The following is a 72,089-nucleotide window of genomic DNA, read 5'->3' as shown; positions in this document are numbered from 1 at the left end:
GACTAGGGTACCCCCTTAGGGGAAACAACTAGGGCAAGATAATTTATGGACAATATTGAAATGGATGCCCACAAAAATGATAGCTTTTGTGGAAAATGCTATCCCCTTGATATTTAGGCTCTCCAATCGCACAAACTCACCTTACCTAGGGATTCACACCAAGCCCTAGTTAGCTCACTTTGCCTTAAAGGGGCCAAATATATATAGAGAGAAATTATGGATTAAAAGAGAGTTTGATCACCAACCAAATGGACTAGTCCCTTATACCTTGACAGTATGGAGTCAATGACACTTCAAATTAGCCAAATAGTCTCTAAGGAGGAAGAAATTTTGATGCCCTAGCAACAAAATTTCAACCATTACCTATCCAATGGAAGATGGATTTTTCATTTTCGAGCTACCAAGAGTTTACCATTAAGGACATTCATTTAAATTTTATGTATGAGTAATGCATGCAATAGATCATCTAGCGTAGCATTCACTAGGTTTTCAATAAATTAGGGCACAATTGCAATAACTAGAATCAACAATATTCCATGCATTAGACATGAAAAAGATAGATAATCAACATTCATATACACTCACAAGGTAACATGCAAAGATTCCATTCCATTCATCCAAATAATATATCCAAAGCAAAACGATTTAACTCCAAATATCAAAAAGCTTCAAAGATCTTATTTTCTCCACAAGTTCAAGAGGCCAAAATGCATAAGAAGGTCGAATATCCAAGTGTGATGTGATGATAATACATATTTAGAGAATCCTTTATTTATATGAGGAGATAGAATCCTAATTTAGCCTATTAGTCCCTCAAAGCAATAAAATAATGGGCAAGTAACACTCTAGGTCACACCCTGACCTAGTAGCTAATGAAATAAATTAAATCTTTCCCATATGTGTGAGTTGTAGGAGTAATAAATGTTGACATCATGCAAGCATAGGCCCTTCTAGGGCTAAATATGAGGGCTAGGGGTGCCATGAAGTGTGTAGAAACCCTCTAAAATCATCCTCTAGGAGTTGGCCCTTAGATCTATGACAATCTCCCTCTTTGACCCCAGTTTTGGTTTTGTGTCACAAAAGTGGTCTTGTGGACGCTAGGTGGTCAAAATTCCTATCTCTGCTCCAATGTTGAGGTCTCTCAAGGTGGTGCTAGCCCTCCCATGTCTCAAGGTATGAGACCATCCTCCTCTGGGCCCTGGATTCAGTTTCCAACCCTCATGAAGTGCTATAAGCCAATTGGGGGTGTTAACGTGCGGGATATTGATAGACCCGAGATTTGCGACATAGTGGCCAACATAGACCTGCTTAACATCGAACCTTTTAGAAACACCCATAAAGTGAGTGAAGTCTCACCCGAGACGCTAATGGGTGACTATCGGATCTAGGTTTTGCATTCCGACAAGATCGTCTTGAGGTTACAACGCATTGTTCCTAACTGACGCATACTCCCATACCCTGTTGCTATTATGCTCTGCGCATAGTGCCAGACCTTAGTCGACGTATCTACTGCGCAAACCCATCATTACCTTGCACAGTGTGACAGAACCTAGTGAACCTTTAACCCTCCGACAGGTGTGTGATTGTTACACCATCGCCATTTATAGGTTGCACCGATCGACACTTCCAATAGTAATGGGCAATCGACACCTATGCCTACCCAACCAGGCTTAATAACCACAACGCTACAAAACCATACATAAACAAATCATCAACATAAGCTTAAATGACGAAGCATAACATCAAGATAAACATTAGAAATAATTAACAGAACTAGAATCATTTAATGACAGTGCAAGCCCGCAACAGAAAATATGTAAGTATGTGCTTAATACATATAACATCCATGTGAATATGTGACTCAACCAACCACACACATAGTTATGCAATAAATAAAAGGAATACAAAACCCATTCCAACAATAGTTCATAGTTTATTAACAAAATAACACAACCATTCCTCCAACACCAGTATATATATATATATATATATATTAACCAAGGGGGAAAAATACCCAGAGATACATATGTTTAGACTACTAGGCTCTCCAACCATCTATGATACCATGAAAACAAGACAAAAAAATCATCAACAACATTAATATATTCCATAACTAACACCAGTTACAATAGCGTTGATGAGCAGTGACAGATGCGACCATTGTCTTCAAACTATACTGACCCAACATTTGGTACAAAGACCAAATCCAACTCAACTTAGAGGACACTACAATCAACAATTGAGAATAGCCAACTAATCACCAACATCCAACTTGCTTTCGTTCTTGGACACACGATTATATAATGCTTAGGAGCTCCTCTCGAAGTCTCCCACCTTCCCGCCCATTTGGCCCAGTGGTCCCTCAAGCGGTTGAGATATTTCCCTGGTTCCCGCTGATTTGTCCCATGTGTAGTATAACTGCCCCAAATATCCCTTGCTTAGTCTCAAATCCACTAGGCTTGTTGTGTCCTATCTCAAAATATCTGTAACTGCTTGGAAACCATGACCTCCTTGGTCAACTCCTCCACCTGCAAAATCTTAACGACTGTTATCCTCTGCACATGTCTTTTTATTCCATTCACTATGCGACGTCTGCCTCATCCATTACGCCAACCCTCCTTCTGCATGCGCCAACCCTTTGTTGTGCTCTTTCTTCCTACGCTAGCCCTCTACTGCGCTCCTTATCCCTATGCCAACCCTCTGTTGCGCTCCTTCTCCCATGCCAATTCTCTATTGTGCTCCTTCTTCCTGTGCCAATCCTCTGCTATGTGCTACCTTACCCTTTTTGATCCTTCGGTTCTTGTTGCGTAGTCCTACTCATGCCAAAAAAATTCCAAAAAATTTATGGGTCCCAACAAGCCCCCAAACACAAAAATGTTGCTCGTCCTCGAGCCACTTAGTCCTCCTTCTATCCCTATGGATCTGGGACCTCCAATACCATTGAGGTTGTATCCTTTCCTTTGGTATGACTGCCGTAGGAAAAGACATAGAACTTGGACACCTTGGAGCTCTTAAAACACCTAAAGAGGGATCAACCATGCCCCCTCCCTTGCAGTGGTCCACTCAAACAGAAATCTTTGGCTATCACTGCTTCTCTAGGGTCAACTTCTATGCCTGTTGCTATCATTTATCTCCTTCTTGCAGTCGTACCACTTCCTTCTTTCGGTGCAATGGTTTCTTCATGATGTGGACCCTTGCCTTGCCTTTGCGCTAAGACACGGGCATTGTCCCGTGTTTCTTCAATTTTTTCCATCATGCATCAAGATAAAACCTCGCCTTCATGCTATAGTCCTTCTGGTGTGGACTGTAGCATTGCCATCTTCAACCAAGAGGCTGCAAGTCCTTTTGTCTCATGGCGCTCGACTAAACATACTGGTGCGTCTATGTCTTCAGGTGTGAACCATCTTTGCGAGTGGCGGGGATCCTCCTTCATTTGGGCATTCTGATGAATCTCATCCACTCCCTTGGACCTATACCTCCCATTCCTAGTTTTATCACCCAAGTCTCCTTGCTGAAACCTCTTCTTCCACAACCAAATTCTCTTGTTGACCTTTCTATTCCTCTGTCTCCACTCTTAAAGGATTCCCAGCCTCATCATCCTCTTGTTGGACTCAGCTTCATTCTTGAATACCTTACTTTCTCTCCTTCGGTCTCTAGGTGATCATTTATAATAATTTTTCCTTCTGCTTTCTCCATCAGGTCTGCTAGTACATTTTCTTGGTTATGATGTAGTTCAGATTTGAATCTCCTCGATTATTAACAATCTTCTCGAGTCATTTTTTTCTCGGCTCATCTGATATGATGGTTCATACGAGCCGTTGACTCGCCCCAGTCAATCTTAGTCGATTCAGGTCTTCCTTCACCTTAGTTTTGGATCTCATCACCATAGCGTGACAACGTCCAAGGGTATATTGACAGCTTGTTGACCTCCCTTTGTTTCCATATGGGATTCGATGATCTATCCAATTGCTTTTTTTCTCTCCCCGAAGATTGCTTTGACGGGATAAATCATTTTGATGTAGCATTCCTCACGCGATCCTAACCATCATCAATGCCCTTGAGCCTTCTCATGCAGAATTATGTCGTCGCCAGTGTTTATCTTGCAGGCCGATCCTTTATAATGACTTTTATACATGAATTGGCATCACCCCCAACACAACATGCTACTTATCTTTAGCTACACCTACATAACCTCTAGTTAAGCCCCATCCCCTATAACCTTTGCTCCTACTTATTTACAACATTTACATATGTACACAAGGGACAATTTACCCCTTTCTCCTGTCCTCCATCGTCTCGACTTTCAGCCCACCTTCTGCAAGGTGGCATAGCCATCAGCTGCTCCTGTCATTGTATGATTATCCAATACTCTTCCGATCTCCACAACTTTTCTCTTGGCTTCATCAATACCTCTGATTTCCCTACCATTGTTGTCGGTCAATTCCTGGTACGAGGAACCTATGAGCCCTCTAATAATACTATCATCTTGGTAGCTTCCAGTGGTTGCCAACTTGGAACGTTTCTTAGCGCATATTCCTTAAATTGTAAGGGAAATCCCTCCACTGTGTGCTCACCTTCCACTTTCGGATTCTGGATACTCCGTGGATCATCCTCATCATCCCCTCTATTATCTGCCACATTGTAACGTTACAAAAAATTCCTGCACACACTGCAAGTGCTGAGATGCATCGCACAATGGCCCATCCATAATTAGGACGGGGTCATCCTCTGTAGCTATTTTTTGTCGCAACACCTCCAGAGCCCTCCCTAACGCAAGTTCATTTGCTTAAAAGCTAAAGGTTTCCTTGAAATTTTGCACCAACTCATCCCACTCCTGGGTCCTCTGCACACCTCCAACTCAATATACCAATTCGCCAGAATAACATCCAAGGTATTAATAAAGCGGTGTACCCATTCTTGTTGAGGTACTCCTCCCTTCATCCATGCGACAATGCACCACTTCAAGTGAGTTCTAGGGCATTCCATTCCTGAGTATTTTTTCCCAGGGACCCCAGAGTTGGGTCCAAACCTGACTTTCAACAACTCTTTACATTTTCGCCACCCCGCGACTCACTCCCTGTGTGCAACCCACCACCTAGTTGGTGTAGCGCATAATGCAACGTCCAACACAAGAATTCTTTGGAAATCAAGGTACCTACTCTTCATATTCTTGTACAAAAATATCTACCTCAGAGAGTCCGTCAAAACAAGGTGGATTGTTCACTTCAGTTCCGATCCAACGTACCATTCTCGTTATGTGGGCGCATCACCTGGTACTTACCTCATGCAGTCGATTTTTCCAATTCTCCAAAGCCTCCTCTGAGTGAGATGTGCAGGACCCGATGTTGTGCCAAGTCAACACTCCTTCGACTATTGGGTTTACGTAATCATTCTACTGGGCTGCAACATTATAGATATTATCTAGGTCCTCCCGACTGAGATCACCCTTTACCAGCTCTATGTAGTGACCCCTTCTCGTCGATCCAATGGTGCAATGACTTGAATATTTTCTCCTTCGAAAATCGTCTGTCTTTTTTTTTTAAGTTGATAATTACTTGGTTATTGAAGGCCCATTCGATCCTCAGAAGAGCCGGATAGGGATCAGTATCGTCCATGATTTCGATGATCTCGAAATTGGCTGTGCTTGACACCCCATAGACATCCATAGACACCCCTAACAATCGCTAGATCAAAAAAATTCAATGTTAATTGGCCAATCTAAATTGGATTGGAGACCACATCAGTTTCGGCCTCCCCATCATTTCCCAGGTACTCTTCTGTAGGATATTTACATCTGATCCCAAATCCAAAATAATATTATCCATCTCATATTCATCGATCTGCGCACTGAACCGAAATTCTTTGTTGGTCCTCTTTCTGCAAGCTACTTGATTCACAACCCTCGATGAAGGTTGCGCAAAAGTCTCCTTTGTTGTTCTGGTAGATTGTTCTAACAATTTTCGGAACTTGTCCAATGCATGAGGATCTTTTACTAACTCCAAACAGATTTGTAGAAGACTTTGGACTAGGTCCATTACATTTCTTCGCCCTCTGCCTATGGTATTATCAAATATATTCGACATAGTGGCTTCGTGCGTAGACTCTGTCCTGTCCCATTCTTTTGCAATTATTTCCAGTTGTGCCTCCTAGCGCGTGGTCTTCTCCTTAGTAGGATCAAATTTCGGGGGTGGTTTAGGAGCTCTCCTTACCCATTGAGTTGTTGTACTCAAGACATTGTGGCATCAACTCCTGTCTTAATACCTCACTGTGTTATTGCACCGACTTGCTGCTGGGTTTTGCATGGTTCGACAACTATCATTTGGACATTAGGCCCTTTCTTTTCCTGCGACTTGGAAATCAACTGAGGGAAGTTCTCCATTGGATGGTCTAAGGACTTGCAATAAATACATGTACAACATGGATTGGTGCAGTCACGAGCCAAATGTCCTTGCTATCCACAATTATAACATTTTATAGTACTCTGCACTCGGCCAAATCTTCCTCTTCCCCTACTAGGTTCTCTATGCCCTCTAGCTCCCATGCCACGTCCTCAACCTTGCTGATTATATTGTCCACCTTAAGCATACGCAGGTGATTAAGTCTATTTGTAACGACCTCCGTCCCTTCTGGTCCTTGCACTCTGAAGGAGTTGAAGGTTCGTTCGTGCATTAGCTCCAACTCATGATTGTGGTGAATATCATGCCCAACCAATTTGCAGAAGTCATAGAACAAAGTTCACATTGTGGCCTCATATTTTTGCATCATTGGGAAACTAGAGGGTATATGGCCCCATACCCTGTAGATTTCAGACCACATTCCCTTGCTCTGCTTAAGGGTATTTGCATTCGTTCCTATGGTGACACTTCGTCCGACAAATGGTACATCATACTTCTTGTTTTTTCTTCCCCTTCAACAAGTCTTAGAGCTATGAAGCTAGTGCAGCCTCATCCCGTTACTCTCACTTCCTCCTGTTGGTGAGGCTTCAGTGCCAGCTCCAAAGCCTCTGACTACGTACCATTCCTCTTTCGTGTCAATGGAACTCTGATATGTGGTAATGGTCCAATAATAAACCATTCTTTGTGATGCGCATCCAAAATTTTGAACGTCAACCTATCCTTCAACACCTTAAACTATTGGTCAAAGGCCCATATAGATTCTCCTACACTTTGCTTAATCTCCTTGAGTTTTGTGATGTAGTGGGACTTCGACTTGGGCCTCTGAAATTCCTGAATTAGCACTTGCTTAATGTCCACTAGGATCCTGTTTTGTCTACCTGGCATCACGCTCTTATACTTCATGTACCATGTCACCGCGCGATCCCTGAACGTGGATTCTAGCTACGCAATCTTGGAGGCCTCATCCTGAACCTGCTTAGCTATGCAAACAACTTCACACACAAACAAACGTTGTTCTAGATCTTTGGCCTAAACACTGTGAAACATGGGCACCCTCAGATCTATGCCTTCCATAGTGGTATGCACAATACTCCCAGATGAAGTACTCCCTCCCATGCTTGTTGTGCTACTGGAAATATGTGCACCTCTCTGCGCACCACATTGAATCTAAATATTTTGTGTCGTTCCTCCTACAACCGGGCAAACTCCACTAGACTACTATTCCTTCCCCCTTGACTATGATGACCTCCTATAGTAATGGAATGAGTGCGTTGAGTGCTTGCCTCCTAGTCTGTAGATGCGTGCAGGGTGGTGGGCCCTGTTACCACTCAAATTAGCAGGGGTCCTAAAAGGGGATCCTTGAAGGGAAACTACTAGGTTAAGGGAAACAATGGAGCAATAGCCCACTGTCACTTCAATTAAGGCTCCCTACTTTTTACGAAATTTCACCAATGGGAGGAGACTCCTTATGATAAGAATCATGAGATGGATTGATCAATGATAGGGTGAGGGGTGATTTTAGAAGCCTATTCACAAGAGAGGCTCAAATATGTGGCTTGCTTGCTTTGGAGTGCAAGTTTGGAAGGCTCTCAAGGAAGGGCTTAAGGAGAATTTCAAGATCTAGGTTCAAGGCATGTATTTTAGAATGGAGGTTCCTAAGCCCTAAAATTCTTATGAATACTTGGATTCCAAGTGATCTTTGAAGGATTATCCTTAATGGTGTATGGGACCACATGGGACCAAGTGGACCTGGGGTTAGGTCAAGGGGTTAGTGTTTAGCAACCAATGACATGCTTGACCTATTTTGGAGGGAGAAAGGGACCAGAGAAAGAATTTTTGTGCAAGGCAATATGAGGGTCCCAATGAGGTTTCTAGCCTAAGGAAACCAAGGGCAAGATTCAATATTGAGACTAGGGCTTGAGATATCTCAAAATCCCACCGTCAGAATTTCTTCAAAATTGGAGGGCACCTAGGAGACACACCAGCACAGAGGATGCCAAGAAATCAAAATTTTTGAGTGGGTAGTTTGCGAGAAAAATGATGCCCTAGGAGACCTAATAGGCTAGGCCTAGGAAAGAAGAGGGAGGAGAGAGAAAAAAGTTTAAGGTGATCACCTTATTGTGGACTGGGGCCTATTCATTTGGGGAGATTGGAGTCGGGTAGAATTATGACTATGGACTTTTGGATTTTCTAGGTCAAGTAGGCCTAAAAACAACTTTTCTTAGCATTAGGGAAGCAACAAAAGCAGCTTCAAAGACTTTATACTTCGCTTTGCAAAATAGATGGCTTATCAAGATGATTTTCAGTAATGAAATATCTCTAGGAACATTCATTCATTATACATGGCCCATACATGAAGCATCACTATCTAGAAACAAAATTTCCACAACTTCGCATAAATGGATGCAACAAATTAGGCTTAGTATAGCGAAATCCTAGCAACAATGTAGGTGACAAAAATAGAAGGAAAGAATACCAATAAATTGCACTTACATGTATAAGAATATATCCAACCATCCAAAACTTTCCATTCAAGAAGCTCCAAGACATGAGAAAATAATCCAAACATCAAAATTAATTCCATGCTCCAAAAATTCGTCCTCCAAAAAGGATAGCGAAAATCTCTAAAGAGATACAAGTCCCAAATCCAAGTGATGATGCTAAAATGAAATCACATCACTTGTATTTATATACTTCTAATGAGTTTGATTTAGCTAATTAGGCCTAATTAGCCCCTAAAATAAAATAATGTACAAAATAACTAACTTTTGGTGACAAGCCCACCAAACTAGCTCATAAACAAAAGAATAAGCCTCTCAAGAGGTTGAATGACCAAGAGTACATGTCATTGGGCCTTATAAGAGAACTGGTGAAGTCCATAGGTGCAATAATGAGAAATAGGACTCCCAAAAGTACTGGACAAGGGGTTGGCCCCTTGTTCTCCAAATAATAAACTTGTGGTGCTCCAAATGGGTGTGGGGGCACACAAGTAACATCATGGGTCTCAAAATAGATCGAAGATGCCTATAGACTATCTGCAAGGGCTTGGATGATGGTCTAAGTGATGCCACATCATCATATAGGTCATGGGTCATCTGCCAATTGCATGGTGAACTAGGCATGGTGAACTAGGTGCATCTTCTTCATTCAAAAGGTGAATCGCGAGCAATCTTTGAACGTATATGGGGATCCATGGAATGTTGTCTACTATTGTGGAGGCCCCTGGGTCTCTACACACACCCTACATGTGTCAATGTAGCCCTCTGGAAGGTTAAGACCTCGTATAGGGAGACCAAACTCAAAATGGAGACCATCTGCGATCCTGCATAACGTCCAATGTGTCCCCTTGCCTTCCAGTACAACAAGTCATTTAAACAAATCGAGTTAAAGAGCTTACAAACCATGGACAATAGGTAGGCACTTCATACTGGCATGCCCTTCCATAGTGGGCTTTGGTATGTGCTAATGTCTCCAAGCTCCAAGGGGGGTTAACTAAGTACCCTATTAGGTGGTTTCTACCTTTAAAGGGGGCATTATATCCAAAGTGCATCCTTCAAATGGTGGTGGAATGTGATAAAGAGATGAATGTGATAGGGAATGAAAGAGGCAATCTTGGGCCACATGTCAGGGTACAAGGGTAGCTAATAAAGGGAAGCCCACACTTAGGTATATAATGTATAGGAGGGAGCAATCGTGGTACACAAGTTACCTCGGCCTTGATTTTTCCACCCTTCTTCATATGCCTTTTGCATTTTATGATTTTTCTTTCATTAATTGCTCGGGGCTCAAGGAAGAAGAGCATGATGTGTAAAGTATAACAGTGGATACCCCCTAGGAGGTGGGGTAGTTCATTGCCCACCAGGGGTTGGTACAATCATGGGTTCCTGAATGATAGAGGAGGCTCATCTAGGGCCTATAAGAACCAGGTTGATGGCCATGGGAATGGGGTAGAGCTCATGCATTGGCTTTTTCCCATGTGCTAAATGTGTTTGTCCTGGCCATCTTTTGCATTTTTTCGTACATTGTCTTGTTGAATGTGGCCAATTATGCTTTTACTTTTCTTTTTAGGGCATCGTTCCATGCCTGACCCAAGGTGTGGGTAAGGGAAAGGGGAGGCTAACCCTATGTGGTCCCAGTGAAGGAATGTGGACCCAGGGGGGTGATATATGTGGATGAGGGAGTGAGACCATGTAACCAAAATTAGGGTTTCCCATGAAGTACCATCCCTAGAACCCAAAGGTCAGTAAAAGAGATCCCATGGGACTAAGGTCCAATGGTAACATCCAAAAGAGTTCTAGGGGATGCGAGCACAAACCTAGCCCACTCTTTCCGCTGAATCCCCCCAGTAATTCATGCCCAAAAGTTTCCATGATAAGTAAACTACAATACTCAATTACCAAATGGCAAGGCATACCTTTAGGTTTGGGAGGCCCACCTTCAAACATACGATCATGACAAATGGGTGAGGGACCACATGGCTGGCTCAGGTGGTGGAGAAGTGGCACAATGAGCTTGTTAGTGGCTACAAGGGGCTACTAGCTGTCGGCTGAGGACCATCTTAGAGAAAATTTTCTCCTAGGGATATCACCCACAAAATGGTGGGTAATAGGCCTATCCATGATGATGATTTGGTCTTGCTGTTTTGATTTCGAATCCTCCATAATGTGCAGGCTCAACTATTCTCTTTCTCCTGCCTTTGTAGGTGGTGTACCAAATTGCGTCCCTTAATAACTTTGTTCACTAGCACTACTTCGCGTCCTGCGATGTCCTCTCCTAGCCCCTCCCTCTGGGATCCTTCTTTCGGTAGGTACCAACACTGACTAGCCACCTTTCGCGTCACCCCGTCGATATTTTCCACAGCTCCTCAATGTGCCATCCTTGTAGATCTCTTGATCCATCCTCTTCCCTTCTTTTGTTATGCGCAATTTAGGGCCCACTGACAACCCCTACCGTCATATGTTCCTCCTTTTTGTCCTTCATTCCTCAAACCGTCTCTCGGGTCTTCCCCACTTCCCTGTTTGCGTGGGCTGCTCAATTGCTCATGGTATCAGATTCCAACGGCTGAACATAATGGTCATACAACAACATGTTAATCAACAACGACAATGATCTTGTAAATCACCTCTCGGTCCCTTGAGGAACTTTCGCTCCGTTGTAATATTGGACACTGTTGATTCTAATGCAAACTCACAATATATCCTTCTAACACACTCAAACCAAAAATCAACATCACACAAATTCTTCTAGCTAACGTACCACTTTCAGCGTCCACCTCCTTGGTGCGTCGTGCCGATGTGTAGGATTATTGTCTTTCAACCTTTGGGCCCACTCCGTCAAAATATTAAGAAATTCTGCAAAGGTCTCATGAAAATCAGTGTACATATACTTTTGCAGCAAATTTTTTGTGCCCTGACCCTTATCTCCTATTTCTTTTGCAGCAAAATTCGTGCTTCTTTCGCGCAAGCCAGCAAGTGATCTCCTTCCTGTTAGGATTCCATGGTTTCCTTATCCTTAAAAGACAATCCAATCATGCAACTATCTCGGTCCCGACAATCAAACAATTGTTAGCACACGGGATACTGACAAACCCATGATTTGTGACACAGTGGCCAACAAAGACCTGCTTAGCATCGACCCTTTCGGCAACACCCACAGAGTGAGCTGTCTCACTTGAGACGCTAATGGGTGACTATTAGAACTAGGTTTCTACAATCCGATGAGATTGTCTTGAAGTTACAATGTGTGGTTCCTAACTGATTCATACTCCCATACCCTACTACTACTATGCTCTGCGCATAGTTCCAGGCCTTAGTCCACCTATGTACTGCGCAAACCTACCATGACCTTGCACAGTGCGAAAAGACCTTGTGACCCTTTAACCCTCTGACAGGTGTGCGATTGTTACATCATCATCATTTACAGGTCCCACCGATTGAAACTTCCAACAGTGATAGACAATTGACACTTGTGCCTACCTAACAAGGCTTATTAACCACAACTCTACAGGACCATACACTCTTGCACCACACACTTGGTAGTTGATCCAGGGCCTAGATGGGGTTTGTCTCACTGTGGGAGACAAGGGAGGGCTTGCATCATTGATCTAGCCCTTTGCAAGTGGGACACATGCTTGTTTGATTCAGTTGGAGACCCATGAAGATGTTTTTTGTGCCCCCACAACCACTTAGGGGTACCATAGGGCGTTTTCTTGGAGATCAAGGGGCCACCCCCTTCATCACTATTTTAGAAGCCCTTCTATTCCTTTTGGCACATGTTGGACTTCATTAGGCCTCCCAACAACCCTCTTAGCTACTTATCTATCATTTCGACCCTCTTGAGAAGCTAATTATTCTTATTGTGGAGCTATTTGGTGGGCTTGTCACCAAAAGGATGTTATTTTGCACATTATTTTTATTGTAGGGGCATCATTAGGCATAATTAGGCCATTCAAATCGCTTGGAGGATCATATAAATATGAGAGACATTCATTTGAACTCTCATCATCACTTGGATTTGGGATATATTTTTCTAAAGATTTCAAACTTGCAATTTGTGGAATGATTTGGATGATTAAATGCATTTTGATGTGTGGAATATTTTCGCTATCTCTCTTAGAGCTTCTATTTTGCAAATGTGATGGATGGATATACTCTCTTGTCATGTAAGTGCTCTTTTCATATGAATTTCTTGATAATTTATGTCTAATGGATGGAACACTATGCTTTGATTTTGCTTGTGCCCTAAAAATTAATGCGAATTTATGAAACACTCGTAATCTTGGCTCGTTGCATATGTTATTCATCTTGGCAAGAAGAAAAAAATTTCCTAGGGGTATTTTGTGCACCTTTTACCTCGAAACTCCATCAAATCTTGCATATCGAAGTATAAAAGTCTAATATTTTCCTGTAGCTACATCCATCATCAATGAAGTTGTTTCTTAAGGCCTCCTTGAAGAGCAAAATTCCCAAATCTTGATCATTTTGACTCCAATCTTTCCAATAGCTAGGCACTGGTCCTAAATCCTTGGTGATCACATTAACTTAACGAAATGTCATTCTTTCACCTCTTTTCTCCCTCTTTTCTTCATCCTCTAAGGATAAGGAGATTTTCTAGGAATTGGTGCAAAATTTTAGGGAGGAGGAATTTTAGGATTCCATCCAGACAAGTTACTTCATTTATGTCTCATTTAGGCATCCTCCAGTTTTGAATGAATTTCAATGGTGGAATTTTAAATAAATTGATGCCCTAGCGATCACACCAAGTGGGAACTCTTGAAGTTGCTTTGACTTGGGGATTTCTTGAAGGTTTGCACTTTGTAGTTCATTATTCAAAACCTTTTCTCTTAACTATAGGTAATCATTGGATGAGCCTTTACTATGGTATATCTCTCAACCCTTGGTCTCTTATAGTATTTGTCTCAAGGGTTTTTCATGGAAAGTCAACCTAGCTTCTCCCAAAGCTCACACTTTAATTGAATCTTTCCATTGAATGAGCCATCCTTGCCTCACTTTGAACCCTAGTATAAAATCATCAATCACAAGTGAGGGATTTTGGAAGTTTTGATCTTCGGCATTCATCATTATTGAATATTCCTAAGCCCGAGGTCATCCTTCATAGGTCTTTCTTTGGGAGCCTTTCAGGTTTTCATTAAGCATGTGAACCATTAATTGAGCCTCTCCTTTGAATGGGCCTTGGAAATCATGTTATACTTTGCTATTGATCTTATCATTCAAGTGATTTCTTCCATATCGGGACTCCTCCCATCGTTGAAAGTCTGTAAAGAGCACGGGACATCCACTGAGGGATAGTGGGTTCTTGTCCCATTGTTTCCACTTGGTCTAGTAGTTAGTTGCCCCTTTGGAATGCCTCCTAGGACCCCTGCTAGATTGAGCGGTACAAATGACCACCATAGGGCCAAGGGTTATGGATTTGATCCTTCCACAACCTTGTTACAGATTCATAGTGATAATGATTAGGTTGTGATCAAAGGATATCTGCCAGGCTAGAAAAGGAAGTCTTAGGATGTTTGTGTGTATGACAATGAGCCTGGTTTTCCAAGAATAAAGAGCTTTAAACAGGCACCTAAAGAAGAAAATTTGGAGGGAAAGGCCTTAATATATGATGATGTTGCTGCTGATTTATTCCCAAAAGAAGACAATAGAGAAACTAGCACTTCCAGCTACAAAGAAGGTAGCAACAACCCTGGCATATACCGGTATAAGGATTTATTATTTGGACAGATCAGTGGCAAATCATATATAGTAGATTTGATGAAGAGCTTTTTCCAATTGACGACTTTTCTACGGATATTTCAGAGATATTCCAGTGTTTGGTTTTGGACAATTATATTGAAAACTAGATGGTTGGTTGTCCTATTCATGAATGTTAGTATACAAACTGCTTGCAAGAAAGGGACAGCCCAAGGTTATGTACCAAATCTGAATGGAATGATTACAGGTGTCATGAAGAAGTTTCCTATGACCCTCTTGGTTGGAAAAAGGTTTGTTGTGACAGTTTTCCAGCAAGCCCTTGTTGCCAAAGAGGAAGCACATACCATGGACTTTGACGTAGTGGAATTTGAAGAACAAGAAACGGATCTAAAACTTTCCAAAGATGAAATTTCAATTCTCGACATTTTTAATCATGGAAATAATGAAGATATAGTCCAACCTAAAGGAGATTTGGACTCATTTATGATGGAGTTGGTTTGCGAGGAGCTTGAATCCTCTAAAAACAAATAAATGAGACTCTTGTTATCTACAGGAATACAGAGTTCCATTCAGCTGACTTTAGTCTCTCAATTTTATCGAATGGGCATGTATCTTCCTCATTGTTTTGAAGACTATAACATCCCAGGTTTGACTCATGCATTCAAACATAACAAGGACAATGTTTTGATTCCTCATCTCGATGTCATTCTTGGTGATAGAAATTGACAGGGGTGGTATTTTTAAAGATTTTATGAAAAACACAACGGAAACAACATTTCATGTATAGTGTGGGTTTTTCAAGGAGACTACCAATCACCTGCTCTATCCAAATCCTACATCTACCAAAAGGCATTTTCAATATTTCCTTGGAAGTGCTATGTTTGAAGGGATATTATTTGACATCTCACTTGCCACATTATTTTTGAACAAGTTCAAAAAAGGGTATAATTATCTACACATTTTTACTTATTTGGATGTCGACTTGTATCAAAATTTCCTGTCCCTGAAGAAGTGTGATGGCAACGTTTCCCTACCTGGGATCTATTTTGTAAATATAAATAATGAGTATGGTGAACAAAAATAAGAGGAAATGTTACGTAGTGGGAAGGATGTGCAGGTAACTAGTAAAGACCTTCATGTGAATGAATATGATGAGCCCTTGAATTCTAGTTCAACTAGCAGTGAAATCAATTTTTCTCCACATGAAAATTTTAATCAAATGGATCATAATGAAGATTCAGATGGAAACATATTGTAAGTATTGAAAAATGCTAAACCAAGTGTTGAATGGCTAAAGAGGGAGCTCGGATTCATCTGCAACTTGGCAGTAAAGGATAAGTCAATTTACCAATACTTTGTTTTGATATTTCCTTGTTTTATATGAGGATTCAACCTAAAGAAAGGGAAAGAGGATTTGAAGCATGAAAATTGATGGCATAGGCACTGGTGATTATTTTTCTCACACATGACAAGATTATGGGGTTTCTCGAGTGCTCCCAAGAAGAGCGCTCTCCCCTAAGTTGAGCTAGATGTTACCCACCAATGTCTAGGGTAATCTTAAGGGTGTCAATCCTTAGGAAGTGAAAATTATGAAACTAAAATAGAAGCTTAGGGTTATTGCATGTGGTAGAATCCTTGAATAGCATCCACACAATTATTGAGATGTTTCCAGCAGGGTTGTTTGTTAGTTTTTGGTAGCATCGGATGTGCTCTAGCCATGAAAATTGGTGGAGAGGCTAAGGCACATGAGTTCTAAAGAACCCAGAAACCATTTGGTGAAATTCCACCCGGATTGTATTTTATTAAAATAATTAATATTTTTAATGGGGTTCTTAAGTCTAAACTTAGGAAAAATAAAGTATTAATGGGTATTAATCAAAATATGGGTGAGAATGTTCTAGAAAGCAGATCAAGTCAAGTTTTTAATCTTAGCCATTGATTAGAGACTTAATCTTAGTCGTTGAAGTCTCAACGAGAAAAGTATAAGAAGGAGGCTTGGGGTTCATTCAGGAACACACCGAGAGAATGAATTGATCTAGAGTTCGAAATTTTTGGGGCTTGAAAGCTGAGAAATTCGAACTAAGTGATCATTCTGCAGCAGAGGGGCAGGGATAGTTCGGGAATACTAGGCAGAGAGCCACCAATGGAGGCAGCACAACACCTAGAGGGACTGACATTGGGCCAGTCTAGGCCCACACAAGCTTGACACAGAGCCAGAAGGGTCAACGCAAAAGGGAAGTTGCCTTCACACAAAAATCCTGCACTGGCGGGGAGTTGCCAGAACAACGGGGAGAGGTTGACGCAGAAGCTCCAAGAGGTGGAAGAGACAGCGCAGGGTTGAGGCTAACTCAGGGCCTATGTAGGGCGAGCGGACAAATAGTCGGGGGTTTGCTAGTTCTACTACCGGATCGGCCGGAAACTGTCGGGTGAAGTGAGGTAATCTCACTTAGTTTTCCACCATTATATTTTTCTCTGTAACTGGATTGTCGGGAGGGCATCCAACATTGTATTTAGAACTAATGCTTAATAATATAAAACCCTTATAGCTGCTGCACCGATTTTCCCACATTGGGTTTTTCTGGGGACTATTTTGTCCGAAAATAACGGTGTCCTATGTATCTTGTTCTTTGCTCAGTTTCTTGTTTCATGTAATCAAATTAAGTTGGTGTAGGCTGTAGAAGTAATTTACTTCAATATTTTTCAGAAAATAACTTGATAATGTATATTAAAATCAAGTAGGAGAAGTAAATTCAGTTTTGCTGCAGTAGGGGTTCTTTGAGTATAGGAATTTTCACATGGTATCAGAGGATTGATTTTGAAATAGGAAGAGTAGATCCAACATTGAACAGAGAGGCCAATAGTTGCATTTGGTAGCAATTCGAATCCCCTTGAAGGGGTTGCGCAGTCCTGGCTGGGAAAGCAGAGATTCGAAGGAAATCTTTCTGTGAAAGAGTCGATAGAGGTATGATTTCCGGTTTGTGAGCTTGCAAAGGTAGAGGGAGTGACACAGAGCCTCAACATAGTGCTTGAAGGGTGCAGTTTTTACTGGGCCATAAATCTGTCGGAAAAGAGCGAAGACACATAGAAGGGGAATTTTCTCCTCAAAGGACGTTTCTCGCCAAAAGTTTGAATTTTTCACTTGCTGGGCAGCAGACTAGTGCTGCGTAGTGACTATGTTAGGATATTCCGACACATAGGAAATAGTTAAGTACAACTTGGTCTAATGTAGAGTTAGGTATAGAGTTAGGTAAAGTGTGTTTCTTTACTGTTGTACATTTTGTAACTTACAATCCGATGGTCACGATATGTAGTGATCCGACGGTTCATTCTCTCCTCGGTATTACCGACACTTGATCCGTGGCTTGACACCCGATTGGTCCTGAATTCTATTTAAAGCGCATGGAGGGTCATTTGTAGGGTAATCCGTGCATGAGAGAAACATATGTAAATTTTCATTCTTTTATTAATAAATTGCCTGAAGTGGCCGCGTTGGCTCAGGCCGTGGACTGTTTCCCTCTTTGAGGGTTTTAACCACGTCAAAATACTGGTGTATTGATCTGCGATCTGGTTGTGAGCGGTGTCCTTTTGGTGTTCTCTCTGAGGAACTTACCCTGTAAATTCCTACATGGTATCAGAGCTATTTGAGGGCCGCGTCCGTTGGTGATCCAAATCTGAAGCCGGTAGAACTGCATCCGACTGCCGTTTCCTAGATCTGTTGTTTCTGACTACTTTCGGGCCAAGAGGACTGCTCTATTGTGTTGGGAGCATCTGTTCCAGTGAGTAACCCCTTTCGTTTCACGCGAAAAGGTTTTCGGTAGCCCTAGCTGCGTCATTTTTAAGATCTGGAGGTATACAGTGTTTATTTGCAGTTTAGTGTTATTTTCTCTCTGTTTATTTCGGTTTCGGTTTATTTAGCTTTTTTTATTACCGGATCTATACCCTTCATTTCTGCGTATGCTCTTTGCCCTGCGACTCTGTGCGATCTGGGCAAATCAGAAACAGAAAGGAAGGATTTTTCTCATGCGTATGCTCTTTTCCCTGCGCCTTAGGGTGATCTCGGAAAATCAGAAACATTGAGGAAAATATTTAGTTTCCGGCCAAAGCTAACTTTGAGCCGCAAGGTTCATTTTTGAAAATATTTAGTTTTTCGGCTAAAGCTAACTTCGAGCCATAAGGTTCGTTTTCTTTGTATATCTGTGTTGGGTTTTGTGTTTTGTAGGGAAAAAGAGCTTTCTCAAGGCAAGCACGCAACCCAAAGCACCCCCCCCTCTCTCTCTCTCTCTCAAATTTTTTGTATAGATCAATTGATTCAAAGCTATTTTAAGAGAGTAGAGGTCTTGGGTTCAAGTCTCCATTTTGTGGGGGCGGACTTTTTCATTTCGGCACATTCCCGCACTTCGTTGGCAACTTCAACAACTTTTTTTCAAAAAGCCATAACTTCTTCATTCGGAAGCCGTTTTTTTTTAAACCAACCTAATTTTTCGAGATCTATCCATTGGAACACTTATTTTCAGCATCTTTAGCTTCAGTTTCCATTGAAATGGAAAGTCAATACCAAGTTACCCTTGACAACACCAACTACTTCCAATGGTTGGCTTACATTGAGGATTTACTTAGAAGTAAAGGTCTCTTCAGAATAGCCTCAGGCCAAGAAAAGAAACCGAAGGATGAAGATAAGGCTGCTAAATGGGAAAATAGGCAAGATCAAGCACGTGGATTGATAGGGATGTCTATTTCTCCAGATCTTAGATTCCATATTGCAGAAATTGATTCTCCTGATGAAGCAATGAAACAAATCAATAAAGTTTTTGGCATTAAAAATGAAATTAGAGCCCATCAACTTGAAAATGAGTTGCTTACATTGGACCCTAATAATTTTTCTTGCATTGAAGATTTCTTGTCCAAGTTCAAGACCCTTAGATATCTTTTGGAAGGTGTTAAAGTTAAGAAAGAAGATAGTAATCTTATCTATTCCATTCTTACAAAGTTTGGACCAGCATACTCTGTGTTTGTTTCCACCTTCCATTCTACAAGAGAAGCCTTCATTTCTCAAGGAACAGACTACAAGTCCCCTTCCTTTGACTCTTTTTGTGATTCTTTAATAAGAGAACAAGAAAAACTCTTACACCTTGGTCTTCTTAATCTTGGAAACTCTTCCAAGAAAGCGTTAGCCGCCCAGCAGCAACCAAATTCAAAGAATCCTAAGAAGTCATATCCTAAAAAGAATGGTCCTAAACCAAACAAGGGTCCTAAGCAATTTCAGCCCCAAAATGAAAAATCATTTCAACAAAATGATAAGACAAATAAAAACAAAGGGAAGAAGACTGATAGACATTGCAATTTTTGTAATCGAGATGGCCACTTAGAATCAAAATGCTTTAAGAAGATGGAAGCCTTGGAAGCAGCAATGAAGAAGCATAACATCCATTTGGGGCAATCTTCAACTTCAACTTCATCTTCAGGAATGGCACTTTCTGCATGTGGTTGTCAAGCATCTCGGTCTGGCTATGCATTAAATGTATCTTCTTCTTCTCATTCTCATGAGTGGCTCATTGATTCTGGAGCTTCTTATCACATGGCCAAAAACAAAGCCATGTTTTCTTCTTTAAATGATTGTAACACCAAAAATATATATGTTGGTGATGATAGATCTCTTAATGTTGTAGGGACTGGAACTGTTCATCTAGACAATGGTCAGTTTAATGATGTATTATGTGTTCCAACCTTATCCTGCAACCTTCTATCTGTATATCAGATAACTCATTCAGGTGAAGGTAAAATCGTTGAATTTTCACCTCATGATGTTGTAATCAAGGACTTAAGAGATCCTAAACAGATTTTGGCTACTGGCATTGCTGATGATTCCACAAGGTTGTATAAGTTTCACAACTTTGGGTCATCAAATCTTCCCTCAGTATTTGTTGCTCATAACGATGAAGTGAGCAAACTTTGGCATGAGCGATTTGGTCACTTAAACTATCGCTCCCTTCAGCATCTATGTAAAGAAAATATGGTGACAGGTCTTCCTATGGTATCTTGCAGAGATGGTGTTTGTTCCGGATGTGTACTCGGAAAACATCATCGGGACAGTTTTGAAAAACGTGCCTCTTGGCACGCCTCAGCCCCTTTACAGCTTGTGCATAGTGATTTATGTGGTCCACTTCCAGTTGTGTCATTCTCTGGCTGCAAGTATTTCTTAACTTTCATTGATGATTTCTCCAGACGCACTTGGGTATACTTCTTAAAACTCAAGAGTGAAGTATTTAACACTTTTTTGGCCTTCAAGGCCTTTGTTGAAAAACAATCTGGACATCAAATTCTTAAGTTAAGATCTGATAATGGCGGAGAATATGTTAAAAACACATTCATCAACTATTGCACTGAGAATGGAATTCAAATGCAACATACTGTTCCATATACTCCACAACAAAATGGTGTAGCTGAAAGGAAGAATCGCACCTTAAAGGAAATGGCTAATTGTATGCTACAATCTAAAGGACTTGGTCTTAGTTTTTGGGCAGAAGCAATTAACTGTGCAAATTACATAATAAATCGCACTCCTACTAAGGCTTTAAAGAATATCACTCCAGAAGAAGCATGGAGCTCAATCAAACCAGATGTAAGTCACTTTCGTGTTTTTGGAAGTGAAGCGTGGGCCCATATTCCAGATGAAAAGCATAAAGCTTTAGAACCTAAGAGTGAAAAATGTACTTTTGTTGGATATTCTGAAGATGTCAAAGGCTATAGACTTATTCCATTTAAGTCCAAAAATGTTATCATTAGAAGAGATGTAAAATTTGATGAAAATATATCGGCCTGCGAGCCTAGTCCGGCGGTTGTGCCACCTCTCCCTATCTCTTCTACTTTTGAAAACATTTCTTCTTTAGATGATGAAAGTGAGGATGACAATCCTCCCCCACCATCTCAGGATCCTCCTGAGCTTCCAAAATGGGTTCGTGCTACTCGAGATGCAGCAGGTGATCTTGCCGGTGATCCTACAGATCAGCGACGTACACGTTCTCAGTTCGAGAGAGCCTCTTCTTTACTGGCTCAAGCTCCAGTAAATTATGATCCTGACACCTTTGCAGAGGCTTCAGGCCATCCAGATTGGGAAGCAGCTATGAATGAAGAATATCATTCATTATTGGCAAATGATACATGGGATCTTGTTCCTCTACCAAAGGGACGAAAACTTGTTAGATGCAAATGGGTTTACAGAACCAAGTATGGACCAGATGGGAAAGTTGATAAACATAAAGCTCGTCTTGTTGCTAAAGGTTTTTCACAGGTTGAAGGCATTGACTACACCAAAACCTTCTCCCCTGTTGCCAAAATGAACTCTATCCGCCTTGTTCTTTCCCTTGCTGCCTCTTTCAAATGGGAAGTCCATCAGATGGATGTTAAATCTGCCTTCTTGCATGGGGACTTGCATGAAGAAATCTATATGGAACAACCCATTGGCTTCATACAAACAGACTCCAGCCTTGTATGTCGACTTAAGAAATCCCTTTATGGTCTCAAGCAAGCTCCTCGGGCTTGGTATGCAAAAATGGATAGCTTTCTTTTAGAATCTGTCTTTTCTAGGTGTCATTCTGACAATACTGTTTACACCAAGAAAGTGGGCAACTCTCTTATCATCCTTGTTCTTTATGTTGATGATCTTATCCTTACTGGTATTGATCCCAACCTTATAAACCATGTGAAGTCTAGCCTTAAAAGGAAATTTGAAATGACAGACTTAGGACACTTACACTATTTTCTCGGTCTTCAAGTCTTGCAATCCAAGGAGGGTATTTCCCTTTCCCAGTCCAAGTATGCTTGTGATATTCTACGTCATTTTCACATGGAAGACTGTAAGCCAGCCCCTTCTCCCTTTCAGTCTGGAGTCAAACTTTCAGTCACTTGTACTTCTCCTGAAGTTGATGCTACATTATACCGTCAACTTGTAGGAAAACTCTTGTATCTAACCCATACTCGTCCTGACCTTTCCTTTGCTGTTGGCCTTGTTTCTCGGTTCATGCAAAACCCCCGTGAAAGTCATTGGAAAGCAGCTAAAAGAATACTTCGTTATGTTCGAGGTACAGTTCAGTTTGGGATTCATTACAGTGCCGAAGCAGCTCCTCTATTGGTTGGTTTCACTGATTCCGATTGGGCTGGTGACCCTGATGATCGGAAGTCTACTGCCGGTTATGTGTTCACTCTTGGTTCAGGAGCTATTACATGGGCTTGTAAGAAACAAGCTGCCATTTCTCTTTCATCAGCAGAAGCAGAGTATCGTGGTGCCGTAGAAGCTAGTAAGGAAGCCTTGTGGCTTCGTCAGATCCTGTCAGAGTTTGGCTTTCAGCAGCAGCATCCGACTACACTTTGGTGTGATAATCAAAGTGCCATTCAGCTATGCAAAGATCCAGTCCAACATCAGCGCAGCAAACAAATTGAACTGCACATGCACTTCATCAGAAAGCTCATTCATGACCATGTTCTTGAAGTGCAATATTGTTCAACAGATGATCAAGTGGCAGACATCTTTACAAAGGCTCTCACAGAGGCGAAGTTCACTAGACTTCGATTTCTGGTTGGAGTTCAGGAAGTTGTCACTAAGGGGGGATAGGCTCTAGTGCCTCCTTCCTTCTCCTATTGTGTCATATTTGTAAATCCTTCAATCCTATCCCAAGTTGTTCTTAAGGGGGGATGTTAGGATATTCCGACACATAGGAAATAGTTAAGTACAACTTGGTCTAATGTAGAGTTAGGTATAGAGTTATGTAAAGTGTGTTTCTTTACTGTTGTACATTTTGTAACTTACAATCCGACGGTCACGATATGTAGTGATCCGACGGTTCATTCTCTCCTCGGTATTACCGACACTTGATCCGTGGCTTGACACCCGATTGGTCCATGAATTCTATTTAAAGCGCATGGAGGGTCATTTGTAGGGTAATCCGTGCATGAGAGAAACATATGTAAATTTTCATTCTTTTATTAATAAATTGCCTGAAGTGGCCGCGTTGGCTCAGGCCGTGGACTGTTTCCCTCTTTGAGGGTTTTAACCACGTCAAAATACTGGTGTATTGATCTGCGATCTGGTTGTGAGCGGTGTCCTTTTGGTGTTCTGTCTGAGGAACTTACCCTGTAAATTCCTACAGACTAGAGGAGTCAATTCAACAATTTGGGTGAGATGGCATCTCATGGGTTCAGAGGCCAGGATAGGTTGGAAGGAGCTTCCAACTATGTCATATGGAAGACCAAAATCTTAGCTGTTCTTTAAGAGTACGATCTCGAAGCTTACGTCAAGAGTGTTGTGGTTGTTCGCATGAACAATGATTAGAAGAAGTACAAGGCCGAGTAGACAAAGGCGAATAGATACATACTCGATGGAGTTTGAGATCATGTGGTCTCACACTTGCAGGGAAAAGACACATCTCGAGAAATGTGGGAAGATTTGTCTTCACTATATGAAGGTTCTTCCAAACAACGAAAGATGTACTAAGAACAAAAGTTGCAGCAGACATTGATGCAGAAGGGAGAAGGGGTTAACTCTTATCTTCAACGTCTTCAGGGCACCAGAGACGAGCTTGCTGCAGTGGGCTCTACTCCTCAGTCTATTGCGATGGTAAGGACGATCTTGAATGGAGTCTTGGATGAATGGCAAGTCTTCGTCCAAAGTATATTGGGCAAGGAAATACTACCTTCATGGGAGGAGATGTGGGCAACCCTTCAACAGGAAGAATTAAGGAGGGATCTAGTTAAGGTCAACCTCAATGGCAGCAGTGGGAGTGGCACGAAGACCAAAGAGGAGGAGGAGAACACAACTCTAGCATCTAAGGGACAGTAGAAGCAGAAGCGGAAGGACATTTCGAAGGTGAAATGTTTCAGATGTGGCGAGATGGGCCACTTTGCATCCCAGTGTCCTTTGAAGCAAAAAGATAAGGATGAGAAAAACGATCCTAAGGCTGCTCTAGCAAAATTGACGAAGATGAGCTTTCCATGAGTGCCCACACATCTCTAGGAGTGGGCAACAGTAACGAGATGTACTTAGTGTCGGATGATGCAGTGTGTTGGTTGGAGAGACAAATACAGTAGCCTAGACCAGAGACTGATCAACGCAGAGCAAGGTTGGCAACAGTGCATATGGCATAGTGCAAAACTCAGCAGTAGCGCAAAAGATTCAGAGGGTCAGAGACTAGTAGTAGTGATATTCCAACATTCACATGGTATTATGTTGAACATAGTTAGTTCAGTAATTTTGGGTGTTTTTCAGTTGCTTCTCTCAGCAACTGAGTTGCAATACAAATGCAGTGTTAGCAATGGCAGTGCTAGCAGAATAACAGATCCAACATTTGAGAGGGAGATGTAGTTCAAATGCAGCAGTGATAGTGGCAGTGTCATGGGCAACAATAGCACAATGTTGATGGCAGCAACAGTGCGAAAATGAGATGCTTCAGAGATAGAGCAACATGCAGTTGGACATTGTTGCTAGAGCACATTCCTCGCTAAGAGGGAGTGTTAGTTTTTGGTATCATCGGATGTGCTCTAGCCATGAAAATTGGTGGAGAGGCTAAGGCACATGAGTTCTAAAGAACCTAGAAACTGTTTGGTGAAATTCCACTCGGATTGTATTTCATTAAAATAATTAATATTTTTAATGGGGTTCTTAAGTCTAAACTTAGAAAAATTAAAGTATTAATGGGTATTAATCAAAATATGGGTGAGAATGTTCCATAAAGCAGATCAAGTCAAGTTTTTAATCTTAACCATTGGGCAGAGAGGCAGAGAGCCACTAGTGGAGGCAGCACAACACCTAGAGGAACTGACATTGGGCCAATCTGGGCCCACGCAGGCTTGATGCATAGCCAAAAGGGCCAACTCAGAAGGGAAGCTGCCTTCTCGCAGAAATTCGTAACTGCCGGGGAGCTGCCAGAACAACCGGGAGAGGTTGACGTAAAGGCTCCAAGAGGTAGAAGAGACAATGCCAGGCTGACGCAAAGCATTTGAGGTTGACGCAGGGCCTACGTAGGGTCATCGTCGAGAGGGTTTGCAAATTCTATTGCTGGATCAGCAGGAAACTATCGGGTGAAGTGCGGTAATCTCACTCAATTTTCCGCCATTATATTTTTCTTTATAACTGGATTACAGGGAGGGCATCCATCATTGTATTCAAAACTACTGCTTAATAATATAAAACCCTCAGAGCTTCTGCACCGGTTCTCCTACATTGGGTTTTTCCGGGGACTATTTTGTCCAAAAATAACAGTGTCCTATGTATCTTGTTCTTTGCTCAGTTTCTTGTTTAATGTAATCAAATTAAATTGGTGTAGGTTGCAGAAGTAATTTACTACAGTATTTTTCAGAAAATAACTTGATAATGTATATTAAAATCAAGTAGGAGAAGTAAATTCAGTTTTGCTGTAGTAGGGGTTCCTTGAGTATAGGAATTCTCACATGGTTATCCTTAGGGCAACAACTTTGAGTAGCCTATTTATTAGCTACAGAGAGATTGCCCGGGATCCTGTTACCCCTAGTTTTGTGAATAAGAAAAACATTTATGTCCATTCCTAGTAGTTTTCATTAGTCTTGGAGAAATAGGGCTTCAACCAAGGATGATTAGCTAGGAGAGATGTATATATAGGGTTACCTAATGAGACAATGTCCTCATCATTTATAACTTAGACAAGCCCTGAACGACTATGGGAGAGAATTTATTGATTGTATTGTGGTTGATAATGAGCAAGCTACATATTGTAAACTGTGGCAAGAATCCTGAGCATGGTATGAAGATTATGGTCAGTTAATAGTGGAAATATGTTGTGCACTATCTCAAGGGATATGAATATGAAAGTAAGATCTGAACAAGCATCCTAGGGTGAGCAAGATATCAACTCTATTATGTACAACAGTTTAAGAAAATTGTGTAGAGAAGGAAAAATGTTTATCTTCCATGTACTAGAATGCACACAAGGACAAATTTCAGCCTTCGTTGAATCAGGTCCAATGCATAAATATATGAATAGAAGCCATAGACTTGAAGAGTTTGGCCCTCAGGAACACTCTTATTCTTAAAACATTATTATAGGAGTGATCAGACGGAGTCCTGGTACCTAGGATCGTTCTAAATGTTGATTGCCTTACCATTCATGTATTTGGTGGCTGATCCATTAATAAATAGAGGTGAGATCCTTACTCTAGCTACAAAATATTCTTGACCTCTTGTATAGTAGAATGAATAATGATTTCAAACTATAGTGGATAAGGTATAGCACTTGATTTTGTGGTAGTATTGCAGCTAGTTTTGTTTGGAAACACACACACACACATATATGGGTGCATTGGAATAAGTTTTATTCCAACCTCACAACTTAAATTTTAATAAAATTAGACTAGACCGACCCATGATGAAATGCGGAATTAATTTGGAAGCTAAAACTCAAGGCCTATCTAGTGTGTAAATATTAATTTTCTGACTTAAAAGGAAGAGCCCTAGTTCATGTTGCCTCAAAATCTGGTAGGTCTTGTGAGGATGGCTCACAATACAAGAGCTAAATTAAGGGACAACAATATGAGGTGTGGTCCACTGTCACCACAACCACTACCTCCTGCTCTTTTGTAGACTCACCACTAGGGAGACTTCCCTATATTAGGTCACCTAAGGATTTTACAAGTACCAAGGTAAGCTGAAAAATATAGTCTTAAGAAGGGCTACTCTTCCCAAGGACAAGGCTTAGTTAACACGATAAGAAATTTACACCCTCCAAATTGCTTAATTAGGGTACAACATGACCTAGGGCTTGAGAATATGCAAGGTTAATAGGACTACATAGGATCAAAAGGCCAAGAAAAGGCTTCCAATAGATGTTTACCTTCAATTTATGGAACAAAAATCCTTCAATAATCCCCAAGTTGAAGCCTAGGCAAAACTAGGGCTTTTGAGGGCAAAATCTACCCAGTGCAAGGGATGTTTTCCCTGGAATAGAGAATTAGCCACGACAATGACTTGATTTTGGGGTGAATACCTCTGTTGAATCCCCCTACCAAGGAATGCTTCATGCCCTAGTTGAGAAATGTGCCCTAGTCCTAGCTAGCAGCTTATATTGAGGTTGAAAATCAGGTTTTAAAGGAGAAAAGTGAAATTTAGGATGAGTTTCAAGGTGATAAACCATGTAACAAAGGTCAGTGTCTTGACCATGGGTGATGGATTCTAGGGGATTATTAAAGATGACTAAAGCTTGGCAAAAGAGTAAGGAAATATGAAACCCTAGGTTTCGAGCCTTACTACTTCTAATAGAGCAAAGTCAATGGGGAGATTTCATTGAAATGTTCACCGATGGGGTTGTCATTCACATTCTACAACTGGGTAATGCATGCAATACTATCATCAAGAGTTCATAAAATAATTTTTAGCCATAAATTTGCACATAGAAAACCTAGATGATCAACCATTCCATATAATAGCCACAAAATAACAAATATTTATCAAATACAAGGTACACTTACAAAACATAATGCATGAACAAGTTCTCTATTGCTTCAAAATGAAATCTCCAAAGCCAAAGAATAGCTCTGTTAGCAAAATCCACCATATATCACATCTCTGCAAGATACAAGTCACAATGCAGCTAGGCTAAATTCTCCCAAGATCAAGATCCGCATTCTCTCAAGATCAAGATGCACTGAAGAAGTATCGAGTAGAAATGGCAAAGGCAAAGAGAATTATCTTCGACGGAGTGAAGGATCATGTAGTCTGTCACATCACTAGCAGAGGGACTAATAAGGAGATGTGGGATGTGTTGTCCACGCTGTATCAGGGATCTTCTGAGCAGTGGAAGATGTGCTTAGAGCAGAAACTAAGATCTGCACAGATGCAGAAGGGGGAGCGCATAGATCTGTTCCTCACGGGGCTTCAAGAGACCTGTGATGAGTTAGCAGCTGTGGGGTCTACACCTCAAGGGTCCGAGTTGGTTAGATTGGCCCTAAATTCAGTCTCATATGAGTAGCAAGTCTTTGTCTAGAGTATCCTGGGTAGGGCGACTTTGCCAAATTGGAATGAGATCTGGGCAACTCTTAAGCAAGAGGAGTTGAGGAGAGACCTAATCAAGTGTAAGCTTGACAGAAGTAGTAGCAGTGGGTCAAAGCCCAAGGAGGAGGAAGAAAATACAACCCTTGCATCTAAGGGGCAGCAGGAGCTGCGGAGGCAGAAGAAGGACGTCTCGAAGATCAAATGCTTCAGGTGTGGTGAAATGGGTCACTATGCTACACAATGTCCTCTTAAGAAGAAGGACAAAGTTGAGAAGCACGATCCAAAAGTTTCACCTGCGAAGATCGAGGAGGAGTTTGCCATGACAGCCAAGATACCTCCAGGAGGGAGGTGGGTTGATTAGATCTAGTTCGAAAGAGCTACAGATGGGTAGGATCCTTGAGGAGCCCACCTCATGGATCAATAGTATCCTATGGGAGCCCAGATTAATAGTAGCAGGATGGATTGAGTGTCAGATGGTGCAAAGGAGTGTTGGAGGGACAGATGCAATGGCTAGAACGCCAAGTCTGAGCAGCATAGTGCACAGTTGCAACAGTGCAGGGAGGCACAGTATAGTAGTAGCAGCAGCGTAGTGGCTTCAGAGGGCTAGCATGGGACTAGCAACAATTAGATCTTCAGCATCGAGATGCATCTATGTTGAACACTTGTTCAGTAATTTGGGGTGTTTTTTTTCCATTGTTGATGTAGGAGCAACAACATTTTGTAGTGCAGGGGCAGTTGGAAGTGGCAATGTCAGCAGCAGTACAGTTGCAGCAGTAGCATAGTAGTTGGTGAACAACATGTCAGACATCAGCATTGCAGAGGACGATGTTATGAAGTCAAGGTGATGCTTCAAAGAGAGGCATTGCTAGAGTACATTCCTCGCTAAGAGGGGTGTTGATTTTTGGTAGCATCGGAGGTGTTCTAAGTCTCAAATTTTGCTGGGAGGCTTGGGCACATGTATTCCAAAGAACCCATAAAGCGTTTTGCGAAATTCCACCCAGAGACAGTTTTATTAAAATAGGACCCTAAGTCTAAACTTAGGAAATTAAAATAATAGAAGACGACGAGGATCAAGCATAAATGATCTTAGCTAATGATTAGCTTCTAATCTGGGTCGTTGAATGTCAATGAGAATATTATTTAAAGAGGCTTGAGGGTCATTTGGAAGACACACAGAGATTTGATTTGTCAAATCGAATCGCTGAAGCTAGAGGCAACGTAGTGATTTGTAGTGATCACGCAGAGGGGTAGAGGGAGTTTTGGCTGGAGGATCTTCTCTAGAGCCAAGAATACTCAACAGAGAGGCATAGAGGCACACAAAAGAGGTAATGCAGAGGCCAGAGAGGGTGACGTAGAGCGAGGAAGGGCTCATGCAGGCCCCACACAAAGCAGCGTAGAAGCCTTCACGCAAAAGTTCGAATTTGCTGAGGAGGCTAACGTTTCTGAGCTGGGGGGGATGGAATCAGCTCCAGAATGGAAATTGGTTCCCAGCAGACGTGACACAATGCCTTACAAGATGATGCAAGCCCACGCAGGGGCAACGCAGAAGTAGTTGGGGAACTCGTTGGTTCAGCTGCCGGATCAGTGGAGACTGCAGTGTAGAGTGAGGTAATCTCACTAATTTCTTCTGCTGAGTGATATTCTTTGTAAATGGATTGTCGACAAGGCATCCAAAACTTGTATTCAGAAATACTTCAGCTTAATAATAAAAACCGTCACATTTGTTGCACCGGTTTTCCCACATTGGGTTTTTTCGAGGACTTTTGTCCAAAAATAACTGTCATTTGTGTGTATCTTTCTCTATTGTTCAGTTTCTTATTTCAGCATATTATTTAATTGGTCTAGGATGTAGTGTATGTATTTCGATGTTTTCCATAGGAAACAACGAATATCTTGTTCATGTAAATCTAACAAGTAGAAGAAATATCATCAGTGTTGTAGTAGGAATTCTCAGGTTTAAGGAATTTTCACAAGGTGTTGGGACAATCATGGTTTCCTTACTGTGAAGGGGGCTCATCTAGGGCCCATAGGAACGAGGGTGATGGCCATGAATAAGGGGTAGAGCTCATGTTTGGATTTTTCCCACATGCTAAATTTGTATGTTCAGACCATCTTTTGCATTTTGTGGTACATTTCTTATTGTAAGTGGCCAAATTATGCTTTTTCTTTTCTTTTTAGCTGCATCAACCTCCGGGAATCGTTCCAGGCCCGACCCAAAGTGTGGATAAGGGTAGGGGGAGGCTAACCCTATGTGGACCTGGTGGACACATGTGGATCCGGATGGTAAAAGTGATGAATGGGGTTAAAATGAGTGGAAGGGAGTGATGTATATGGTGTCGAGAAGCAGGACCACGCAACCAAAATCAGGATTTCCCATGTCATGCCAACCTTAAAGCTAATGGCCAATAAAGAAGATCCCACAAGACTAGGATACAAGGCTAACCACCAAATCGGGCATGTTACCGCACAAACTAGTAGGGGACCTAAAAGGGGTTCCTATGAGGAAAATTTCTAGGTCAAGGGCAACTATGGAGACTTAGCCCACTGTCACCACAAGTAAGACTCCCTAGTCTTTACGGACTTTCACTGATGGGAGTAGACCCAGTAATTGGGAAGTCACTTATAAAGTATAGATCAATGAAGGGGCGGAGTGACCGAAATGATTCCCTTTCCAAAAGAGTTTTAAGGATAGGGCTTGCTTGGTCTTTAAGCAAGGGACTTGATCTTCTAGGGAAAGGGGATGAGGATTGGAGGTCCTTTCTAAATAGTCCTTTGGTGAAGAATGGGACCACATGAGGCCAAAGTGGACCCAACCTAGGTTAGGGGATGGATTTTGGCAACCAATGATGTTCTTAACCTAGACAAGGTGAGGGGAAAGGATCAAACAAGAACTTTCTCCCAAATATGTCAAATTGATCCTACTAGGTTCTCGCCTTGGGAACACCTAGGCAAAACTTGATTCCAGAGCTAGGGCTTGAGGTATCCGGAGATTCCACTGTCAAAATTGCTTCAAATTTGGAGAGCAAGGGGACCCACCAGCGTAGTTATATCTAGGAGATCGAGGTTTTCTTGTGGCTAGCCTCTAGGGAAATTGATGCCCTAGGTGACCTAATGGGGATAGACCTAGGAAAAAAGGGAAAAAAGGTAAAAAGAGGGTTAAAATGATCTATTCAATTGGGGATATGGAGTCAAGGATAATAATGAAGAGGGATTTAGTTTCTTTTTCAAGGAGGCTCCAAAAGTCAACTTCCTCCAATGTTAGAGGAAAGAGAAGAAAAGTGACTTTCAAGCATTTATACATCATACAAATGGTGCGAGCTTCTCAAGATAACATGATCGCTAGGACATTTCATTCATCTAACAATGGCCCATACAAAGAATAAGATAAATAAACACAGAATTCCACATTTCGTACATGCAGCAATTAGCCCTAATTATAGCGAATTCAAATGTATGCAGCAACAAGAAAAATAGCGTTAAATTTGCACTTACAATGTTAGAGAGTATATCCAACCATCATCACATTTGCAAATAAGAAGCTCCAAGATAGAAATAGCCCAAATCATACATCAAAATTCATCCATCATCCAAAATAATCCTCCAAGGAAAAAGTGCAAAATATCATGATGTATAAGATATAGCAGTGAATTCTCCCCTTTAAGGTGGGGTGGTTCATCGCCCACCAGGGGTTGGGACAATCATGGGTTCCAACTTCCTATATGATGATGACAGTTCATAGAACCGATTGGAACCAGGGTGATGTCCATGATGATGGGGTAGAGATTCATGTAATGGCTTTTGCCCACATGTTCAATTTTTTGTCCCGACCATCTTTTGCATCTTCTTGTACTTTTCCTGTTGAATGTGGCCATGTATGCTTTTGACTTTATTTTTAGCTGCATCAACTGCCAGGCTTCATTCCAAACCATGACCCAAGGTGTGGGCAAGGGGAAGGGGTGAGTTGACCCAATCTGGATCTGATGGAGGATTGTGGACTTAGGTGGGAGAAATGATCGATGGGGTAGTAATGAGTGGAAGGAGGGTTATATAAATGGATAAGGGAGTAGGACCATGCAACCAAAATTGGAGTTTCCCAATGAAATACTATCTCTGAAACCAAATGGTCAATAAAATAGATCCCACGGGACTAGAATCCAAGGTCAAGTCCTAAAATGGGTCTAGGGGATAGAAGCATAGACCTAGCCCATTTTTTCCACCGAATCCCCCCATTAATCCATGCCCAAAAGTTTCCATGACAAGAAAATTACAAAACACAATTTCAAAATGACAAGGCATACCTTTAGCTTCGGGAGGCTCACCTTCAAACATACAATCATGGCAGATGGGCGAGGGACCACATGGCTGGCTCAGGTGGCGGAGAAATGGCATATCGAGCTCGCTGATGGCTGTAAGGCTCTGCTGGCTGCTGCTTGAGGACCATCTTGAAGAATTTTTTTCTCCTAGGGATATTATCCACAAAAATGGTGGGTAACATTTGGCTCCAACTACGATGTGATCTCTCTCGAAGTGGGCAAAGCTACTCGAATGGGAGGTCACAAGAACTCCAACAATCTCTTGGTTATCGCAGACATGTCACCTACACATACAACGGATGGACAAGACACGGGGCAACATGATTTCGTGGCGTCTCATGATTGCACATGCTAATATGTTAGGCCATAAAATCGACAGAAATATAAATATATGCAGCTTTTAATCTAAGTGCAGCTAATCTATGATGAGAAATATCATATGATGTTAGTTCTAATGAGAAAATGAACATGCGATGCATCCCACCCTAACATGCATATAGTAAGGCTAGTACTAAGTATAATCATAAAGCCAGTGCAATCAAAATATCATCACATTAATATACATATGCTTGCTAGTATGATTACTCATGTAGGGACCCCCAAATCAAATGTGGACATAGTCACATGGCGGATGAAGTGGGTGGGAGGGGGAAAATATGACTTCCATTCAAGGAAGAGAGAGGTCCTAGGAGAAAGAGAACTAGTCATTTTAGAGGTCCAGGGCTTTCCTTCTAGGTACAAAATGGAGGAATGAAATATCACTCTCGAGAACTCCTCCTCTCAATCACTGCTTGTAATATCATGCTTTGAGAATGTCACATGGTTGTGATGAGATGGGAACAAAAGATGAGAGAGAGAAGGAATGCAACGAATAGGTCTCTCAATGTGATGGTCACGGTGGGGAGGGGAGGTCGCGGGGTGATCATAATCCTGAGGATGGGTCTGTAGTGTCCTATCTAGGGTGCTAGATTAGTTTATATTTATTATCGACCAGGATAAGTAAACTTCGAGGCATGCGTCTACAATCTATAGACATAAAGGATTCCTAACTAAGTGTTCATGATGGTAGGTTATAGAACTTTACGGAAGGTTGAGGTATGCTCCCTATCACCTGGACACTCAGGTCACTCAATTAATCTACTTATTCTTAAAACACTGTGTATTACTTAAACCAAGATTTCAATCCCCTTACGAGGATGTTGTGCATGAAACCCCTGTTCAGTGAACACTCAGCATTCAATGTTTAACATTCATGAAAGATTGAAACATACTAAAATCATAAGCATACTTAAAATTCAAATACATGAGAAACAGGGTTCATGAAGATGCTTTTAAAAATAACGAAAGATCAGATCCCTTACAGGATACAGTTCAACGATCTCAGCGATGAATTCTTCAAGCCACCATCATAAACTTCACTCATACGAATTTCTAATTAAATCAACGAAAGCATAAACCAAACTCTAATCACTGTGCATACAGAAGTTGCTAATAAAGTAAAATGACAGTATACCCATATACAGTAAAATGACAGTATACCCGTCCGCGTTTCAAAGGTATACTGGACTGCGCTCAAGAAACTATAGAATCAACGCAATAACAAAATCGTGACTGCAACTGAGTTCTGGTATTAAGTTCAAAAGCTCTGTTTTTCAAAACGATACACAGATAACAACTAACCAACAACACATAACTGTGTTTACATATGTCTTTTAAAAAAACTAACACCGTTTACATTTCGGAACGAATGTACATTCATTATGCGGCTGTTGCCGCTTTTGTTATGGAATAGTTTTTAAGTTGTTTCCATTCTGAACCGATTTCAAAAAGGAACAAAACTAAATCGGTTTAGAACCCTATGCTGTTGCTGCTTTTGTCGCCAACATGTTGTGCTTTGACCATCATTGACCGCGCATTCAGGAGTGTTGGTTCTGCTGTAGGATAGGTGTTCGTCCATGCTTGTACATTCTATTTTTCATCCCTACCCTTTGCTTTAGCTTAGCTGTCATGCCATATGTCAAACAATAAACCAATTACAGGATGTTGTAACTTCCTGTAGTCTTTTTATCAAAAATCCCTAATTCTTTAACATAAAACTCATAAATCAATTTTAATGCATCTAACAACTATAATACTGTTAACTAATCAATTTCAAGGGGTCTAAGAGATGTATGAAGGAAAAAGGTAGGCAAACGATGTGTTTCAAGAGGAAAAAGGAGGTCATGGAATGGTACCAACATCTCTCCCCGACTTAATGAATTAGCATGACCTCATGCTAACCCCGATGTGCTTCCTCTGAACTCTGTCTCTGCCTGTACCTCTGTTGCCTTCAACAATGTATCCACATTCTTCTTCACCTGGGCATCCTTCTGACCATGGAGCTCATGCTTCAAACTTTTGTACTTCTCCTTGAGGGCCTTCTTTTGGTTGTACCATTTAGTGGCCCACTTACAAATATCTGTCTGTTCAGCTTCAAGTTCATTGATTCGTTCCCTTAACTTTTCATTTTTCTGTTGAGTTTCTTTACTCTGTGCTCTTAGCAATTCATTTTCTTTCTTGATAACTTTTTCCAGCATATTGGCCTCCATTAGTTCTTCCTTTAACTTCTCAATTTGCTTCTCCAGTTTCTTCTGTTTCTTAATGGCAGGTTGTGAATCTTTTTCTTGCCTGTTATTGCTTTCAACCTCCATCTCAGCTCCTGGTCCAGGTTGTGAGTGGGCACTACTTTCAATATCCATCGGTATAGGTGCATTTGATTCAGGCTGGTCTTCTTGTAGCTGGGCCTTTGATGCTCTCCTGGTTCTTCTTGTATAGGTGGTAAAAATTTTATCTTGCTCTGCTTCCTGAGCATCCTTTTTTCTCATTTTCCTTGTCCTCACACTGCTAACAGGTGGAGGTACCTTGCTTGCTTTGTGTATAGGAATCTCTTCATCGATATCATTCATAAATCCTGAGTTCTCCTGTGGTTCTTCCTTGTCTTCTTCATCTTTAATTTGGTTGGCAGCCAAGAATTCCTTCCACGTTTTCCCTCTTCTCTGTAACTCATACTCAATAAGAATTTTAACTAGCCCAAAGTGATATAAGCTCTTGTCTTCGTTACCTTTCTGCTTTTGGATGGTCTTCGACATTTTGGTTAGGCTTTGCAAGAGGAAGTATGGCAGACTGATAACACACTGCCCTTTCAAATGTAACAGTAATTTGATATGGTACAAGTAAACAATACTGTAGCGGCCTTCACAAATTACAAACTTTTGGATGATATAGACCATCTCGTCCCAAGGATGCACCAGCCAGCTCCTTGGGACGCCTTTCTTCCAATTGACGGATGAAACCCTTGATCTGGACATAAATTGAGTCCATGACTTCTCTTTAAATTGCTTTGTCTTGAAGTACTTCTCCCCTTCTAGGCTGATCCCTAGGGACTGGGCTATGGTGTCTTCCGACACCCTGAATGAAAAATTACCTATCAGAGCTTTCTCTTCGTTGAATGTAAAAGCGAATTTTTTGGTGACCTCTTCATTACTCCCACGGAATTTCTCTAAAAAGGGCAGCCACTGTATCTCTTTAAGAATTGAAATGCAATCTTCGTGATACTGGGAACTGTCGAATATGCTTGGTTCGACCCTATTGGTCATTTTGGCAGAGAGTTGTGCTCTAACTCTTCTTTGTTTATGTTTTGCAAATTCAACAAAGAAGTTTTGATTTGTTACCTTTTGTCTTCCGCCCCAACACTGCTGACCTGGTGGCGTCCTCGGCTCTTTAACACTAGCTCCTTTAGTAACCCAAGCGATGCTCGATTGACTGTCTTGTAATTATGGTGGAGGTCGAACCCAAATGACTACATTTTCCTTTCATGGCGCTTGCTACTTTCAGTCCTTACTGTTGAAGTCACAGGAGTCGAATGCTAACATAGAATAACTGAGAATGATAATGAAATAACCGGCTTGACTTAATTGATAGCATATTCATCTTTTGAAACAGAGGAATGGTTGTACTGGTCATATGGATGCCATCATAGAAGCGCTAGAAGCATATATGAAGTACTGGGATATGATTTCAGGTAGTTGTTTGCATCATTTGGCTTCGTCGGGTGGTTAAATAATAATTCGGCTGTTTCAAACATGATGAACAAGCCCGCATAACATTTGGTTTTCAAACAATTCACCACGTGTCCTGCTTCTGTTGGTACCCGGCCAAATAGAAATGTTGGAATGGCTGTAGGGTCTGATTGGTTGGTAACAGAGATTGAAAAGGTGATATGAGAGGGGATAACAAAATCATATAAGTATGAGATAGGTTGGAGTATTGGAAGATGATAGGGATTAACAATAGGATAAGGAGTGATAGGTATGGAGATGTCTCTGAAATTGATCATAACAGTCACAGTTATTAAATTTAACATTAAAAATTAATCTAAGAATTTAAATGTTAAGAATAAGGAATACATTACACTTTTGTTGGTTGTTCAAGCGTTGCATTGGCATGCTAGGTAGGACTAGTCTCTTTTGTTTGTTGTTCATAACAGGTCCCCCTGGAATAGATTCGACTGCAACAGGTCCCTCTGAGATCTGGAAAATGTTGATGCAGCTTCTTTGAAATCCGGAAAAGAACTATATGTATACAGGTTCCTTGATCTTTGATATTTGATGAAGTCTTGGTGACCAGCAACCTGTGGATCCTTGTTGAAACTTGATGAAGCTTTGTTGAAGTAATCTTGAAGTAACAATATCTTAACAGGTCCCTCTTATATGTCTTGAATAGGTCCCATTACTGCTGGTGTTGGTAACATGATCTTCTGGACAGAACAGATCCCCCTGCATAATGTTTTTAACCAGGTCCCTCTGAGATAAAACAATGACAAAACAACTTCTTTATTGAAATCTGGAGTGCTGAAACAAACTTCTTTGGAAATTTACAGTGAGGAGATGAGATAAGAAATCTTTGAGAATTTACAATGAGGAGATAAGAAAACAAAATGCTGATGCTTCTCCCCTCTACTAAAGTTTTGACTTGTCTTCAAGTCATTATTCATTTGATGAATCAAACAAGAAACAAAAGAAAAGGAATTCTTACCCGCCAACGAATTGGTTTTCAAGTAAGAATTCTGGGTTAGAGTGTGCCAGAGTCTGGTTTTTACATCTAACCCATTTTTATTATTTTTTTCGTTGTGTTTTTTTTTTTTTTAGATTTTGTTTTGTTTTTTTTTTCTCTTTTAATTTCTTTTGAATTTATAAATTGAAATGAAAGGAACTAAGGCAGAGATATTGCAGCTGGAGGCTGCAGTATCTCAACCTCTCTTTGTTGAGATACTGTTTGGAGAAAATTTTCCTTGCTGATGGGCTTAGTGTAAAGTTTCAGGCGATGACCATTGACAGTAAAGGAATGACCTTCTCCATCAATAGTTTTGAGCTTGACTGAACCATTGTCGTAAGCCTGAATAATTTGGTATGGGCCCATCCAATGTGTGGTAAACTTGGCTTTATGATCTCTGAATTTAGAGTCAAAAAGTAAAGCCCAGTCTCCTTCCTTGAACTGTTTCTTCTTGATATGTGCATCATGCCACTGCTTCCTTTGTTTTTGCATGAGGATTGTTGTTTCCTCTGCTTGCTGCCTCATTTCATCCAGCTGGTTCAACTGCTGAATTCTTTCTTGTTGTGCTTGGTTCAGGTCAATTTGCAAATCTGCAGCCAGTTTAAAAGTATGTATTTGAAATTCAATAGGAAGCATTACCTCTTTGCCATACACCAACTGGTATGGTGTAAATCCTGTAGTATTCTTCCACGTAATTCTATAAGCCCAGAGTGCATCTTTGAGCTTCTCTTCCCAATTCTTTCTGTTCATTGCCACAGTTTTAGTGATGATCCCTTCCAAAGTTTTGTTTGTGGATTCCACCTGCCCATTGGCCTGTGGATGGTAAGATGTACTTCTTCTGTGCTTGATTTGGTATTTGTCTGTGATGTCCTTCACTAACTTTGAAGTAAATTGAGTACCTTGATCAGTCACTATTTCCCTTGGTACTCCATACCTTACAAAAATCTCTTCAAAAAGGAAGTTTACCACTGTTTGTTCAGTGGCTCTAACTAGTGCTTTTGCTTCAGCCCATTTTGTTACGTAATCAATACATACTAAGATGTACTTCTTACCATTGGAGGTTGGGTTAATGGGTCCTATAAAATCTAGAGCCCATTTTTCAAATGGCTCTAGGTGAACTTGGGGCTGAAGTGGCATCTCATCTGTAGCTGTTGGCCGGCCCATTCTTTGGCAGCTATCACAACTCTTCACATACTTCTTGGAATCCTTAAAAATGGATGGCCAGTAGTATCCAAGACTAAGAATTTTGAATGCTGTTCGCTTAGCTGCAAAATGCCCACCACACGGTTCATCATGGCAAGATTTTAAAATATCAATTATCTCATCATTTCTTACACATCGTCTAATAATCATATCATAACCAGTGTAAAATAAATCGCCATTAATCCATGAGTATCGAGCACTTTGTTTGACTAGTCTCTTCTTTTCCTTTGGAGTAAAGTATGGAGGTGTCCTTCCTGTAGACAAATAATTGGCCAAGTCAGCATACCAAGGATTCACTATGGAAATTGCAAATAAATTTTCATCTGGGAAAGAATCTTCAACCGGAACAGTCTCACCTGGATTTTGCAGTCTAGAAAGAAAATCTGCCACCTGATTCTCTTTACCTGGTCTATCTAACACTGTGATGTTAAATTCCTGTAACAATAATAACCATCTGGTAACTCTGCCACTAGTTATTGGTTTATTCATTAAATGTCTAATGGCGGAATGGTCAGTATGTACAAAGATTTCATAACCAGTTATATAATGTCGGAATTTATTCACAGCATATATGATGGCAAGTGTTTCCTTTTCTGTGACTGTGTAGTTTAATTCTTTAGGTGTTAGATTTTTGCTAATGAAATAAATGGCATAATTACAAGATTCCTCCTTTTGGCCTAATGAGGCACCTACTGCAGTGTCATATGCATCTGTAAAGATATGAAATGGTAGGCTCCAGTTAGGCCCTCTTAAGACTGGTGTGGTTGATAACTTCTTTTTGAGTGCTTCAAATGCTTGCTGGCAGTTCTCATTCCAGTTGAAAAATACATCTTTTGTTAGAAGCTTAAACAAAGGTAAAGCTATTTTACTAAAATGTTCAATAAACCTTCTGTAAAAGCTTGCATACCCAAGGAAGCTTCTTACCTCTTTTTGATTCTTTGGAATTGGCAAATCAACAATGATCTGGATTTTTGCTGGATCAACTTTAATGCCTTGAAAAGAAATATAGTGGCCTAATACTATCCCCTCGTTTAACATCATAAAACACTTTTCATTGCTCAGGGATAGATTAGCTTCAATACATCTTTTCAAAACTCTTTCAAGGTTCTCTAATGCATGTTCAAATGAATTGCCGTACACTGAAAAATCATCCATGTAAACTTCAACACAATCATGAACTAAATCAGCGAAAATAGCTAATACAGCTCTCTGAAATGTAGTTGGAGCATTGCAAAGTGGATAGGTAGTCGAGAGATAAAGGAAAGATGGGTACAATGAAAATCAGATTGGCTGGCTAAGGTTGCAGAACAAATACATATTGGTTGGAAGAAGCGGCTGGTCGGGCCTTTCTCTTCATCTTTAGAGACCGGGCTAATACTTTTTTTCAGCCCAAATGGCAAAACATTATAAGCATAAGTGCCCCAAGGACAAGTGAATGTGGTTTTGTCCTGGTTTTCTGAGGCTATCCTGATCTGGTTGTAGCCACTGAAACCATCAAGAAAAGAGAATGACGATTTCCCAGCTAATGTGTCTAACACTTGGTCAATAAATGGTAGTGGGAAATAATCTTTGAGTGTTGCTTTGTTCAATTGTCTGTAATCAACACAAATGCGCCACTTACCATTTTTCCTGGGCACTATTACCAATGGGGATACCCACTGACTGTCAGAAATAGGGTATATAAAATTAACTCTCAACAGTTTTTGCAATCCTTCTTTGACAATATCCTGGAGCATGGGGTTCATTCTTCTCTGCGGTTGCCTCATTGGTTTGATAGTACTATCTGTATAAATATGGTGAGTGCATGTGTCGGGGTGAATCCCATGCATATCGGTGTAGTCCCAAGCAAATGCTTTCTGGTATTTTCTCAATAGTCGAATCAATTTCTCTTGCTGAGATGAGTCTAGGTGATTGCCAATGTTCAGAGTTTTCCCTGGACTAATCTCTATGATCTGACTCTGTGTGTTTGTGATGGATTGAACTGGAAAAATATCGTGAAATGTTGTTTGCAAAGATTGAATGGTGCATGTTTCCTGAAAATTTTGGGCTAAAAGCACATCTGCAGCATGATATTGGTCGTTTCTCAAATTTTCGGAAATATCAGGTTGAGAAAGGAACAACTCTACCAAATCATTATTATTTTGTTCTTGGAAATCATAGATTTGGTCGATGCTAAAAACAGATTGTACTTCTTCTTTATCATTGTATTTATCATCAAGCCATAAATTGTGTGTTACTGCTGGTGATTGTGCCGATGGATAAAGAGTGAGTTGTTTTCTTTCAGTTCCTCTTGAAATGATCATGTTGCCCGATCGACATCCTATGAATGCATCAGCAGTCGCTAACCATGGTCTACCAAGGATGATAGGGTGCCCTCCTAAATTGGATTTGGGTTGAAGAACTAAGAAGTCCACTGGATACTCCCAAGAGTCTAGTGAAACAATTATGTCCTCCAAAATCCCTTCAAGAATCACTTTAGACCTATCAGCTAGTTATAGAACAATCGTTGTGTGTTGCAAATTTATGAGCTGGAGTGTTCTCATGGTTTCAAGAGTCATGACATTTATTGCGGCCCCAAGATCTATTAAAGTGTTTGGAATAGGTATGTTGTTAATGATTGTAGTAACTTTGGGGATACCAGGATCAACATACTTTTCCATTGAGATGGTATTTGTCATAAGGCCAACTAAATGTCCTATAACATGAATGGTTTGTGGATCAATCCTTTTCCTAGTGGGCTTCTTAAGGCACATTTCTTTGATTGCTTTAGTATATATGGGAATGTCTTTTATGGCTTGCAGTAGCGGAATTTTTATATAGACATTCTTGAGCTCATCTAAAACATCAAACTGTGGTATAGACATTGGAAGTTTCATTTGGACCAATCGGTCTGGAAAAGGTGGATGCAATGGTTGCATTTGCTTATCTTTGGTATCATCGTTTAGTTTTCTTTGATTTGTCATTTCTTTTTCATTTTCTGTGTTTTCTTCTTGTTTATTAGTTGTTGGAGAATCTTTGTGGAGTACCTTACCAGACCTCAAGTTGATATTTTGCAAGGGTAGTGTGGGATATGAGATTCCCTCTTCTACATTGTAGGCTGGCCTCTCTGCTCTGTTATTTGGATTTGGGACAGTTTGAGCAGGAATTTGAGTAGGTCTGGGAGGTTGTGAGTTAGATGGAAATTGCAGTTGTGGTGGATTTATTGGTGGAGGAGCAGGCAGTGCTTGTTGAGTAGGTTGAGGTTGGTAAACAACTTGCTGCTGAGGATACTGCTGATATGGTTGAGGATGTGATGAGTATGGCTGATGATATTGTTGATATGGCTGCGAATATGGTTGGTATGATTGAGGATATTTATGATATGATTGAGAGTATTGTTGAGATGGTCTCCATTGTTGCTGTGGGTGATTTTGGTGCCTGCCATGGCATGGGTACATTCCATGAATTCTGAGCATACATTTGATCATTTACAAGAAATTGCAAATTTTGATTTGGAAACATACCTGGAGGTGCTGGTCTTGGTTGCCATGGTCTCTTTGTGCCCATGTAATACACATTTTCCATCTCTGCATTAGCTGCCATAGTACAGTTCTGCAAAACCTTAACTTTAGGACAATTAAATATATCATGATTTTCAGTACAGAAGGCACAAACTTGGATGTTTTCTAATGGGCAATCTTTTAAGGCATGTTTCTTCCGGCATTTTGGGCAGAAGATAGCCATTATCTGATCTTCATCTTCGTGTTTCTTCTTAGCTTTTAGAGTGTCAATTTGGTTCGCTAAGGTGCTTAACAGATTTGTTTTATATTCTTCTAACAGATTCCCTATTTCAGCCCTTGTGACACTTGCTGAAGCAGATTTTGTGACTTTGGATGACAAGGTTCGTTTTCCAATTTTAGCTTTGCTCCTTGAATACTTTTCGCATAATTCAGCTATTTCTTCAAAAGGTAGGGTAGAAATGTCACCTTTGCCCATCAGATTAAGATCATCCATGTATTCCTCTCGGATGCCTTTCAAGAATATTGTGCGAATCAAATCAAGAGGCATAATTCGGTGTTTGGATTTTTGTAAATTGTAGACAAACCGTTCTAAGTATTCCTCTAAGGTTTCATCCTCTTGTTGGTTCATTCTAAAGATATCATCTTTGGAATCTTTGGATCTACAATAAGGTTGATATTTCTTTAGAAATATTCTTCTGATGCCATCCCAATCAAATATCGCATGTTCACCAAGCCCCATGAACCATCTTAAGGCTGATGCCTTTAATGTCGCTGGGAAGAGTCTAAGCCTATGGGCATCATCTGTGTAACCATATGTTCGACATACAATGTCAAACTCGAACAAGAATGAGTTTGGGTCTTCTGAAGCCATACCATAAAAGTTTGGTAGCATGGATGGAGGTATGTTTTTCATTTTGATCTCATCATCTTCTTGTGGTTCTTGAATAGGAAACTTAAAGGTTGACTCTTCTTCATCTCTTCGTCCTTGATTTGGTACTGATCCATCTCCTTCCTCAGCCATTTTAATAGGTTCCTCTGTGTCAGTGTCACTTGTTTTAAAGAGAAGATTAAAGAAAGATTGTTCGGTCACTGTGCTACTTTCTCCTTGTGTAGAGGATCTAGGAAAGTGTTTCTTCTGTGATTTGTGTGCTAATAAAGTTTGCCTTTCGATGAGAGTAAGTCTTTGCCCTGACTTTTGTTTATCCTCTAATGCTTGTATGGTGACTTCCTCAGCTGGTGTTGTATTTCCTAAAGAGTCTGCTCCTGATGATAGGTTAGTTTTTGGATGGGGGGTTTTTATGAATCTACCTTGATTATCTCTAGATCTAGGCATAAGTGAACATGATTTCTAAATCTATGTTTTTGCTTGTTTTTGTTTATAAATTTTTTCAAATCCTTTAACTACGCCTCCCCGGCAATGGCGCCAAAATGTAGTGTCCTATCTAGGGTGCTAGATTAGTCTATATTTATTATCGACCAGGATAAGTAAACTTCGAGGCATGCGTCTACAATCTATAGACATAAAGGATTCCTAACTAAGTGTTCATGATGGTAGGTTACAGAACTTCTTTACGGAAGGTTGAGGTATGCTCCCTATCACCTGGACACTCAGGTCACTCAATTAATCTACCTATTCTTAAAACACTGTGTATTACTTAAACCAAGATTTCAATCCCCTTACGAGGATGTTGTGCATGAAACCCCTGTTCAGTGAACACTCAGCATTCAATGTTTAACATTCATGAAAGATTGAAACATACTAAAATCATAAGCATACTTAAAATTCAAATACATGAGAAACAGGGTTCATGAAGATGCTTTTAAAAATAACGAAAGATCAGATCCCTTACAGGATACAGTTCAACGATCTCAGCGATGAATTCTTCAAGCCACCATCATAAACTTCACTCATACGAATTGCTAATTAAATCAACGAAAGCATAAACCAAACTCTAATCACTGTGCATACAGAAGTTGCTAATAAAGTAAAATGACAGTATACCCATTTCACGCAGGGCCCGTCCGCGTTTCAAAGGTATACTGGACTACGCTCAAGAAACTATAGAATCAACGCAATAACAAAATCGTGACTGCAACTGTGTTCTGGTATTAAGTTCAAAAGCTCTGTTTTTCAAAACGATACACAGATAACAACTAACCAACAACACATAACTGTGTTTACATATGTCTTTTAAAAAACTAACACCGTTTACATTTCGGAACGAATGTACATTCATTATGCGGCTGTTGCTGCTTTTGTTATGGAATAGTTTTTAAGTTGTTTCCATTCTGAACCGATTTCAAAAAAGGAACAAAACTAAATCGGTTTAGAACCCTATGTTGTTGCTGCTTTTGTCGCCAACATGCTGTGCTTTGACCATCATTGACCGCGCATTCAGGGGTGTTGGTTCTGCTGTAGGATAGGTGTTCGTCCATGCTTGTACATTCTATTTTTCATCCCTACCCTTTGCTTTAGCTTAGCTGTCATGCCATATGTCAAACAATAAACCAATTACAGGATGTTGTAACTCCCTGTAGTCTTTTTATCAAAAATCCCTAATTCTTTAACATAAAACTCATAAATCAATTTTAATGCATCTAACAACTATAATACTGTTAACTAATCAATTTCAAGGGGTCTAAGAGATATATGAAGGAAAAAGGTAGGCAAACGATGTGTTTCAAGAGGAAAAAGGAGGTCATGGAATGGTACCAACAGGGTCAAAGGGGATAAAGTATATTCAATGAAGGGTTCCTCCTTGACGCCATATTCATCCTGTAGTCTTTTTATCAAAAATCCCTAATTCTTTAACATAAAACTCATAAATCAATTTTAATGCATCTAACAACTATAATACTGTTAACTAATCAATTTCAAGGGGTCTAAGAGATGTATGAAGGAAAAAGGTAGGCAAACGATGTGTTTCAAGAGGAAAAAGGAGGTCATGGAATGGTACCAACAGGGTCAAAGGGGATAAAGTATATTCAATGAAGGGTTCCTCCTTGACGCCATATTCAGAAAGGGGAAAAGAGGCATGGTCACTCGAGGTCATACCAAAAGGGGCATGGGACTCACTTGAGGAAGACTCAGGATGATTTACAAAAGGGAAAGGCAAAGGAGAGGGTGAAGTGTCATATCCAACGGGTTTTCCTTCCCCATAATTTGAAGGCTCAAGAGACTTGAATGTGTAATCATGACGTGGGTAGGTAGGAGCCTCATTGCTTTCCCCATTACAAGCCTCAAAGATTAGTTTTTCATTAAAAGGAGAATCAATCACTTCCAACTGTCCTTCTTCATGCAAGGGAAAATAATAATTCTCCTTCTCGAAGGTGTCGATGGATATGTCATCACAAGTAATGTTCAGGATAAAGGAAAAACCAATCTCAATCTCATCTTCCCTGTCAGTATCATAAATGGGAGCACAATCAAATTGGGGCCCAACAATTTCCCACTTCTCCTTTTTAATACGGAAATAATCTCCAATGTCACACTTTACAAGGAGCTTACAGGATCACCTTCCTCAAGGTTTTCAAAAGGAGATTCATTAGAAGCGACATCCTTTAGAAAGGTAAAATTAGTCTTGGCCTTACTTTCCATAACTTCATTCTCCTCAACAGATGTGTTATCAAAATCATTTTGTCTGTCCTACAGCCCCAACGAGGACTCATCTTCCTGCTCATCACTTAAATCCTCAAGGTCATCTTCATCGTGGTTGGTTGACAAGCAGGTCCTCTCTTCTTCTCTCTTCTCTTAAAGAACAATGGCTAAGGTATTTGTTTCATGATTTTGGTAGTATGCTTCCAAGAGGAGAGCATTATTAGGGTTATCCTTATATTCACATTTCATCTTATGAAGCTTGACTTCTTCATCATATAAGCAAGAGAAAACTTCATTAGAATTGTATTCCCTTACTATCTCCCCACATGACCTAGTATATTCATCCATTCTTTGTTGCGTGATTTGGAGGCGCTTGGGATCCACCTCTTCGTCATCCCTAGAGGTGGTATTATTTTTCATATTAATGAGGTTATCCAAAATATTCACGACACAAGTTATGTGAGCAAGGTCAAGCAAACAACTAGGATCTTCTTCGTAAGCACACCTTACTCCGTGGAGCTGTATTTATTGCGACCTATAAAATGCAAGTATGAATTCCATATCCAGGCTCTCCAACATATTTTGAAATGTCCTTGCATATTCCACAACTTTATTTTGCAGCTCTTGAATCTCTTGGTTATTAAGTTTTTCAAATATAGGACCAAGAGAAATCTCCATATCCTATGATTTTGCATATTAATATTATAATGGAGTCTGCAAGGTGAATTAAAGTGCCTTGCTAGATGTTTGCTTCACCCTACAAGCATTAACTTTAAATCTCAATGAAAAACTAGGGCTTCGTTCTTCAAGTGTAGTCACCAATAATGATATGTCAATATGTTGTATGGGGAATGAAACACACGTCTCGTGTCCCCAACAACGACGCCAAAATGTTATCGCACAAATTAGCAAGGGACCTAAAAGGGGTTCCTATGAGGAGAACTGCTAGGTTAAGGGCAACTATGGATACTTAGCCCACTGTCACCACAACTAAGACTCCCTACTCTTTACGGACTTTCACCGATGGGAAGAGACCCAATAATTGGGAAGTCACTTATAAAGTATAGATCAATGAAGGGGCGGAGTGACCCAAATGATTCCCTTTCTAGAAAAGTTTGAAGGATAGGGCTTACTTGCTCTTTAAGCAAGGGAATTGATCTTGTAGGGAAAGGGGATGAGGATTGGAGGGTTTAGGTAGGAGTATAAGACCTATAAAAATATGTTCTCGATCCCTGAAATCCTTTTGAGAACTTGGATTTTCGAGTAGTCCTTGCTAAATAGGCTTTGGTGAAGAATGGAACCACACGAGACCAAGTGGACCCAGCCCAGGTTAGGGGATGGATTTTTGCAACCAATGATGTTCTTGACCTGGCCAAGGTCAGGGGAAGGGATCAAACAAGAATTTTCTCCCAAAGATGTCAAATTGGTCCTACTAGGTTCTAGCCTTGGGAACACCTAGGCAAAACTTGATCCTAGAGCTAGGGCTTGAGGTATCCGGAGATTCCACTGTCAGAATTGCTTCAAATTTGGAGGAGAGAAATGGGACCCACCCGTGCAGTTATATCTAGGAGGTCGAAGTTTTCTTGTAGCTAGTCTCCAAGGAAATTAATGCCCTAGTGACCTAATGGGGCTAGAACTAGGAAAAAAAGGGGAAAGGGGTAAAAAGAGGGTAAAAATGATCACCCTTTTTGAGGGACTAGTGCCTAATTCACTTGGGGATATGGAGTCAAGGATAACAATGAAGAGGGATTTACTTTCTTGTTCAAGGAGGCTCCAAAAGTCAACTTCATCTAATGTTAGAGGAAAGAGAAGAAAAGTGATTTTCAAGCATTTATAATTCATACAAATGGTGCAATCTTATCAAGATAACATGATCTCTAGGACATTTCATTCATCTAACAATGGCCCATGCAAAGAATGAGCTAAATAGACACATAATTCCACATTTTGTACATGCAAAAATTAGCCCTAATTATAACAAAATTCAAATGTATGCAGCAACAAGAAAAATAACGTTAAATTTTCACTTACAACGTTAGACAATATATCCAATCAACATCACATTTGCAAATAAGAAGCTCCAAGATAGAAATAGCCCAAATCCATACATCAAAATTCATCCATCATCCAAAATAATCCTCCAAGGAAAAAGTGTGAAATTCTCAAAAGATAGAGAGATCACAAGTCAAGTGATGATACAAATGAATCCAAATAACTCCTATTTATACACCAATTAGGAGTTTGATTTAGCTAATGAGCCTACATTAGCCACTAAAAATAGAATAATGTGCAAGATGACCTAACTTTGGAGACAAACCCACCAAACTAGCTCACAAATGAAAGGTAAGCCTCTCAAGAGGACAAATAATAATCTCTGCATGTCCTAGGGACCTCTAAGAGGCCGGATGAGGTCCATGGGTGCCAAAATGAAGAATAGGACCCTCTAAAGCAATGGACAAGGGGTTGACCCCATGTAATAACCTATGGTGCTCTAAATAACTATGGGGGCACACAAGTGTCCTCATGGGTCTCCAAACAAATCGAAGATGCTTGTGGGTTGCCGTCAGGGTCTAGGATGATAATGTAGGAGATGCCACATCATCGTAGAAGTCCCATTTCATCTGCGAAGTGTATGTTGTAGATCTGGGGCAAGTTGGGCATGATGGGTCAGGTGCATCCTCCTTGTCCAATGAGTGAACCACAAACAATCTTTGAATGGATGTGGGGATCCATGAAGTGCAATTTGCTGCTATGGAGGCCCATGGCTCTCAACGCTCACCCTATATGTGCCAATGTAGTCCTATGGAGGATTAGGACCCCGTGTAGGGAGACCAAACCCCAAATGGAAACCATGTGCAATCTTGCATAAGATCCAATGCCTCCCCTAGGCTTTGAGTACAACAAATCATTAGAGAAATCGAGCAAATGAGCTTACGTAATCATGGACCACAGGTGGGGACTTCATAATGGCCTGCCTTTCCATAATGGGCTTGAAGATGTGCAAATGTCTCTTAAACTCCCAATAGGGTTAACCAAGTGGTTTATACTTGTAAACGAGATAATATGGTCAAGGTACATCCATCAAAAGGTGGTGGCATGTAGCAGATAGGTGAATGAGGTAGGGAATGAGAGGGGGTAGCCCTGGGTCACATGCTGGGGCATAGAGGTAGATAATAAGAGGGAAGCCCACACTTGGGTTTATAAGGTGTAGGAGGGAGAAATCATGCTACATGAGGTGCTTCGACCTTGATTTTTTTTTATACTTTTCTTTATTTGCATTTTTCCTTTTTATGATTTTCTTTGATTAACTACTTGGGGCTTAAGGTGTTAGAGCATGTTGTATAAGATATAGCAGTTAATTCCCCTCTTTAAGGTGGGGCGGCTCATCGCCCACTAGGGGTTGGAACAATCGTGGGTTCCTATATGATGAGGAAGGTTCATAGAACCTGTTGGAACCAGGGTGATGGCCATGATGATGGGGTAGAGCTTCATGTAATGGCTTTTTCCCACGTGCTAAATGGTTTTGTCTCGGCCATCTTTTGCATCTTGTGGTAGTTTTCCTGTTGAATGTGTCCAGATATGCTTTGGACTTTATTTTTAGCTGCATCAACCTCTGGGCTTCATTCCAAACCATGACCCAAGGTGTGGGCAAGGGGAAGGGGTGAGCTGACCCTATGTGGATCAGATGGAGGAATGTGGACCCAGGTGGGAGAAAGAATGGATGGGGTAATAATGAGTGGAAAGAGGGTTATATATACGGATAAGGGAGTGGGACCACGCAATGAAAATTGGGGTTTCCCATGAAATACCATCTCTGAAACCAAATGGTCAATAAAATAGATCTGATGGGACTAGAATCCAAGGTCAAGTCCTAGAATGGGTCTACGTGATAGAAGCATAGACCTAGCCCATTCTTTCTGTCGAATTCCCCCATTAGTCCATGACCAGAAGTGTCCATAATAAGCAAACTACAAAACTCAATTTCAAAATGACAAGGCATACCTTTAGCTTCGCGAGGCCCACCTTCAAACATATGATCATGGCAGATGGGCAAGGGACCACATGGCTGGCTCAGGGGGTGGAGAAATGGCATAGTGAGCTAGCTTATGGCTGCAAGGTGCTACTGGCTGAAGACCATCTTGGAAAAAATTTTTCTCCTAAGGATATTATCCACAAAATGGTGGGTAACATCTGGCTCCAACTGGGACGTGATCTCTCGAAGATGTGGGCGAAGCTACTCGAATGGGAGGTAACGAGAACTCCAACAATCTCATTGTTACCGCATGCCTGTCACCTGCACATACAACAAATGAACAAGACACGGGGAAACATGCTTTTGCGGCATCTCATGATCGCACATGCTAATATGTCAGGCCATAAAATCGACAAAAATATAAATATATGCATATTTTAATCTAAGTGCATCGAATCTTCCATTAGAAATATCATATGATGTTAGTTCTAATGAGAAAATGAACATGCAATGCATCCTACCCTAACATGCATATAGTAAGGCTAATACTAAGTATAATCATAAAGCCAGTGCAACCAACATATCATCACATCAATATACATGTCTTCTAGTATGATTACTCATGTAGCAACCCCCAAATCGAATGTGGACATAGTCACATGGCGGATGAAGCGGGTGAGAGGTGTTATCACTTAGAGGAAATTTGGTTGCGGGAAAACCTCCAAGGTAACCTCGAACCTATTTTAGGTTGAAAGCTAGCCCTTCAACCTGGAGAGGGATCTCTCCCTAAAACTCAACTACTCTAGGTCATTGTAGTAGTAGGTTTTGCAATTGAGTTTTGTGGCCAGATTTAGTTTATAGGATGAAATTTGGTTGGGTTGTATATAAAACACACCATTGGGCATGGAGTCCAGTTTTATCAAATGATGCTACAAATCTAATGAGCAGGACACAAAAAGTAGGGTAGCAATAACTCCTTTGACAATTTGAGAAATTTAGAAGAAGAAGACTGAAAAGAAAACAAAAATATAGCTGATAGGAACAACAAGTACTAATGACTGAGAAATATGAGAAAGGAGCATTAATGAATCCCAATCTCAGATACTAACATTTTCCAGACATGAAGAATATTTTCATAACAGAGAAATAACAGACAGGGAACTACAACACATGAATTTTTTGCAAATTCTCATCAAAATGTAATATATTTAAGATATGCTCAAATACACTAGAATGCTAATGTTTTTACAATAAAAGCCAACCTTTTTCCTTTCTTCAAAAATTGTCTTTATAGACATTACATCAACTGATCACAAGATTATAGTCTCAAACTTAATTACAATAATCCAAAAATATCCAAATATTCTAAGTTTATGCATGTGGAAAATAATTTTAATTACATAAAGTTTTTCTAAAAATAAAAAATCTGTTGGAATATATGCTATCATATAGGCAAAGAAAATTATATTTTTAGAATATCCTCCTTGAAAATAGAAACAGGTCCTTGACTGATAGAACTGAATCTTTGTTGGCAAACATGTCCCTCTGCAACAAGTTCAATCCTCACCAAAATTGTTTCTCTATTGTCGTTCTTTTCCATCGAGCTTCCTGGTGAAAATTGTTGATACCGTCGCTGTCAGCTTCTATGTTTTTCTGGATTGAAGCTTTCGTTGACAGACTGACTGTCAACATTTCTTTTCTGCCTGTTTCAAAATCGCTGACAGTGGGAATGTCAACATTTTCTCTTGTCAAAATTTCGCTGACAATGGAGATGTCAGCGCTCCCTAAGGAAAAACATTGTTTCTTAAGTTCATAACCAAAAATTTCAAAATGACCCCAAGCCTCCTAGCCAAGGGTGTTGGTTGCTTTAAGAAGCACATCCACCTTCTCCAACCTCTGTTTCTTGCTTTGTCTTGTCTCCATAGGACCTTTCCTCATAGTTTCTTTGTCCCTGCTCTTCTTAGAGCCTGCAACTTTCTTCCTGTTGATGATAAGGTCCTTCAGTGGCACATTGTCTACATCAATCACATCCTTGGCTAAATCTGGGTTACTTTTAAGTTTAGTTTTATACCTTAATTTTTTTGTTGGCCTTGTATGGGGTCTTTTTCCACCTTTAAAAACTTCAAACAATGTTTCCTCATCTTGGGTCTCAATTTCGACCTCCTTGCCTTTTACAATTTCTGGTGTAGTTGTGTTTGCAGGGGAGGCCTTCAATAGGTGGACTCACAACTCGGGGAGGATTGATATCAGAAGATAGGTTTAGAGGAGATGTAGGGTTTGGTTTACTGAGCCTGGCACTCTTTCTTTGGTAGACTTTGGGGATTTTAAGGTTAGAGGATGTAGATGGAACCTCTGTGTCTTTCTGACTGGGAGTTGGCTCAACAGTGGCTTTTTCTTGAGTCTTTTTTCCCTTTTTAGCAGTCTTTAGCCTTCCTCTTCAATTTTTAGGGGGTTGAGGTTGAAAACCTCCCCAAAATAGGAAGTGGCTCCAGGTTCTTCCTGCCTTAGCCAACTAGTTTTCAATCAGTAGTTTGATGAGGGCTTTATGGTAAATAAAATGGGGAGAAGGGTCGGTTCTTGCTCTGAAACGAGTTGCCATATGCTCAAGACTCTCCAGTAAATAGAAACAGGCATTCATTCTAACTTGACCAGCCAAATGTGCAAGAAATGGAAATTATAGAGGTTTACTTGATTAAATCTTCCCTTGTAAGTGAAATATTGCTTAGAGATGCAAAGCAGGCCATGTCATTTGTCTTGTAGCCAGTCCCTCTGAACCCCGGTTCTCCAATTGCAATTCTTGAATTCCTCCTTTAGAAAAAAGGACACATTGACCCCTGCCAACACATGGCTTCTAAAAATTCGTTCTCCATTTGCTGGCAATAATGTGGCTTCTGAGATTAGCTGCTTTTTAACTAGAAAGGATAGCCCACCGACTTCCACCCGGTTCCCATCAAAATTTTGAGTGAATGACCGAGCCATGACATTGTGGGAGTCGGTGCAGCTGTGGAAAAGCTCATTCCAACTGGATTTCTGAAATTGCTGCTGGATATCAACCCAGTTAGCTTTTCCTCCTTTCCCCATCGTAGTCTTTGGCTGGAAACTAGAAGCCCCGATATTTTATCCTGGATCATTGTAGGAGAAAGCGGACAATGTCTTGCCAATCACTAACAAATAGACAACGTAATAACAAAAATTACAAATGACAAGACGAATTTACAAAAATGTAATGATTTTAACGGCGGTCAAGAGAAATCATTCTGATTTGGAAAATAAATGAGATAACCGTGCAAAGGACACACTTATTTTTGGACTAAACATCCTCGGAAAAACCCAAATTGAGAAAATCGGTGCAGCAGCTCTGAGGGTTTTCTATTATTAAGCAGTGGTTCTGAATACAACTCTGGATGCCCTCTCAACAATCCAGTTACAGAGAGAAAAGACACTGGTAGAAACTTTAGTGAGATTACCTCACTTCACTTGGTAAAATCCCTCTAATCTGGTAATTGAACTCGCTGGCCCCGGCTACAACTATGCTGCCCCTTCACAGTAACTGTATGGGCCTGCGTGGAGCTCTCTAAGGCTCTATGTCACCTCTGTGCTGGGTCTCACTGGCTCCTGGAGCTCTGATGTCAACATTCCCTGCTGATCTGGCTGCTCCCTGACAAGTTTCATATTTTTGTAGGAGGACAACTATTCCTCTGTGCTGGCACTGCGTCAAGCACTGCGTGGGCCCTCCTAGACCAAAGTCAGTCCTCCTTGGTCTGTGTTGCATCCTCTGGTGTATCTCTACCTCTCTCTGCTGAGTATTCGGGGTTCTGGAGAAGATCCTCCACCCCAACTATCCCTGCTCCTCTGTTGCAAAAGATCTCCTCAATCGATTTCCCTCCTGAGAACTTCTCACCTCCGAAAATCGATTTCTTGATCTCACTGTGTGTGTTCTCCAACTGACCCCAAGCCTTCATTTATACTTTTCTTGTTGATAAATCAATGGTCGTGATCTAATCTCTAATCAACGGCTAAGATTAAATTAGACTTGATCTTCGTCTCTTAGAAGCTTCTCACCCATATTTTCATTAATACCCATTAATATTTTAATTTTCCTAAGTTTAGACTTAGGAACCCCATTAAAAATATTAATTAATTTAATAAAATACATTCGGTTGGAATTTCTCCAAACGATTTTTGGGTCTTGGAGATCTCATGCGTTCTAAACCCTCAACAAAATTTCTGAAGTAGAGCACATTCGATGCTACCCAAAAATCAACAAGAAAAATGATTACCATTTAGAGGATACATGTTTTAACCCATCATCATTCATCAATCCATACATAGATGGTGGTGGATAAATATGCGATTTAACCTCATACCTACCTGTCACACGCTTTGTAGAGCTAATCATTGACGCCAATGTGGTCAGTGTAATTCCTCATTTTGAATTTAAAATTCACTTTTGGCGCTGACAATTTGCTTGTTGATTTTATCGAAAATGCTAATGAACCCATTGTCAACGAATTTCTTCAGAAAATATAATCGGAACGCTTGAAATGCTAATAGCCCTGCTATTGGTGGTTTCCCTTTTTATTACAACTAAAATGCTGACACTGAAATTGTCAGTATTTTCTGAATTTAAAAAAGAAACAGACTTAATGTGATAACAGTTGGCTCCACGGGGATGATGTCGATCAATGATGGCAGCAAGAACCCCATAGACCAGTTTCCTATTTATTACAAAAGACTTGTTCAAAACAAAAACTTTGCTGACTCAAAACTAAAAACTTCATCTCTTAAAAGATGTTATTTTACAAACTCTGAAATTTTTTGAAAAACATAACTGGTTGTAAAACAACTTATTCTTTTGATAAACACTATCAGAACCTCAAGGCCTTCTCTTCGAGCTTCAAGTTCCTCAAAATTCTCATCCACACCTGCAAGCTTTTTCAAAATAAAATATATGATATGTACAATGAACTCTGAAAATTATCCTTCATCTTTAGGAAATGTAATGTTTCGGGAATCGTCCATTGACTAGACCTCTTGACAGTACTTCTCCTTGTATATTTTCTAGAATGAAATTGTTCTTACCCTAGAAAGTTGCTACTCTGTATGGTCCTTTCCAAATGTTGTCAAATTTCCCATGCTTACCCTTATCCTCAATACGGGCATCCCATTTTAAAACTAAGTCTTGGCATTTAAAGTCATCCTCTTTAGTTTTCTTGTCAAAAACTTTCTTGATCTGATCTTGTACTTCCTGAGATTTTTCATACACTCTCTCTCTGGTTTCTTGTACTTCAATTAATTGATTTATCCTTCTCTGCAGATGATTTGGTTCTTCTCCTAATTCTTGTAAATATTTTATAACAGGAATTCCAATTGAAATAGGAAACATTGCGTCGACACCATATACTAACTGGAAAGGAGTAGTGTTGATTGACCTCTTAGTACTAACTATATCTACCCATAAGGCAAACTTGAGTTTTGTATGCCAAGCCTTCTTATTGTCTTCTAACAACTTTTTAATAATTATGATCAAACTTTTATTTGAGGACTCTGCCAGTCCATTACCTTGAGGGTAATAGGTTGTGGAATGGCTAAGCTTGATATGGTAGTCTTCATAGAATTTTACTAGTCTCTTAGATTTGAAACATTGTGCATTATCAATAATAATTCTCTTTGGACAACCAAACCTAGAAAGAATATTTTCTAAGAATTGAATAACCACAAGATCAGTAGCTTTCCTGCTTGGAAGTGCCTCAATCCATTTTGTGAAGTAATCTGTCCCTGTTAAGATCCATCTATGTTGTGCTGATGATGCTAGATGAATTTCACCTATGAAGTCAAGGCCCCATTGCTGGAAAGGTGCCTCCACGGAGATAGGTTTCAAAGGAAAAGACATTAGTTTTGATTTACCCTCAAACAACTGACATTTATGACAAGCTGCTACTTCTTTTCTAACATTAGAAAATAAAGTAGGTCAGTAAAATCCATCTCTCAAGATTTTATCTGTTGTGGCCTTCCAATAATGATGTCCTCCACAGGCTCCTTCATGAAAATCTTTACTCATTTTCTTGGCTTCATCTTCTAATAGGCAGTTCAATAAAATACCTTGAGGGTCTTTCCAATACAAATAACCATTTAAAATACAATACTTAACAGATTTCAATCTCAAAAATCTAGCCTGAGTCTTATCTATTCCTGGTGGTACTTGTAAATTTTGCAGAATGTAAATAACATCAGCATACCACAGACATTGTTTGAAACAATCTTCTGCTTTAAACACTGATTCTTCCCCTAGAAGATCTGATAATTCAAAAATTGAATTTATACCAAAAGTATCAAGATTTGTTTCAGTCATTAGTCTGGCCAGATCTTGTCCTTTAATTAACTTGGTAGGCTTGATTTCCAAGTCAAACTCTAACATCTTAGCAATCCATGTCCCTCTTCTACCATCACTGTCTGGCTGTACTAAAATACTCTTTATTACAACATCTGGCACATATGAAATCACATGAGAATGCAGAATAAAAACTCTAAAATCTTTAAGTGCTTTGATTAACACATATGCCTGTTTGTCTAGAATGTTGTACTTCAGTTCAACATCCCTCAATGCCCTGCTGAAAAAGGAGATGGGTTGTTCTTGACCTGCCTCATTCTTCTGAAGTAACACACTAGAGATGGTGTGCTCGGAGGCGAAAGAGAAAATCATGAAATCCTTTGAAAAATCTGGACTAATGAGTAGAGGTGCTTGGCCTAAAGCTCTTTTGATATCATTAAAAGAATTCTTTGCTTGCTTAGTCCACTTAATCTCGCTCCCTTTCTTAAGCATATTTGACATTACTTTTAAAATTTCTGCAAAATTTGGAATAAAACGCCGCAAAAAATTTACTTTACCTAAGAAATATTGCACCTCCTTCCTGTTTCTTGGCTGCTCAATCTTTTGGATTGTTGTCACTCTGCTGGGGTCTATCTGGATGCCCTCCTTTGATACTGTGTCCCAACAACTTGCCTTCCTTCATGGCGAAATGGGATTTTTTCGAATTTAGAGAAACTCTGAATTTCCTGCACTTGTTAAAAACTGTCCTCAGATGTTTCAAATGGGTAGATTCAGATTTTGAGAAAACAATGATGTCATCTAGATAAATTACCACGAACTTATCTCTTTTGTCAGCAAAAGTTATATCCATTGCATGCTGGAAAGTAGCTCTGACATTCATGAGTCTGAATGGCATCTTAGAATACATGAATGTACCCCATGGCATGGTGAAAGCAATATTTTCCTGATCTTTTGGGTCAACTAGGATCTGATTATACCCTGAAAACCCATCCAGCATAGAAATCCTTTATGAACCAACCACCTTCTATATAATGTGATCCATTTTCGGTAAAGGATAATTATCTTTTAGTGAGACTTTATTTAAATTTCTGAAATCCACACATAGGCAAATTTCCCCGCTCTTCTTTCTCACTGGCACCAAGTTTGCTACCCAATTTGAAAATTTGAGTGGAATGATGATTTTTGCAGCTAATAGTCTTTTTACTTCTTTCTCAATTAGTGGCAGTAGCTTCGGATTGATCCTTAACTTTTGTTTAAAAGGTTTTTCGTCTTCCTTAAGTGGTATAGAATGTAGCAAATTCTTTCAACAATTATGCATATTTTGGTTTTTGCTCGTTTTTCAAAGTATTAGAAACTTTGACTACCTTTGGGTCATTATCAGTTCCCAAATTGTAATCTTCCATCTCACCATCGCTTGGTAGAATTCTTGGCTTAACTGCCACATCATTAGAATCGAACAACCTTTCTAAAGGAACCAAGCCTCTAGGAATTAGATTGTTACTTAATTGAATAATTTCCTGTCCAGCCACAGTGTTCAAAAAGACTGCTGATTCAGAATTTTTATCTATAGTTTCATCTTCATGCTTGTCTGTGGGAGTGCTGAGAAATTCATCATTAGAATCGAATAAACTTTCTAAAGGAACCAAGCCTCTAGGAATTAGATTGTTACTTAATTGAATAATTTCCTGTCCAGCCACAGTGTTCAAAAAGACTGCTGATTCAGAATTTTTATCTATAGTTTCATCTTCATGCTTGTCTATTGGAGTGCTGAGAAATTCATCTGTTCTTTCAAGAAATATTTTAATTTGTTGATCGTCTTCAAACACTTGCCAGTGCTTTGTATTATCTGGAATAGAAGGCCTATGTCTAACATTGATCTCATACTTTTCATTAGGATAAATTGGAATCCTGAATGCACTAGCAGTTGTTGCTAAAGAGTTTGTGATTCCATTCTCCTCTCTTGGTACCAACGAGATTTCATGTTCAGAAAATAAGTTAGAAAATAAATCCCATACCTCATTCCTATAGGCTCTCATTCTCGAATGCTTAGTTTGATAGGTACCTTTGACTTGGTTCACAATCAGCTCCGAATCTCCAAAAATGTGAATTTTCTTTGCCTTTTGCTCTCTTAACAGATTTAGCCCAATAATGAGAGCTTCATATTCTACCACGTTATTTGTACAGTCAAAATACAATTTAAATGAATGTAATTGGCTTGTACAATCTGGTAGAACAATCCATATTCTCGCTCCAGAACCCTTCTCGCAAGTGGAGCCATCAAAGTATAATTTCCAGACTTCATCTAAAAAATTTTGAACCTATTCTTGCTGAATATTAGTTTCATTTTTTGTTGATGTTTCTCCCTCAGCCCAACAATCATTGAAGAAAATCTGTGATCCTAATTATGTATCTACTACATAGATAGGATGATTATCCGACTGGGTTCTATTGCTCACCATATAGGCCATTTGGACCTCTTGGTATAATCTTTTCATTTCACCAAACAACGGGATGGAAGCATAGGACATGTCCATCTGTAAAGTTCCTCCCAATATTGTTGCCCAAGATCGGGATAACAACATGCCAAATCTGGCTGGAATGTCTGCTACCACTATATCCATCAATACACTCTTAGTAGGAAGCTGAGCTAAGGTGACAACTAAATCCTTTATCAGCCCTAGGCATTTTACTTTTCTGGAATCAAAAGAGAACAAATCTTTGTAGGGTCTGGTAATTTGGAGTCCTAGATGGTCCATGACTGACTTAGGCATGAGGTTATGTGAAGCTCCAGAGTCTAACATGGCGTTGTGAAGAATCATATCATGTATATTCAGACTTACATAAAATGGGGGAACATCATCGTTTAAACTAGTGACATGTGGACCAAAAACAAATTCAGGAGCATCATCATCTAGGTTTAAAGAATCTTGTGAATTTATGTTGACTTGATCAGTTTCTGAACTTTTAACCATAGTAAAAATTCTTTTCCTATATTGCTCATTTCTCAAAAGTTCAGCAAAAGGAATGGATACTTTCAACTTACTGATTTTAGATTCCAGATTAAAGGCTGACTGTGATTTTTCTGAATCCTTGGTCTCCTTTTTTGCTTCTACTTTTCTCGGATTGTCCTTCTTAGGCTCCTCTGGTTTCTTCAATATCTCTTTTCTAGGTTCAACTTGTTGTTCAGCTGTTGTCTTTTGTGGCGGAGTCTTGATAGGGACATTCCAGTTTCTGAGGTTGTACTGCCTTTGAAAATATGCCACCGCATTATTATACCCTTGCTGATAAACAACTGAATCACAAAGATGAATGTTGTATTTTTCTCCTGAACATCCAGTAGAAATGTCATGTTCTTCTTTGGTGGCAAATACTTGGGTTTCTTTATCATCGAAACACCCAATCTGATGATCTTCTTCATCAACGACATCCTCATCAACAAAAGATTATGGAAAAGGAGGTCGATCAGCACGCTGCTGTTCTTCGGGACCCTTATGCTCTTGGGGACGATTTTGAGGATCCTAGGGTCTTCTAAAATTCGGATTCCTGACTTGAGGTTGATTTTCATTTCGAGGAGGAGTTAATTTATCCACCAACTTCTCCATTGTTTTCAGCATCACATCAAACTTAAGTCAGGAGATGAAGATGATTCTTCCTTGAAACCTACTCTCCTTTCGGCCTTCATTTTTGCCTTCTTTGCTAATAAATTGGCCTCCACTCCAATCGCATTACTCTGCATTTCCTCTAAAGTAGCAGGATTCCTCTCATGGAGCTGGTAAGCCAACTTGACATCAAAACCATCAGGATAGTGTAATAAAGCTAATCCGAGAGGAGGTTTGATCTCAGCTGGAATCGAATTATAGATCTTGTTAAACCTAACTGTGAATTCTTGGACAGATTCCCCTGGATTCCTTTTAAGAGCATCATACTCGGCTAAAATTTGTAGGGGATTTTTCTTCACTTCCCATTTGGCGAGAAACAACTATTCAAACTGTTGGAAGGTATTGATACTTGCTTCCGGTAAAGATCTGAACCATTTCTTTACCTCTCTTGACAGACTTTGTGCAAAAAGTCTCAATTTGATGTTCTCATGGTCAACCTCTTCTAGATCTATAAAGTCGTTAAGCTTGCCTAGATGCTGCTGAGCCGTATAATACCTGGTACCATCAAACTAAATCAGATGCTGTCCATAATTCAAAGGGAGGTCATGTATCTAACCTCCAAGATCCAGTGCATATCGAGCAGCCATTGGGATGAGACGTGAAACTACAATAACGATAGGAGTTAGGACAATGGATGTCAGAGGCACTGGGACTGTTGTGAAAGCAGAGTATGGAATACGATTTTGGACACCCACAGAGGATAGATGAGTAGTTGAGGCAAATAGAGATGGGATGAAATAAGGAAAAGTTGGAGATCTAGTAGCAGCTTCCTATCATTCCTGGCCTTTATGTTCTAATTTCTGAAAATGAGACCAAATCTCAAAATCTTGTGGTAATAGCTCTACTTTTGGGATAGAGGGCCCAAGAGTAAAAGTCTTAAGATCTTGTGATCAAGAATAGTATTTGATAGACTACTTTCGGACATAGATTTGAGTAAATTACTTTGAAGTTTAATATCTAATGCCAAGTCTTCAAAAGCTTCAATCTTTGTAGGTAGAGAAAAAGACCTTTCTAAATTGACCGTACCAGTTTCCCTAGGATCTTTTTTCCTCAACAACTTTTCTGGGCTTGACAAAATCTAGGGTGGATTGGGATCAAGGTTCCTTCGAGTATAAACCACTACATGAGCCAGAACTTCGTCAATAAGAATCCTTCAGATTGTAATGTGAAGTTACAAGAGAAAACACCTTACAACCAAACTAATATACAAATCTTTTTTTGCTCTCAAAGATCTGATCTTCAACAATCAAATCGTTTAGGGAAAAAACATGCCTTTCGTTCCGCGACAACGACCCCAAAATGTTATCACTTAGAGGAAACTCGGTTGCGGGAAAACCTCCAAGGTAACCTCGAACCTCGTTTAGGTTGAAAGTTGACCTTTCAACCTAGAGAGGGATCTCTCCTTAAAACTCAACTACTCTAGGTCATTGTAGTAGTAGGTTTTGCAATTGAGTTTTGTGCCCAAATTTAGTTTATAGGATGAAATTTGGTTGGGTTGTATATAAAATACACCATTGGGCATGGGGTCCAGTTTTATCAAATGATGTTACAGATCTAATGAACAGGACATAAAAAGCAAGGTAGCAATAACTCCTTTGACAATTTGAGAAATTTAGAAGAAGAAGATTGAAAAGAAAACAAAAATATAACTGATAAGAACAACAAGTACCAATGACTAAGAAATACGAGAAAGGAGCATTAATGAATCCCAATCTCAGATAATAGCACTTTTCAGACCTGAAGAAGATTTTTCATAATAGAGAAATACCAGACAGGGAACTATAACACATGAATTTTCTGCAAATGCACATCAAACTATAATATATTTAAGATCTGCTCAAATACACCAGAATGCTAATGTTTTTACAATAAAAGCCAACCTTTTTCTTTTCTTCAGAAATTGTCTTTATAAACATTACATCAACTGATCATAGGAATATAGTCTCAAACTTAATTACTATAATCCAAAAAAATCCAAATATTCTAAGTTCATGCATGTGGAAAATATTTTTTTAATTACATAAAGATTTTCTAAAAATAAAATATTTGTTGGAATATATGCTATCATATACGCAAAGAAAAATATATTTTTAGAATATCCTCCTTGAAAATAAAAACAGGTCCCTTATTGATAGAACCAAATATTTGTTGGAAAACAGGTCCCTCTGCAACAGGTTCAATCCTCACCAAAACTGTTTCTCTGTTGTCGTTCTTTTCCATCGGGTTTTCTGGTGAAAATCGTTGATATCGTTGCTGTCAACCTCTGTGTTTTTCTGGATTGAATCTTTCACTTTCATTTTCACTTGAAGATTCATCAAGAGCGACATCCTCGAGAAAGGTAAAATTAGTCTCGGCCTTACTTTCCATAAATTCATTCTCTTGAACAAATGTGTTCTCAAAATCATTTTGTCCGTCCTGCAGCCCCAACGAGGACTCATCTTCCTGCTCATCACCGAAATTCTCAAGGTCATCTTCATCCTTGTTGGTTGAAAAGCGGGCCCTATCTTCTTCTCTCTTCTCTTGAAGAACAATGGCTAAGGTATCTGTTACATGATTTTGGTAGTATGCTTCCAAGAGGAGAGCATTAGTAGGGTTCTCCTTATATTCACATTTAATCTTATGAAGCTTGACTTCTTCATCATATAAGCAAGAGAAAACTTCATTAGAATTATATTATCTTACTACCTCCCTACATGACCTAGTATATTCATCTGTTCTTTCTTTCGTGATTTGGAGGCACTTGGGATCCACCTCTTCATCATCCCCAGAGGAGGTATTCCTTTTCATATTAATGAGGTTATCCAAAATATTCATGGCACAAGTTATGTGAGCAAGGTCAAGGAGACGACTAGGATCCTCTTCGTAAGCACACCTTACTCTGTCGAGCTGTATTTCTTGTGACCTATAAAACGCGAGTATGAATTCCATATCCATGCTCTCCAACATATTTTGAAATGTCCCTCCATATTCCACGACTTTATTTTGCAGCTCTGGAGTCTCTTTGTGATTAAGTTTTTCAAATATAGGACCAAGAGAAATCTCCATCTTCTATGATTTTGCATATTAAGATTATAATGGAGTTGCCAGGGTGAATTAAAGTGCCTTGATAGATTCTTGCTTCACCCTACAAGCATTAACTTTAAAGCTCAATGAAGAACTAGGGCTTTGTTCTTCCAGTGGAGTCGCCAATAATGATATGTTGATATGTCGTACAGTGAACAAAACACACATCTCGTATACCCTGCAACGACGCCAAAATGTTACTGGACAAACTAACAGGGGACCTAAAAGGGGTTCCTATGAGAACAACTGCTAAGTCAAGGGCAACTATGGAGACTTAGCCCACTGTCACCACAACTAAGACTACCTACTCTTTACGGACTTTCACCAATGGGAGGAGACTCGGTAATTGGGAAGCCACTTATATATATCAATGAAAGGGCAGAGTGACCCAAATGATTCCCTTTCCAGAAGGGTTTGAAGGATAGGGGTTGCTTGCTCTTTAAGCAAGGGACTTGATCTTCTAGGGAAAGGGGATGAAGATTAGAGACTATATCCACCTAGAATCACATTTGCAAATAAGAATCTCCAAGATAGAAATAGCCCAAATCCATACATCAAAATTCATCCATCATCCAAAATAATCCTCCAAATAAAAAGTGCAAAATTCTCTAAAGATAGAGAGATCCCATGTCAAGTGATGATACAAATGAATCCAACTAATTCCTATTTATACACCAATTAGGAGTTTGATTTAGTTAATGAGCCTACATTAGCCCCTAAAAATAAAATAATGTGCAAGATGACCTAACTTTGGTGACAATCACACCAAATTAGCTCGCAATTGAGAGGTGAGCCTCTCAAGAGGAAAAATAATAATCTATGCATGTTGTAGCGCCCTCTAAGAGGCTTGATGAGGTCCATGGGTGCCACAATGAAGAATAGGACCCTCAAAAGCAGTGGACAAAGGGTTGGCCCCTTGTAATAACTTGTGGTGCTCCAAATGACTGCGGGGGCACACAAGTGTCCTCATGGGTATCTAAACAAATCGAATATGCCTGTAGGTTGCCATCAAGGGCTAGGATGATAATGTAGGAGATGCCACATCATTGTAGAAGTCCTGGATCATCTGCCAAGTGTATGGTGTAGATCTGGAGCTAGCTGGGCATGATGGGTCAGGTGTATCCTCCTCGTCCAATGAGTCAACCACGAACAATCTTTGAATTGTTGTGGGGATCCATGAAGTGCAATATGATGCTATGGAGGCCCATGGTTGTCAACACTCACTCTGTATGTGCCAATGTAGCCCTCTGGAGGCTTAGAACCTTGTATAGGGAGACCAAACCCCAAATGGAAACCATCTACAATCCTGCATAAGATCCAATGCGTCCCCTAGGCTTCGAGTACAACAAATCATTAGAGAATTTGAGCAAATGAGTTTACCTAATCATGGACTATAGGTGGGGACTTCATAATGGCTTGCCCTTCCACAATGGGCTTTGGGATGTGCCAACGTTTCCTAAATTCCCAATGGGGTTAACTAAGTACCCTATTAGGTGGTTTCTACTTTTAAAGGGGATAATATAGTCAAGGTACATCCGTCAAAAGGTGGTGTTATATGGTAGATAGGTGAATGAGGTAAGGAATGAGAGGGGACATTCCTGGGTCACATGCTGGAAATAGGGGTAGCTAATAAGAGGCAAGCCCACACTTGGGTTTATAAGGTGTAGGAGGGAGCAATAGTGGTACATGAGGTGCCCCAATCATGATTGTTTTTTACCTTTTTTTATATCCCTTTTTCCTCCTTATGATTTTCTTTGATTAACTGCTCGGCGCTCATGGGGTTAAAGCATGATGTATAAGATATAGCAGTGAATTCCCCTCTTTAAGGCGGAGCGGTTCATCGCCCACCAGGGGTTTGGGACAATCTTGGGTTCCTATATGATGAGGAAGGTTCATGGAACCTGTTAGAACCGATGTGATGGCCATGATGATGCACTAGAGATTCATGTAATGGATTTTGCCCACGTGCTAAATGTTTATGGCCCAACCATCTTTTGCATCTTGTGGTACCTTTTCTGTTGAATGTGGCCATATATGCTTTTGAATTTCTTTTTAGCTGCATCAACCTCCGGGCTTCATTCCAAGCCATGACCCAAGGTGTGGGCAAGGGGAAGGGGTGAGCTGACCTTATGTGGACCCGATGGAGGAATGTGGACCTAGTTGGGAGAAATGATGGATGGGGTAATAATGAATGGAAAGAGGGTTATATAAACGGATAAGGGAGCGGGACCACGCAATCAAAATCTGGGTTTCCCATGAAATACCATCCCTGAAACCAAATGGTCAATAAAATAGATCCCACAGGACTAGAATCCAAGGTCAAGCCCTAAAAGGGGTCTAGCGGACAGAAGCACAAACCTAGCCCATTCTTTTTCCCGAATCCCCCCATTAATCCATGACCATAAGTGTCCATGATAAGCAAACTACAAAACTCAATTTCAAAATGACAAGGCATACCGTTAACTTTGAGAGGCCCACCTTTAAAATACGATAATGGAAGATGGGTGAGGGACCACATGGCTGGCTCAGTTGGCAGAGAAATGGCATAGTGAGCTAGCTGATGGCTGCAAGGCACTGCTAGCTGTTGGATGAGGACCATCTTGGAGAAAAATTTTCTCCTAGTGATATTATCCACAAAATGGTGGGTAATAGGGCATAGGAGACAATAGTACAAACCTAGCCCACTCTTTCCACCGAATTCCCCCACCAATCCATGCCCAAAAGAGTCCATGATAAGTAAACAAAATTACTCAACTAAACCAATGGAAAGTCATACCTTTGGGGGCGGGAGGCCCACCTTCAAATATACGATCATAGCAAATGGGCAAGGGACCACATGGCTAACTCAGGTGGTGGAGATAGTGGCACATCGAGCTCTCTGGTGGCTGCAAGGGCTTGCTGGCTGCCAACTGAAGACCATCTAGTAGAAAATTTTCTCCTATGCATACTACCCACAGGTAGTGGGTAACGTGTTGTTTGGCCTTAAGAGGGTCAAATTAGAGGGAGAGAAAGAAAATTCAAAATTATGAATATAAGATGACTTGATCACCAACAATGGATGGCCAGTGCCTAGTCCTAGGGTTGATGGAGTCTATGGATTCTTTAGGTTGACTAAGACTTGCAGAGGAGTAAAGATATTTTGATACCCTAGCATCAAAACCCTAACTATTACCTTTCTGAGGGACCAAAATTTGCTTGGGAGAGGTAATTCACAAATCATATAATGTGTAATGCATGCAATAATATGGCTTAGATCCCATATAGTTGATATTCAACCAAATTAGGGCACAATATTTTAATTTAAATCACCAATTTGTTTCATACATTAGACATGAAATCAGAAATTTCCGATAAAATGGCACTTACAAGACAATATGCATGTACAATCCAATCATTGATCCAAGGCAATTTCTCCAAAGAAAAGAATATAGCTCCAAGACAAAATATATTCCATAGATCACATCTCTACGATAGGTATAGGAGGTTGAAATTCTCAAGTACAAAGGCCGAATTCACAAGTGGTGATGATGAGAACTGGAATAGTCATCTATTCTATTTATATGAGGAGGATAAGTCTCTAATTAGCCTAAGAGCCCTTAAAAGACAAGTAAAATCACAATAGAACCTTGGGTTTCAAGCCAAGCCAACTAGCTTAGAGATAAAACCAAATGAAATCCCACACGTGTGGTCAATGAGGCCTCATAAGTCTGATGTCATCCATGTAATGAGCTCCAAGTTGCAAGTGTTGAGTCTTTTGGGTGCCAAGTGTGGTGTAGAAGCCTCTAAAAATCGTCATTTGAGGGTTGGCCCTCAAATCCCCATCAATATCCCTCTGTTGTCCCCGAAATCCACTTGGGGTACCAGAAGGTGATCTCTTGGGTCTTCAACATAACAAAATGTCCATTTCTACTCCAACATTGAGGGCTTTCTAGGTGCTACTAGCCCTCCCTAGTATCTAAAGATGAGAGCATCCTCATTCGGGCCCTAAATCAGCTGCCACCCTTTTAAAGGTGCTAAGGTCAGCTTGGGGGCATGCTAGTCCATGTGTATCATCCTGAAGAATCATTAAATGTAATGCAAAGTGGCAGAACATCCTGGGTGCAACAAGTGTTCAGGGGTAGGTATGATGTGTTGCTACTGCTCAGAGACCCAAGTCTCTCAACGCTTCACCTGTTGGTGTCAATATACTTCTCCAATGCCTGTGTACCTGTGCGTAAGGTGCCCAAGTCATGGGCTATTGAGCCACCTGAAAAACACAACATAAAGTCAAAGAAAGCAAGCAACTAATCGTCAGGGACAATAATCATTTTTTCATCTAAGTAAACCAAGCTTGAATTTAAAGGGTTGTTTAATACTTCAAATAAGGCTTCCCTTCCAAAATTGGAGCCTTAACTCGTAATGGTGTTTCCCCTTAGGTAGGAGTGGCTAAACGACAATCCTATTAGGTGTTTCTAGCCCCCAAGGGGAGAAGACTTCATGGCCATGTGTTATGGTCAAAGGAACCAACATAATGGGGATCCACATCCTAAGAGTATAAGTTGTGAAGAGGGAGCCATCGTGGATGCGTGAGTTACAAACTCGACCTTTGTTTTTCCACCCCTCTAGTGTGTCTTTTATTTTTGCTTGATTTTACTTTGTATTACTGCTCATAGCTCAAAGGGTTAGAGCTTGCTCTTAATGATGTACAATAGTTGTATTACCTGTTAAGGATGAGTCATTTCTTTGCTCATCAGGGTTGGGACATGCAAGGGTTCCTTTTATCATGTAATGGAGCAATATGTGTTCAGGAATCAGGTGATGGCCATAATGAGTGAGGTAGAGCTCAAGCGAGGATTTTTCCCATGTGCTAATATGTATGTCCTAGCCATCTTTTGCATTTTGATATTTTTTTATTTTGTTTTTTGGCCATAAGTTGAATTTTCTTTTCCTTTAGCTACATCAACTCCCCAGGACAAAGTTTTGAACCCTACCTAGGTATGCGGATGTATGGGTGCTAAATCCCAGAGAACAAATGGTCAATTGAACCCGAAAGATGGTGGAACATGGACTTATAATGTAATATGGAAAGTGGTAACTATGGAATTGGGATAGATGGAACTATGTTATCTCGATCAGGGCTACCCAAGTAGTTCCCCTCCTATACGCATTAGTTTTGAGAAATCCATTAGGGTAGCATTAGGGCAACTTATTCTTGATTTCTCTTACTTGACATTTACCTATGATATTATATTTTCTTATGTTGATTATGTTAGTGTTTATCATGAAATAAATGCTAAAAACATGAAGATCACAACACAAGATGTAGGAACTCAACCACGGCAAAACCCCTCTCTAGGGGAAAACCTAAAGATATTCTTCTCTTCTTTAGAATTAGATCAAATGAGACTACCTAGACCTTTAGACCATGTGTTGAAATTTCTAAGTCTAACCCGTTAGAAATTCTTCCTACACTATTTGATTTATTTCACCTACTTGTTTACTTCTTAACAAGTTATTTAACCATATAAACACTGAAAATAAACACAAATGCAGTGTCAACCATGTACAGATCATCAACTAAAAATAAAAAACAAACACACAAGGGACACCGCTATTTTTTGACAATCGTCCTCAGAAAAACCCAATTTGAGAAAACCGGTGCAACATTTCTGAGGGTTTTATTACTAAGCAACTTTCTTGAGTACAACTAGGGTGCCAAACTGGGTCACCCAACAAAGATATCTATATGGCAGTAATACCTCTCTTCGGAAGCAGATATTCGGCAAGTCTGCTCCACGAAAAACTCTCCAACGCCTCTCTTAGGCTTTGCGTTAGCCCTCCTAGCCTCTGTGTCATCCTAGAACCCTTTGTGTCAGCCTTCTGATTCTCTGCGCAAGTTATTTGTCCCTCTGCATTACTCACGCAGGCCCTGGTAGCCTCTGCGCAATCCCTCTGGCCCTCTGCATGGCTTATGCTTAGCCACCTCTGCCTCAGCGTTGATCCTTAGACACTATCGTTGCCTCTCTGTTATGCACTCACTGCCCCTCGCTGCAACTCTGAACACTGGTTCGATTTCTCTCAGCAAACCCTGCTCTAGAAAATCAATCTGACTGATCAATCTTGGTGTATCTCCAACTGACCCTCAAGTCTCCTCTTATACTTTTCATGTTGAGTCTTCAACGACTGAGATTAAGTCCCTAATCAACGACTAAGATTAGATTTGGATTGATCCATGTCATTTAGAACATTCTCACCCAACTTTATATTAATACCCATTAATATTTTAATTTTTCTGAGTTTAGACTTAGGAACTCCATTAAAAATATTAATTATTTTAATCTCTCTCTAACTGGGTGGAATTTCCCCAAACCATTTCTGGGTCTTGGAGATCTCATGTGCTTTAGCCTCTCCACCAGTTTTCATGGCTAGATCACATTCGATGCTACCCCAAATCAACACTCCTTCTTAGCGAGGAATGTGCTCTAGTAATGCTCCACCACTGAACATCACCATGATCATTAGGGACCGGTACCTATGCTAATGCTTGCCCTACTGCCCAACATCCTCTGCATAGCTGCCTCCTGTACTGCTGCTCGTGGCTCTGCCTCTTCCACTGCTACATCTGTACTGCAGCTCCCTCTACATCCATGTTGTTGTTGTTCCTTCCTCCCAACACTGCATCTGCACTGCGGTTCTCTCTCATCATGCTGCATCATGTTGCCCATAACACTACAACTGCTACTGTTGCACTGCAACTCAGCTACTGAGACTTTGGTAACTGATCTACCCAACTACTGACATCCTTGTCAGGCTAGAAGCCCTCCTGATGCTGAATCTCTCTCTGCTGCTATCCTATGATCCCTCTGCTACCTTTGCGCTGCTACAACAACTTTGTGCCTCTCTCACTGCTGCAAACACCTCAGTGCCTTCTTTCACTACTGCAACCTCCTCTGTGCCTCTCTCACTGCTGCAACCCCCACTGCGCTACGACAGATCCTTGCACTCTAGCACAGTTTTGCCGCACCATTCGCATCTTGCTTCTATCGATATCCGTCATCCTGCCACTGTCTGTCGCGGCTCCCATAGTCGGATATGATCCAAGAGTTTGGGTACCTCAAGGATCCTACCCCACATCTCCTGTAGTCCTCCTGACTACAACTCGATGTCACCCCACCTCTTCTCTAGAGGTGGATGAGCACTCATGGCACAGTCATCATCAATCTCCACTTCCTTCCCCGCCTTAGCTGGCACTGCCTTGGAGTTAGAAGCCTCTCCCTTATTCTTCTTCCTGGGACACTGGGTTGCATAATGGCCCATCTCCCCACAATGGAAGCACTTTATCTGGGAGATGTCCTTCTTCCTCTTCCCTTGCTGTCCCGTAGATGCCAGAGCCGCATCCTCTTCCTCCTCTTTCTTGATTCAACCTCCTTTGCTGCTACTTCCTACCTTGGTCAGTCGTTTGATCTCTTCTTGGCGAAGAGTTGCCCACAACTCTTCCCATCCTGGAAGAGTCGCTCTGCCCAAAATGCTTTGGACGAATGTCTCCCACTCCTCAGAGACTGCATTCAAGGCAGTCCTCACCATTAACTCCTGATCTGATGTGGCCCCTATGGAAGTAAGTTGGTCCCGAATCTCCTGCAACTTGCTGAGGAATAGATCTATCTGCTCCCCCTTTTGCATCTGATACGACTGCAACTGATTCTCCAGTAGCATCTTCCTCTGCACGGAAGTGCCTTGATACAATGTCGTCAAGGTATCCCACATTTCCTTTGCCGTATTCTTCTCGGCAATATGCTGAACTACATGATCCTTGACCCCATCAAGGATTATGCACTTTGCCTTGGCCATTGCATCCTCATACCTTTCGTTATCAGCTGGGTCAAATGGGATAGCCACGGTTCTCAAGGTGAAGGCCTTGATGTGATGTCTATCCAGAATAGACAGGATCCTAGCCTTGTAGATGACAAAGTTGGATGCTTCGTCCAACCTATGCTGATCCCTCAGTCCGTTCATTGCCATATCCGCTCTGCTTTTCAACTCCCTCTGAGTCTCTACTTCCCTCTTGGAAGTTCTCTTCTAGACTCCCTTATGAGTCTCGATTTCCCTCTTGGAAATCCTTCTGCCAACAGTGGAACCTCTCCTCTCCAATCCCTTTGCTCATGCAATATTGATCTAGATTTCTTGGCTAGAAATCTGCCTAGGTAGTGACTCCCTCTACCTTGGTTCTGTCCCGTTAAGTACTGTTCTACTTCGACAGCAACAACACCCCACTAACTTCACAATCCACAATCTGCCCACAGCTCCCTAGGGCTGGGTTGAAGAAACTAAGCCTCTTGACTCTGCGTAATCCCGACAGTGGCTGAATCGCTCCTCTCGCCAACTGTGTCACTCCTTCCTGGTTGAGTAGGATGACGTGGCTCTTTGTGAGCCTCTTTTGCCTCTCAGTGCTTCTGCACTGATCCTTTCTCCGGCTCAGAATGATGACGAAGGCCCTCTGCGTCACTTCTCTGCTGCTTTCTGCTTAGGAACAACTTCGGGACTGTTGTTTCTGCTGCAAATTCTCTGATTTAGATGGTGCCTTCAGCGCTCCTGGGATCTGCAAACCTCTGATACCATGTTGAAATTTCTAAGTCTAGCCTGTTAGAAATTCTTCCTGCACTATCTGATTTATTTCACCTACTTGTTTACTTGTTAACAAGTTATTTAACCATATAAATACTGAAAATAAACACAAATGCAGTCCCAACCATCTATAGATCATCA

Source organism: Pinus tabuliformis, chromosome 6 (assembly GCF_031772625.1).
Source record: "Pinus tabuliformis cultivar Carrire ecotype Pingquan chromosome 6, CPIR1, whole genome shotgun sequence".
In the NCBI taxonomy this organism is placed as follows: Eukaryota; Viridiplantae; Streptophyta; class Pinopsida; order Pinales; family Pinaceae; genus Pinus; species Pinus tabuliformis.
Note: the sequence above shows the minus strand (reverse complement) of the source record.